Source organism: Myxocyprinus asiaticus, chromosome 25 (genome assembly GCF_019703515.2).
Source record: "Myxocyprinus asiaticus isolate MX2 ecotype Aquarium Trade chromosome 25, UBuf_Myxa_2, whole genome shotgun sequence".
Lineage (NCBI taxonomy): Eukaryota > Metazoa > Chordata > Actinopteri > Cypriniformes > Catostomidae > Myxocyprinus > Myxocyprinus asiaticus.
This window is the reverse complement of record NC_059368.1, coordinates 36,023,709-36,089,457: the sequence shown is the minus strand read 5'-3', so window position 1 is coordinate 36,089,457 and position 65,749 is coordinate 36,023,709. Positions and strand designations below refer to the sequence as shown.

General features: G+C 40.1%; 1 protein-coding gene across 1 annotated transcript; it reads right to left on the bottom strand.

Annotated features, from left to right (window-relative positions):
- Positions 1–12,873: 12,873 nt before the first annotated feature.
- Positions 12,874–47,566, bottom strand: LOC127416001 (disks large-associated protein 2). Its single transcript, XM_051655077.1, has 7 exons — positions 47,437–47,566; positions 45,300–45,661; positions 34,976–35,061; positions 21,883–22,286; positions 20,393–20,484; positions 17,135–17,287; positions 12,874–13,548 (listed from the first exon to the last, which is right to left on the bottom strand). Exons 1-7 carry the CDS (start codon positions 47,564–47,566, stop codon positions 13,333–13,335), a joined length of 1,443 nt encoding a protein of 480 aa, XP_051511037.1. The 3' UTR covers positions 12,874–13,332.
- Between the last annotated feature and the right edge of the window lie 18,183 nt (positions 47,567–65,749).

Here is a 65,749-nt window from a genome sequence, read left to right as displayed (position 1 = left end):
AACTGCTCTGAGTCTTCTCTTATAATGCCTAATGAGGTTGGAGAACACATGGCAAGTGATCTGAAACCATTCTTCCATACAGAATCTCTCCAGATCTTTCAAATTCTGATGTCCACACTGGTGGACTCTCCTCTTCAGTTCACCATACAGGTTTCTATTCCATATGGCTACCTCTCTGTGTGTGCCAAACTCATCTCCGGTGTTTACTGCTAAAAAGCTCTATTTTTTTTTTTTTTTTTTTTCTGACCATAGAACCCGGTCCCATCTGAAGTTCCAGTAGTGTCTGGCAAACTGAAGATGTTTGAGTTTGCTGTTGGATGAGAGCAGAGGCTTTTTTCTTGAAACCCTCCCAAACGACTTGTTGTGAAGTAGGTGATGTCTGATTGTATTTTTGGAGACTTTCTGACCCCAAGACCCAATTAATTCCTGCAATTCTCCAGCTGTGATCCTTTGAGAATTTTTGACCACTCAAACCATCATCCTCATCGTGCGTGGAGACAGTATAGACACACGTCCTCTTTCAGGCCGATTCGTAACATCTCCAGTTGATTGGCACTTCTTAATTATTGCCATGATGGTGGAAATGGGTATTTTCAATGCTTTAGCTATTTTGTTATAGCCACTTCCCATTAGGTGAAGCTCAACAACCTTTTGCTGCACATCATAACTTTATTCTTTGGTCTTACCCATTGTGTTGGATGACTAAGGGCATTTGGCCTCATATTTATACCCATGTGAAACAGTAAGTCATGGCTGAACAGTTTCATGTTCCTTGTCACTCAGGTGTACTAAAAAAAAAAATTAACTATGAATGGGAATATACTTCAGATATATTTTACTCATAAGAATTTGTAGGGGTGCCAGTAATTGTGGTAAATGTGTTTTGGAGAAAAATGTTTATTTAATTATGAGACAAAAAGGTGAGAAGCTTAGTATTTTGTGAGTGAGAGAAGAAAAAAAAAAAAAAAAAAAAATATATATATATACACTATATACACTATATGGTTGATCAAATGATAAATGATCACATTTGGTATTAAATAATTATTAAATTGTTCTTGCATGTCTAAATTCTTTTGGTTTTGGTACATATTTCAGTAATGATAAGCAACCATAAAAACATAGACTATCTCTACCCCTTTCTCTCACAAATTTAATTCAAATTGGGAAAGAATGCTTATCCACATATTTATGGTCAAGTGAAATGATGCCTTAAGGCCCTTGCATACTTCCTGCGAAATCGTAAAATGAACGGGTGTGACGTCACTTAGTACAAAATCTGTCCAAAATGGCGTTTTTGAGTTTCTTTCAGTGGTTTGTAACAGCTCACCAAAGAGAACTTTTAGGAAAACTTTGTCATCGGTATGTGTGACCTGAAGCTCCACCTACTTTAAGGCTGACAGAGAATTCCCATTCAGTCAGTTAAGACAATACAACATGAACACACTGGCATGCAGAGTTATTAGCGAACTGGTGCAAACTTACCTACATCTGTATGATCGTTCACCTCACTTACCTACATCTGTACGATCGTTCACCTTACTTACCTACATCTGTACGATCGTTCGCTTCACTTACCTACATCTGTACGATCGTTCACCTCACTTACCTACATCTGTACGATCGTTCGCTTCACTTACCTACATCTGTACGATCGTTCACTTCACTTACCTACATCTGTACGATCATTCACCTCACTTACCTACATCTGTACGATCATTCACCTCACTTACCTACATCTGTACGATCATTCACCTCACTTACCTACATCTGTACGATCATTCACTTCACTTACGTACATCTGTACGATCGTTCGCCTCACTTACCTACATCTGTACGATCGTTCGCCTCACTTACCTACATCTGTACGATCGTTTCCCTCACTAACCTACATCTGTACGATCGTTCACCTCATTTACCTACATCTGTACGAACGTTCGCGTAGAAGCATTCACCAAGAACATGTCATGTTTTTTATTTTATTTTATTTTTTTTATTAGTCTACAAAAGGAATCAAATCTACTCAAATAAAAAAGTGCCCACCTGCAGCCAAAAGCCGTTCACACATCTGTCCAAAGTATGGTACGCCTATAATTATTCTTTTGTCTGTATTCTGCCCATTAACAAATTTTTTTATACCCATTTTTGCAGTTTCATCCTTGCTATCGTAAAATTCAGTAAGAGAGTGTTATCAGTGCATGTTATGGCCACGTACAGCATATTAACATATTAGCACAATGAATGCAAAAGGTAAACATTACAAATACAATTATCTACTGCACATATATTACTTTAAATCATAATCGAGTAGTTAAAACAGCTTGTTTTACTGACCTCTTGTGAATTCTACTCATACAGCGGTGGCCAACAGTATTGGCACCCTTGGTAAATATGAGCAAAGAAGGCTGTGGAAAAAAAATCTGCATTGTTTAATCTGCATCCTTTTGATCTTTCATTAAAAACAATTACAAAAATCTAACCTTTAATTGAAGTAAAACAACTGAAAGAAGGGAAATATCGCATTACTAAATAAATATTTTTCTCCAAATCACGTTGGCCACAATTATTGGCACCCCTAGGAATTGTTATGAGTAAAATATATCTGAAGTATATTCCCATTCATATTTTACAGTTTTTAGTGCACCTGGGTGACTAGGAACATGAAATTGTTCAGCCATGACTTCCTGTTTCACAGGGGTACAAATATGGCCAAACACACAGGCCAAATTCCCTTAATCATCAATCACAGTGGGTTAGACTAAAGAATATAGTTCTGAGGTGCGGCAAAAGTTGTTGAGCTTCACAAAATGGAAAGTGGCTATAAGAAAATAGCCAGAGCATTGAAAATGCCCATTTCCACCATCAGGGCAATAATTAACAAGTTCCAATCAACTGAAGATCTTAAGAATCGGCCTGGAAAAGTACGTGTCTATATTATCTCCTCGCACAGTGAGGAGGATGGTTCAAGTGGCCAAAGAATCTCCAAGGATCACATCTGGAGAATTGCAGAAATTAGTTGGGTCTTGGGGTCACAAAGTCTCCAAAACTACAATCAGACATCACCTACATCACCTCAAGTTGTTTGGGAGGGTTTCAAGAAAAAAAGCCTCTGCTCTCATCCAACAACAAACTCAATCTTCAGTTTGCCAGACACTACTGGAACTACAAATGTGACCGGATTCTATAGTCAGATGAAACAAAAAAATAGCTTTTTGGCAGCAAACATCAGAGATGGGTTTGGCATACACAGAGATGAAGTACCCAATGCCCACAGTTAAATGTGGTGCTGGATCTTGTATGTTGTGGGGCTGTTTTTCTGCCAGAGTTCCTGGACATCTAGTTTGGATACATGGCATCACGGACTCTATCAAATACAAACAGATAAAAAATCTAAACTGCCTCTGCCAGAAAGCTTACAATGGGCCCTGATTGGATCTTCCAGCAGGACAATGATGCAAAACAAACATCAAAATGAACACAAAAATGGTTCATGGCCATCCCAGTCCGCTGACCTGAATCCCATAGAAAATTTGTGGGGTGAACTGAAGAGGAGAGTCCACCAACATGGACCTCAGAATTTGAAGGATCTGTAGAGGTTCTGTATGAAGGAATGGTCTCAGATCATTTGCCACATGTTCTCCAACCTCATTAGGCATTATAAGAGAAGACTCAGAGCTGTTATCTTGGCAAAGGGAGGTTGCAACAAGTATTAAATAAAAGGGTGCCAATAATTATGGCCACCCTTTGGAGAAAAATATTTATTTAATAATGAGATATTTCCCTTTTCAATTGTTATACTTCAATTAAAGGTTAGAATTTTGTGATTTTTTTTTTTTTTTTTTTTTTTTGAATGAAAGATCAAAAAGATAAACAATGCAGATTGTTTTCACAGCCTTCTTTGCTCATATTTACCAAGGGTGCCAATATTTTTGGCCACAACTGTAAATGAGGCATGATGTCATTAATAACACATTTTAATGTCATATTAGTTTAAGTTTTCATGTAGTCTTGAGCGTCCATATATTTAAATGTTCCTCTGAACACCTTCCACAGCCGTTGTCTAAACGTTCACAAACAGTATGTCGTTGCTCAGCTGTTTCGAGCTTCTTTTTACCTCTGAACGAAGAAAAACTTCATACGTGTGCTGGGGCCTTTATTTAGAACAAACAAAAACAAGCAGCACATGACAAAATGACAAAATAACTTGTTTGGCTTTCTTCAAAAAAGTTTAATAGGAGGTTTATATACAACAAATGATCATACTTAATATTCAGTTATTTAAAGAGGCAGATTGATCAAATCTGAAATTAGGCAAAATACCAAAGCAAAACTAAGCAGAGGATGACTAAACCGTTCATGGTTTCCTCATCTGCAAAAAAAACAACATTTTATATTTAGATATGAATATGACTCAATAATTATAAAGAAAAAGGCAAATTAATTGTACAAATACCAAACAATTTGTAAAATTTCAAAACAACTAACAGCAATGAAACATCAAATCATACATTCATTTTTTTAAGATCCTGCATGCTGTCATAGCTTTATCAAATAATCTAGACAAAGTTCAAATCAAAATATGGGTTAGAGCAAAAAAACTAAAACAAACAAACAAACAAAAAAAACAAACAAAAAAAACCTTTAAGTTAGGCATATATTCCTTTATCAGTATATATGTTTTAAATAAATTATGTATATTTGGCATTAGATTCATCCTCATTATTGATATATTTAATGATTCAAAACAAGTTTAAAGCCAATCCATTCTCAAAAACTCACTGTTATAGCCCATTTTATATTTAATGAGAGGTCTCACTTATTCAAACAACATGATTTCAGATGTGTTCAAACAAAAACAGAAAATCCCTCCCCTTGACAAATTACTAATGAGAAACTAAGACAAACCAAACAAGTTCTGTTCATTTTGTAGTTATTAACCCTATTGTTATTCAATGGTTTTTAACCATTGAAAAACTGCCTGGAATCCCATCTCACATTTAGAAAAGTAAACCGAGCATTACAGACAGATCTCCACATCCTGCCCTGTTTGATTACGAATAACATGTTTAAATGTAAGGAATCATCATGTTCATACGTAGTCTACCAGCAAAGCAAGGATGTCAAATTGTGTCTGTGCTGTAATCATTCAATAAAATCCTTCTGGTTATTGCTGAACAGACAGCGGCAGTAGTCTGTACTGAATGTCTACACAGCTGAACACTCATTCAGCTGTCTACAATATATGATTTCTTTGCAGAGAAGCCTTGAATAGGATGACAACTGACAAATGAAATGGAGGAGGGGGAGTAAAGATGAATTGTGTGTTTATTTTTGTAATTTATAAGCAATTGTCATGACTGCAAAAAGAGAATCATGCCTTTTGAGTGGCAGACAGTGAAGCCTATTAAATATTGACCATATTGTTTTTGTATAAGTGTGAGTTTGTGCGTGTTGATTGTCCTGATAAAACCAATCAGTGCCGATATGAATCCAACTCACCTCTATTACAAATTAAGCACCAGTTTTAATCTCTCAAATATGTCATTAAAATGTTTTTATTTAAACAGCTGTCTATTTAAACAATGTGCATTTCACATTTTCAGTTTTATTAAAAGAAATAACACCATTGTTCATAGAACAATAGCCGTCTTTGCATTATGGAGAAACTGATCCTCGAAGAGGAGAATCGGAAACTAACAAAACCTATTAAAGGGCTTCCCTGCAGTATCCGTAAACTGAAAATGGCAGCACTTTTCATAATGATGAGCTGGAATCAGCTGTAATGTGTTGGCGATGTGACTTCATACACTGGCCCCAAAAAGTATTTGGACACTTAAGTCAGACTTAAAAATGTATGTCTTTATATCACATTATATCACAGAATATCAAACCAAGTGGAGTTTATTTTATTTTTCTTATATTACAAGTACATGAATTGTTAATAAAAATAAGACAAATTGAATTTGGACACTTCATAGTCTCACAATTGATTTCAATCCAGGTAATGCAAGAGGATCAACACTATTGAGCATAAATATAGACGGCACAAATTTGGGGTAAAATCATCAGTTCTTTATTATTTTAAACTGCTTTGTGTTAATACTTTCAGTATTGAATGGATTATGTTTATAATCAAAATCTCTCTTGCTTCATCAGCCATCTTTGACGTAAATTAAGGGTCCTACAGTGTCTAAATACTTTGTAGGGCAACTGTATATCATCTTTCTGCAACTTTAGAAAATACATTTTTATAGAATGGAAATATTCTCAGGGGAAACGGTGAACAAAATAAATTGCATGTGGTCAACAAGGCCAGTTCTGATATTTCTGAATAAAATGTTGTCACAATAAAAGTGTTTCTGTGAACAAGTGTCTCTCCTAAAATTCAGAAAGTCAGACTAGAGCTGCTGCATAGTAGAAAGGCATGACAAATTGCTCTGTTTGCCTTGAACTGATCGCAGAGAGACTCAATACTGTAGTGTCCTGCCTTTAATAGCACACACTAAGAGGTAATGACACCATGTGCCTGTCATGTATTTATACGCTATTGCACATTCTGGCAAGTCTGGTAGAGTGCGTGAGCACACAAGACGATTACCATCATTCTAATACTGTGTATTTTATTCTGAAGAGATGAACAATGTGAAGCCCTCATAAGTCTGCCATAACCGAGGACAGATATAGACTAAAAATTAAATTACGTGCATTTAATGCTCTACTCCTAGGGGCTATTCACACAGGATGCATTCTTGTGCCTGTCTGCGATGCTTTTTCTATATAAATGTGCTAGACGTACGTTTTTGGACATTGCAATTTGATCAGCGACTTGTACAAGCATTTTAAGACGCCATGTCAAGTAAAAAAAGAACAGTTGGGGCCATTCAGACAGGACACCTTATTATGCTATAAAAAAAAAAAACGCTAGATGCAACGCAAGGAATAGAACAGAACACAAGTGTCTTGAGATGTGTTTTTAAAAGTAAAAGTTAAAAGATTTATGGTAATCAATATTATGCAACAAATGCAGTCGACTGAGCTTAACTTGTATTGAACCTGGAATATTCCTTTAAATCAGCTGATCCATTGATCATGCAACTAATTTAACATCTCCGAGGCCCTATTATGACCAAATGACCTGAAATGCATGAAACGATCAATTTTGCATGAAAACAAAAATACTGCAGGGTTTTGCCAGTCCTCCACCATAAGCATCATCTTCAAAATCTCGTGCAAATCATTTTAAGTCTCGCTCCAGCACTGATTATAAGGCACCTATGGATGTTTCCACCTTTTATAATCACAAAATCTTTGAAATCTGCTAGATCTCTACTTAAATGAAAAACAACAGACACATGGCATGTGTCAAGTTATGGCACTCCTTTTTTTTTTTTTTTTTTTTTTTTTTAATGTGTAAAACTATTTACATTTACGCAGTGATACATCTGTTACACAACTTTTCAGAACTGCCTGAATGCATTATTCCATGACAATATCTTAAAACAGGGCTGGAAGTTTGTGTTGTTGTTGAGGAAAGGGACCCACTTGTTATGTAATCTAAGTAGTTGGAATAAAGTTCATTAGATGTATTTGACCCAAAATGCCAAATAACTGGAATACTATAACATCAATGGCACCTGTATAGTGGACTGTATCATATTTTGTATTATACACTTTGTTACTTGTATAAAATGTGCAAGATGATAACTGTACGTTAATGTACATAGTTAGCAGCAGTTGGGTAGCATGTCTGTCCACTGGGTGACCAACAGTTGCTGAAAAGGGAAAAGCAATAGTCGCAAAGTTCAAGCACAACAGTTTTGTCTTAGCCCTTAACAATTTGGACAACAGGCTCTCAAACTTTCCTTACCAATTAGAAAGCTCTGGTTAGTTCTCAGAGTCTGGGGTGCTTTCATTACTTTGAGGAGGGAAAATGTTTCCTGCCATTGTTAAAGCTGATGTCTAACTACTACAGCAATACTGAGCCACTACAGCATGTAAATAACAGCATTATACAATCAACATCTCACCCTTATTCTTCACCAACATTATAGTCTTTCTTAAAGCTATAGGTCACACAACTATATCATTCTGTGATTGTCTCACCCTCATGTACTTCCAAACATGTATGATTTTCTTCCATGAAACACAACAGGAAAATGTATGTAGAATGTCTAGACTGCTCTTTTGCATACAATGAAAAAGTATGGGGATCCTAACTGTCAAGCTCCAGAAAAGGTACTTTTATGCACTTTATAAGTCTTACAAAGGTAATGGGTTTGTGTGAAGAACAGATCAAAATGTAAAAATTTTCCAGCCTAATCTAATTATTATCCAAAGCTATTTGTATATAACATTTAAATGTACATTTTTTGTTACAAAAACGTACAATATGGACGTACTGACAGCATCCAAAACGTAAACATTTTAACGTATTTACAGCTTTATAAACGTACAAATATTTACGAATCCTTTAAATTATAAATATGTCTCTAGTTACATTTTTGACTATTTTATAGATATTTTAGATCTCTTAACCCTACACCTGCCCTTAAACTTGTTTTTTGGTGCTTTTGTGGAGTATTTTCTGGTCATTTTTATTTTATTTTAAAAAAAATGTTTAAACATAGCATATTCTGAAAACTCCTTTTGTGTCTCAGGGCAAATAAAATAAAATAAAATACTTAAGTAATGATTAAACAATTACATTTTTAACATTTATTTTAACATTTTAAAGTTTAGTGTTAGTTAAAGTGATATATATCCTCTGAATATTTCAGATATACATCTTTGTATTGAAATCTTAAGCAAATGCATGCATGCAAGAATCACACTTTACGTTCATATATACAAATACTCATGAGATCATGTAGATTTTTCACTAAAAATCTTGGCCTTCAACCTTAAAGACCATTTCAAGCATGTGAACAATAACATAGGAATGAGAACGCAACTATTCCTGAAGCACTTCCGGTATCATTAACAGATCCTTTAAATAAGGCTCTGAGTTAACATATTTTCCTCATATAACATCAAACATTTACCTGGAATGACTCATCCAGACATGTTGTTGATACTGAGCTTCTACGTGAGAGAGGTAATGAAACTGTATCTTAGTTTAGATGCTCACAATTATTTCCTTAGTGGAGAGCTCGGGAATATTGGATTGCTCCTATTTTAATCAATGAAGCCGTTCAATGAAGCTGTCTGTGTGACCTGCGGACAAGGTAAGGATTTATTTTTTAATTATTAAAATACTTTTCTTGTCTCTTTCTTCTTGGTAAAAGCATCTGCTATATGACTAAAATGTAAAAAATGTAAAAGTAAATGACTTGCACAGACATTCATTGTGATCCATAGTCGTTTTAAGACCTCTAACTCTCAAACGTACAATTAGTTGGCATAAATTCTTTCACCTACCAGAGATAAGACGTGTGCTACAGTTTTTAATACTGCACGTATCCAGTCATCTCGCTTCACTGCAGCGGTTCATGCATCCATTTATTGTTACTTTTTCTGAGATGTAAACACTTTAATTTCCATTAGTTCTAGGCATCCAGAGAGCATCCAGCCACCGAACAACATGGTCCACATTTTAATAATGATATTTTATGACAACCGTGTTAACTTTAGAAACGTTAATCATGTTAAAGTCACTATGAATGAAGCGCCTCCTGCTGCTGTTTTGAATGAGGGTGCGTTCCATTCCGCAGTGATCATCCCTATGTCCAATTCCCTTCGAAGAATTTAACATCCACTGTGAGAGCTTTAAAAGGCTAAAAGGTTTGGTGCTTAAAAATTAGGGGCATTCGGATCTCACTTTTTAAGTCATTTTATTATTATTTTTTTGCTATTTCTGTATGAAGCCATCTTACAACATGACTATCATGATTGTTCTCCCTTCAAAGTGCCCTTCGAAGGGTGATTTATCCCATTAGGAATGCAGTCTGAGTTCGACAACTAACAGGAAATGTTCAAGGAACAAAAGGACGTCATTTTCTTAAACTGTCTTGAAATGCCATATAGCTCTTAACTCCTTCTGATTCTCCTTCTATGGAGTCTGCTGGCCTTTCCAAATGTAAGCAAACTAAGAAGTTCTTTTGAGTTTTTAGTGAATAACAATTTAATTTGAAATGTTTGTTTGTTCCTCAAACAAAGCTTTTGTGTGGCTTCAAAAGATTCAGAGTACAGGGCATATGTCAAATTGACTATTTTTTAATGGTACTTTTTGTCGTTTTTGAAACTATACAGTTGAGGTTATTATCTGCTTTCATTACATGGAAAAGAGCAGCCTAGACATTCTCCTGAACATTTCCTTGTGTGTAATTTAAATAAAAATATCCTTTTGTGTTCTGGTTTGGACAGAGTTTATTCCAAAAACAAGACCCTTCCTTCCCTTCCCTTCCCTTTTTTTTTTTTGCAAGAGCAGGGCAGTACATTCACAATGCTTTTTGCTTAAGATGCTGTAAGGCTGCCAGGTAAAGGAAATAGCGAAGAAACCAAGGATTTATTTGCTGCCTACTATGCCTTATAAATGAAAGCAGCACTTACTCTAAGAGGACAGACTGTACTGCTTGCAATGTAGCAAACTGCAGTCATGTTGATCTCTGGGGTGGTTAGGCTTGGGACCAGGGACAAAACATCAGAATTATTATTATGCTCAATTGTGGACCGTTAAAATTACATTTTGTGCCAATAAAGAGAAAAATAAATGAAAGTTGTATTTACAAGTGTAAGTTAATGAAGCTAATGTTTTTATTGGTTCTTTATTTAGTCCACAATCAACATAATGAAGAACGTCAAGCCAAATTAGGAATAAAAAGGGAGAGTTGTTGAATTTGAATTCAACACTTCATCAGCCAGTTCTGTTTATGGCACACCAGGGTTTCTTTCAGTGGGCACATCTTGAGCAAATGCTGGACTGAAAAAAAAAAAGTGATATTCAAAAAGAATAATTGTCTAATCTAAAATAAATGTATTTAAATTCGACAAACCACTAACCATGAATATGATAATTCGAAATGCATTGAGACACCATGTTAAACCTCCCTTTAAGTCCACAGGTGGTTTATAGTGCTGTGCAGAAAGGAGGAGGGGGCTTCTATATTTTAGAGTATAAAGCAGCACCATTTACTATAATATCATTAAAGTTTATTTTGCACCTTTATATGTCATAGACTACCTTGAGTGGTAAGCGTTGAGGAAGATTGGTGTTGTAAATACTTCTCTGTAAATGTTTTTGTGTGAAACTGGCGGTCAGTCAATGAACGTCAAGCAGTCACTGAATGATATCAAGGCCTTTTTGGGCTGAATGAACTTTAAGCTTTAGAATAAAAGGATTTTAAATAGAGACTCCATTTGACAGTGCAGTTTAGTCTAAGACTAAACTTAATCTATGACAACCCTGAAGCTTAAACTAAATTACAGTCTAGAAGCAAAATCTTCATGCAAATCACCAACTGTAACAGTATCATGTGGGTCCAGATCAACATTTCCTTTGGAAATACAAAAGAATTATTAAAGCATTAGAGACTTTATCATTTTGTTTGCAAAAGAAATTACATTGAGCAATGTGATGTTTATTCTGCTTATTTAAATTAAAACTCTCCATACCAAAAGTCAAGTTTAGAGTCTGGCAGGTATATGTTCTTTCTTGTGAAAATAATGACATAATAAAATCATTTTCTTACTGTGTATTTTTGTCTTAATTTCCTGTAAGAATATTTAAATATCCTGAAAACAAGATACATTTAGTGAGAAGCAAAATTGCATAAGATATCAAGAATTTCTCAAATTAAGTATTTATTTTTTTTTACCCCATTGACATTGTTTTTTCTTGTTTTAAGCATACATCTAAACAAATTTAGCAAGGTGTCTGCCTAAAACAAGAAAAATAATTGCCAATGGGGTAAGAAAAATAAACTTAATTCAAGATGTTGTCTTGTTTAAGGATGTTTCGATATTTTTATTGGGAAAAAATACAAAAATAATGATTAAAGGGATAGTTCACCCAAAAATGAAAATTCTCTGAATATTTACTCACCCTCATGATATCCCAGGTGTGTATGACTTTCTTTCTTCACCAGAACATATTTGAAATAAAATAGAAAAATATCTCAGCTCAGTAGGTCTTTAAAATGCAAGTGGATCCGACTTTTGAAGCTCCAAAATCACAGACAGTCAGCATAAACCTCATCGATACAATTCTAGCAGTTAATGTCTTCTAAAGTGAAACGCTCACTTTCAGATCAGACCAATATTTAAGTACTTTTTAATCCTAAATCATCGCTTCTGGTAAGCTTCACAAGAGGGTGGAGATCACGCGGTCTCTAGTGTGATGTATTCACATTGCCATGTTACGGACGTAATCTTACATTCTCTTCTCGGTTGAGACAACCAGGATAAACACACAAACACACCATTGTGAGTAAAGAAACAGATAAATACAGATCTAAACCAAAACCAACGAAGTTTCTGTACAGCGTTCCTCCTACTCACTTGTAAACAGCGCTGCTCTTCCGGCTGTGACTCATGTGCCTCAGTTCTCGCGTGTTTCAAATGCCAATGCAATTACGTCACATGCGTGTACCGCTTCTGACCGGAAGCATGATTTAGAGTAAAAAAAAAAATACTTTAATATTGATCTTTTTTGCACCAAAAGCAATCGTGTCCCTTTAAAAACATTAATTTAACAGCTAGAGAGGTATATGGATGATGTTTTTGCTTACTGTCTGTGATTTTTTGGAGCTTCAAAAATCTGATCACCATTCACTTGCATTTTAAGGACCTTCTGAGCAAAGATATATTTCTAATTTTCTTCAAATGTGTTCTGCTAAAGAAAGAAAGTCATACACACCTGGGATATCATTAGGGTGAGTAAATAATGAGAACATTTCATTTTTGGGTGAACTATCCCTTTAAGCAAAGGATTTTTTACAGTGTACATGAACTGACTAGCTCTGACATTAAGTTTGTGCCAATGCTATCGAAATAAGATGTTTTCGGAAGCGAGCATTTATTGTGCCTGTACATACATACTAAAACTAAAACACAAACTGGGCACAGAAGCTGCATGTCTTGCAGTGCATAGACTGCCATGATCTCCTTGCATGGAGCTCTGTTTGAGGCATTTATAAACTCACCACTATTGTCTCAGCTCAGACTAGATTATCTCCAAATGAGCTGAAATTATAGCAGAGGAAGAAGTGAATCATAAAGAAGATGTGTAACAGATGTGAGAATGTGTGCGGGTGGAGTTTTGACATGGAGCAGAATGGATGTACCCTGTCGGTGAAGCGGATTGGTGTGAGAAAGGTGTAGCTGGATGTGTGTGTTTCATAAACGGGTTTGGGCTTCTGGGATGTAGATCTCTATGCTGTCGGCCCGCTCCGTTGCTGAGCTCTGACGGAAAGACGCAGCCCGTTTAGCAGCCATCAATCTGCGCCGGGCCTCTTGCCTCTGTCGATCCTGCAGGTCCAAGGAGCGCTCGCGCATGACCCCTCCACGACCTTTAGGAGGCCTTTTTGAAACAGGAGGCGTCCATTTTCTTTCCTGAGAAAAACAGGTAGTGTTCATGCATTATTACCATTTTGCTGGTTTATTAAAATGAAGTTCAATATTGTTCTATTGGCAGCTCTTTCTGAATCACACTCAAGTCACCAACATTTATTAATTTCCAGGTCAAATTACTAAAATCTAGCCAAAACATATTAAAGGAAAATTAAAATAGTTTCCATGAGTTAGGGGTGGAGTTCGGGACTCAGAAATATAGATATATACTAGTATAATGTAACCAAAACTATTGTTACTGTAAATTTACCTCCCTGTCAGATGTTTCTACAAGTGGTTAGAATTAGGGGTCTGGTCACTGACCACTTCATTAGGAACACCTGTACACTTACTTATTCATGCAATTATCTAATCAGCCAACTGTGTGGCAGCAATGCAGTGCATAAAATCATGCAGATATGAGTCAGGAGCTTCAGTCAACATTCACATCAACCATCAGAATGGGGAAAAAAAATTATCTCTGTGATTTAGACCGTGGCATGATTGTTGGTGCCAGACGGGCTGGTTTGTGTATTTCTGTAACTGCTGATCTCCTGGGATTTTCATGCACAACAGTCTCTAGCATGGTGCCAAAAACAAAAAACATCCAGTGAGCAGCAGTTCCGCGGACAGAAATGCCATGTTCAACGGAGAATGGCCAGACTGGTTCGAGCTGACAGAAAGGCTACGGTAACTCAGAATGCACAACATGTCGAACCTTAAGGCGGATGGGCTGCAACAGCAGAAGACCACGATGGGCACTTTATTAGGAACATAGTGTTACTAATAAAGTGGTTGGTGAGCGTTATGTAACTATACTAATATAATTATAATTAGGGCTGTCAATGGGTTAAAATTCGTAGTCGAATAAATTAAATGATGAGCCGATTAATCAAATTATTCACAAATATCAATATTCACTGAGAAAATGTAGTATATATTAATTAAAACAATTATAAATATTATCTAATACAGTACAGTTGAAGTCAGAAGTTTACAAACACTTAGGTTGAAGTCATTAAAACTAATTTTTTAACCACTCCACAGATTTAATATTAGCAAACTATAGTTTTGGCAATCTACTTTGTGCATGACACAAGAAGTAAATTTTCCAACAATTGTTTACAGACAGATTGTTTCACTTTTAATTGACTATATCACAATTCCAGTGGGTCAGAAGTTTACATACACCAAGTTAACTGTGCCTTTAAGCAGCTTGGAAAATTTCAGAAAATTATGTCAAGCCTTTAGACAATTAGCTTCTGATAGGAGGTGTACCTGTGGATGTATTTTAAGGGCTACCTTCAAACTCAGTGCCTCTTTGCTTGACATCATGGGAAAATCAAAAGAAATAAGCCAAGACCTCAGAAAAAATATTTGCACCTCCACAAGTCTGGTTCATCCTTGGGAGCAATTTCCAAGTGCCTGAAGGTACCACGTTCATCTGTACAAACAATAGTACGCAAGTATAAACACCATGGGACCACGCAGCCATCATACCGCTCAGGAAGGAGACACATTCTGTCTCCTAGATATGAACGTAGTTTGGTGCGAAAAGTGCAAATCAATCCCAGAACAACAGCAAAGGACCATGTGAAGATGCTGGAGGAAACAGGTAGACAAGTATATATATCCACAGTAAAATGAGCCTTATATCGACATAACCTGAAAGGCTGCTCAGCAAGGAAGAAGCCAATGCTCCAAAACCTTCATTTACCATTTACCATAAAAAAGCCAGACTACAGTTTGCAAGTGCACATGGGGACAAAGATCTTACTTTCTGGAGAAATTTCCTCTGGTCTGATGAAACAAAAATTTTACTTTTTGGCCATAATGACCATCATTATGTTTGTAGGAAAAAGGGTGAGGCTTGCAAGCCGAAGAACACCATCCCAACCGTGAAGCATGGGGGTGGCAGCATCATGTTGTGGGGGTGCTTTGCTGCAGGAGGGACTGGTACACTTCACAAAATAGATGGCATCATGAGGAAGGAAAATTATGTGGATATATTGAAGCAAAATCTCAAGACATCAGCCATGAAGTTAAAGCTTGGTCGCAAATGGGTCTTCCAAATGGACAATGACCCCAAGCATACCTCCAAAGTTGTTTAAAGCTTAAGGACAACAAAGCCAAGGTACTGGAGTGACCATCACAAAGCCCTGACCTCAATCTGATAGAAAATTTGAGGGCAGAACTGAAAAAGCATGTGCGAGCAAGGAGGCCTACAAACCTGACTCAGTTACACCAGTTCTGTCTAGAGGAATGGGCCAGAATTCCAGCAACTTATTGTGAGAAGCTTGTGGAAGGCTACCCAAAATGTTTGACCCAAGTTAAACAATTTAAAGGCCATGCTACCAAACACTAAATGTGTATGTAAACTTCTGACCCACTGGGAATGTGATGAAAGAAATAAAAGCTGAAATAAATCATTCTCTATACTATTATTCTGACATTTCACATTCTTAAAATAAAGTAGTGATCCTAACTGACATAAGACAGGGAATGTTTTCTATGATTAAATGTCAGGAATTGTGAAAAAATGAGTTTAAATGTATTTGGCTAAGGTGTTTGTAAACTTCTGACTTCAACTGTATATAACATTATAATTTAGATCATTCAAATACATTACATCATCTACATTTATTATGGAAGCAGACAATTAAAGCATTTTAGATAATACAAAAAGTTTGCTTTATTTCTTTATTTAGTGCTTTTTCACCATCGGGCCAAACACGTTTAGATATGGTAAAATTACAAACTGTTCCCAGCCCAAATTTCTCAACACTGATAGCTAACCGTGCTGGTGGAACGACTGTCGTGATTTGGCGACTCAATATTGGTCATCTGTCCACTCAGTCCATTCGAATCCTGATTTCACAGCACCACAATGGAAATAGAAATTGTTGCCATTGCCAACGAGCCCGGATAGGTACAGAACGGCACAATTGCGCAATAACCATTTGGCCCATTAATGGAAAAGTGGCTTTCGAACATAACCTTGTAATTGGCCTACTCTTCGGAGCATCTCACTTTGGTTGCATTAATTTTTAAGCATCTCTAGTCATAAACACTGTTTTAAGGACGCTGTGTCAGGTTAAACATAGTTTCAAACTTTGAAAAATGCGAATTGAGATCCCGGCATTTTGTTGTGTTCATCCAGGTGTCTTTGAGCGCCAAGATCATGTCATCTGTGAAAGAATGAGCTGCCTGCTCTCATTGGTTTGACGAGGCTTGTGGCCTGTACAACCCCAAGCTGTGCTGACTGACCCCTACTGCCACAGATTTGCAAAAACATGGTACATCAAGCTTGAATTGCTCTGATCGTAGGAAAATTCGTTATTACGAAATGTAAACACGGGTTGGGTGCATGATTAATTGTGTTTATTTTTTGACTTAATTTTTTTATAAAAATTAATCATTAAATTGAAATGTTAAATCGACAGCGGTATTTATAATATAAATATAACAAAATATATTGTGGTCAAACAATACGAGTTGAGAATGTGACAAGACTGGTGCAAGATACAAGTCACTAAACTGATGTTTCCCTTATGAAACTGTCCTATTTAGTCTGTAAAGGTGCAATTACCTTCTTCTCCGGACTCTCCACTATCCTCCAATCATTGCTCTTAATTTGCTGAAGCTCATCAAACTTGGCAGTGACATCATCAATGGAGAGCTGCAGGAGATCCCAGAACCCAGCCAGATCTTGAGCCGTGGGCCGGGGCATGGCACTGGGGTCCTGCACAAAATCACAAACAGACCAATTATATGAACACAATTACAAAGAATTTTTTTTTTCACATCATACTGCCAATGAAAATAATCACATAAGCATGCTGGAAACTCTTTAAGCATTTTCTGCATTGAGTGGTGTGAATAAATATATTATCATAAACAATCACCAGAGGTCACTGTAGTCCTATCTCACTGTGATCACCTGCTCCAACCAAGGAGGTCTATAATACCTAGAGAAAGCTATCTGTTAACATTCTCATTTACCTCAATGGCAGTTACCGACTTGTGCAGGACGTAACATGAAGTAAGTGCCCTCTTTGCTACCATCTTTGCCAATGGGCACTCAGTTCTCATCCTTACAGGCTGATGGCACCACAGGAACACACATGCTGCATCTGAAACCGCATACTGTCACAATATGTACTGTATTTGATGAAGGACGGACTTATCTGCCGCCAAAACAGTACGTTCTTTTAGGTATGCATGCGAGTAGTATGAACAGATTTCGGACATACTTTATCCGGAGATGTGGGCACTGTCCCGTGTCCCACATATATGACGTAAGAACAACAACCGCGAAAATTATCTGCTTTAGTTTTGTTAAACAAGCACCATTTAAGCACAAGGAACACTTATCTTGGCATCTGTAGCCGCATGACTCGCAGTTCACCACTGTTCTTTTAAATCCAGCATTTTTTATGGGATCGTTAATTGTCCAGTCGATCCGTACTTCAGAATCTCACCGGAAATAGTAGGTCATCTGGGTATTTCACGCTTACTGCTCATGAATACTGTGAGCTGAGCTGACGGTGCTTCTGCAGACAGCGCGGAGTTAAGTGGTGTCTTCATGGTAAGTTGCTAACTAGTTTGTGAAATACATTCTGGAAAGTTATTAAACAATGACCCCATAATTTCCCCTTTTCAATATAACTAATATAACGTTAACCCTGTCCCTGACAACCATGTCACTCAAGTTTATCACATATGTTTGCTGTTAGCCAGCTATAGTTTGTCAGTGCAGTCAGTAACATAGCAGATTGAAAGGTAAGCATCAGAGCATCTTTTTGCATCTCAGCAGACAACGGTGTGGTGGTGGATTGTGTCTGCTGAGTGTTGATTTCATGCTACGTTGTTACCTAGTTGGTGAGACGCAATGCTGGAAAGTAAATAAACAACATCCATCTTTTACTCTCCGTGAAAACGAGCTTATAGCTAACTAGCTAACCACATAGCTACTTTCATACCTTGTCAGCTGAGTCGAAGCTAATGTGTAAACGTATTCACCAAACTGTGTTGTTCAGGATTCACAGTTTGGTAACCCCTTCAACTGAATAATTCCAGCCGTTGCATTTACAAAATGTAATATTTAAAAGTCTGATTTTCCACTGTTGAAAGTTTCTCCTGAACTTGTATAGCAGAATACGGTGTAATACCGCTGTCGCTGTTTATTTCTTGACTCGGCAAGTGTAAATGCTACTTGTTTTACAACCTGCCCCTAATTGACTGGCAGTATTAAAATAGTCAGCATTTGACTGATACTAAACAGTACTACTGATGTTTATTTAGCTATTTATTTTATTTTTATTTGTTCTTTATTTAAATGGTTAGCATTTGACTGATACTAAACAGTACTGATGTTTATAAAGCTATTTATTTTATTTTTATTTGTTCTTTATTTAAAAGGTCAGCCATCGACTGATACAAAACATACAATACTGATTTCTATTTAGTTATAACTTCAATTTATTATTTATTTAAATGGTCAGCAACTGACTGACACTAAACATACAGTACTGATTATTATTTAGCTATTTATTGTATTTTTATTCATTCTTTATTTTAATGGTCAGCTATTGACTGATACTAAACATACAGTACTGATGTTTATTTAGCTATTTATTGTATTTTTATTTATTCTTCATTTTCTCAGTGTTCATGTCTAGAATTTGTTGACAATGTATAATAATAATGTCAAATATTCTTTGATAAAAATATTTGTTTAAGAAAGCAGCCTTCTGAGAACCATTGCATAGTCATATCAGTGCAAAATCGGTGTACAATCCACATAGAAAAGGTTTTTTTTTCATTCCAGCTCAAAAATGAACTATATCAGCCACCATATTGGTAATCTGTGAATTTCCCCCCTCTAAAATCGGTATCGGTCTCAAAAATCCCATATCAGTCGGGTTCCAATGGCTACAGTACATTTGAATGGCTGTCAATGGTAAAGATGCTTTTTACCTAAGACCTTAAGACCTTGACCAATTGGCACCAACTAATTTTTCTTTTATTGAGACAGGTGCACTGTTTGTATTAACATTAGAAGAGAACAATAAAATAAAATATTTCAAGAGATGGATGTGCTGTCCATTATTAGCTGACAGATTTATGTAAAGCCTCATGTTGGGAGTAATAATTATTTCTTCCATTAAAATTGAGGATCGCCTGTTCCACTTCTCAGTTATAAACAGGATATTTCTTTTCTTCATTCATACTGTGTTCTCTCTTCTCTGTAACCATGCTGAGCTGAGCTGTTCACTCTCTGCAAACTCAAGAGGATAAGTTGGTCTCAGCCTGTCCCTGTGAATGCATTACAGCATCCATCATTCCACAATCTCCAGAGAAGGAGAGACAGAAACAATCACTGACCAAACTAAACTAAACAAACTCTTTAAAGTGTCATTCAACCACCCAACTACCAATTAATGTCAGCTTCTTTAACACTAACACCTTTTGACACTGGTTTACGCTTTTAGACTAAATAAAATGATATTCAGTGGTGCTGACTGCACAACAAATTAAAGTGTAATTCAGTCCAACAAATTTACCATTCAACTACAAACAAAACAAATTAAATCAAAATGAAACAAACAAAACAAAAAAACACAAAACATAAAACAAATAATTAAAAAAAACCTACAGGTAAATGTTTGAGGTATTTGTATTTAATAAATGCAAGATTGACACTCTTACAAGCACTCTTTATTGAAAAGCCTGATAAAGAGGAAAAATGCATCCGTTATGATAGAACTGGTTATGATTGATGCATTTTATGATACAGCACAAACATTGATGTATATCCCATGGGTATCTTAGAAATGGCACGTACCAGATTTTGCTGACACAACCAGTAAAACTGCTGGAATTTCTGGGACATGAGGAGGTGAGCGCTGCCTACAGCACTCCGGATCTTCCCAAGAACTGCAAGACATTAAAAGGACTGTCAGTACCAACATGTTATGGCTCGTTAAATGAGGATGTGAGTGTATTTATGAATTACATTTGTTTTTGTTTTGTTTGTTTTTTTGGGGGGTGGGGGTTGGTTGGTGCAAATACATTTGTTACATGAAAAATATATTTTTTCCAGACACATATGAAAATAGGGCTGTCGATACAATGCATTAATTCAGTGAGTTATATATATAATTATATAAGAAATTAGGAGTAAAAAAAAATAACGCAATTATTTATTCCCCCTAACCATAATAAGATGTTTTCCTACCGTTGGACCAATTCAAGCTTGAAACGTCACCTTCCTGTTTTTACGAGTCTCAGACAGCAGGTGGCAGTAAGCACCACTTCAGCTGTACAGGCAACTAACCACAGCAGACACCACAAGATGAGGATGCATTCTTGCTTTCTAAATAAGTTGGACAGTGCACAACTCCGAATGCAAGGGTCTCAAGATGTGTTTTTCGAAACTACGGTAAACCTGACAAAGTTAGATGCTCCAAAAGTGTATGTCTGACGAATTCACATTGAAGCATCCTTAGAAATGCCCATATAAAAAGTCAGTCTCAGGCATTTTAACGAATTAAAGTGCAAAATGGATTGTTCAATGAAATGGAAATTAACAATATATTGCCTTCTAAAGGCTTTTTGTATTATCTAATCAATACTTGTCTGCCACAGTACTGTAATGTAAATTTTAATTATATGAATTATATTTATTATACAGTATATTATATTTATAATTTTTTCTATGTACTATATTTATAATTATTTAATCATTATATATTAAATTATTTTCATTTGAGGGCCTTTTTGGCAAATATTTATCTATGCAAATAATTGCGATTAATTAGATTAATTTATTGTCGAAAGGTGCGATTAATTTGATTAATTTAATTGACTGACAGCCCTAATGAGAATATGTTGCTAGAAACTTTTTTAAATCTTTTTTTTTAATTTTTTTTTAATAATTATTATTTGTGGTGTGAGTAAATATGTTGTCAGGCCAAGTAAAAATTAGCCTACTGGCCAAACCAGCCAGGCAGAAAAGATCCTTACTGTTGAGCCCTGCATGCAATACAATAATTTATATCTGCCCAGTTTAGAAGACGAGCATATAGTATTTTGTGTTTTGGATTCTGGTGTCCCTAACAGGATTCTTACCCCAGAAGCCTCCTTGGTCAATCAGCTGTTTTTTTCAGTTTTTTTAGCAGGGTGTCTAAAAACAGTTTAGACCACTAGAGCAGACTGGTGTGTAAATGTCCTGGCTCTATCATTCAGAACTGGATACACAGCAAGTGTGTGTATTACTATATCAGTGAAAGTGTCAATGAGTTTGTGTATTGGTTTGATATTCTGCAAACTCACTCTCTTCTGACAAGTCATGCTCCTCCGCCTCACGTTCCATATCTTTGCACCATCCCTCCAGACGTTTGGTCTCACTGTGCAGAAGCTGCATGAACCAGCTGCCGTCGTGACGAAGGGGTGACACGCGGCCGGACTCAGCTGCTTCATGAGCAGGTTCTACGAGCCAGGGTTCGGGCTGCGGGCTGGGCGGTCCGCTGGAGGGCCGGTAATCCTCCCTGTAGCTGAACAGGCCCTGTGTCCGTACGGTCCGGACCGCGCTGTACTGTGTGGGCGTACTAGGTTCAGAGTGCCGCTGGAATCCGCCAAACTGCAGACTCTTGTCCTCTGTTGAAGGAAACCCCTCCAGCTCCAAATCTGCCTGAACTGCCGTGGTCACACTATTGGACCGTTTAAAGCGCCCAAGTCTGAAAGAGCACACAAGAATGATAACGTAACTAAGAACAGTGCTTGTATTTGCACCCAGAAATGTGTCCTCCATGTGTTTTCCAAATGAAAACACTAGGGGTGTGCAGCAAAGTCATTATCTGTATCTGTTCATATGACAAAATTATCTGTATCTGTCTCTGTATTCGGATAGAACCGGATGTGGGAAAACTAAATGAAATGCCCATTTTAAATGCTACTCTTACATTTAAAGATTTTATAAATAATACATGCCTTGTAAATGCCTTTTCATAATAATAGCCTAATACTACTACTACTACTACTACTACTACTACTACTACTACTAATAATAATAATTATTATTATTGTAGGCTACAAATTTTGTTTAATTAAATTTTTATTTTATTATTTTTTTCTTACGAGATGAAGCTGAATTTGTAGGCTGCATTAACTGTGGAATATGTTAACTGTTGTTTCTCCTGGTATTTATGATATTATTATCAGCTCAGTATATTCATTTATGTCTGTGCATGTATAATATTACTCTGGAGGCAGGACGTGTCAAGCAAAATGTGAAATGTCAAGCACACATTTTGCAGTGAATACTAAATACAAAATCAAACATTAAAAGCAATTAAAATAAAATCAATACAGCCTACAAACAGGTGAAAGTCCCGTAAGTCTATCAGGATTTTTTACGACAGGACAACATTATTTAGTTAAATAATAATAATAATAATATAATGATTTAAATTTATATAACGCCTTTCCAAAACTCAAGAACACTTAACATTCTCAAATTTTGCACAGTTTAAAGAAGAAGAAAAAAGGCATGTTTCAGTTTATTCGTTTTACATAAGCAGGAATATTCCGAATAGATGAATACTCTATGGAGCATTTAAACCTTAATGGAACATTTTAACTTTTTTCGGAATAAAGTCTTAACCAGATAATTAATTTAGTTGCTGATGTGTGTATAATTGTGGTCAACTTTAAGAGAGGGATAGACGAGCTCCGACGTGAAATCATCTCTTCAGGTCAGGAATTTAACATTGTGCTCATGTTTAGGCTATAAATGAATACATGAGAATCACGTGTGAATCGTGTGATACATTAACATAGACATTTCAAGAAGTAGAAAGTGTATATGATGTCATATCTTAGTTAATGTTACTCTTGATAAGCTCCAGACGCACACAATTAACAGTAACGGAGTTGAGACCATGCACATCCGATCTGAAATCACAACGTGCGCATTTTCATTTATAAGGTTTACACTTTAGAAATATTGTCTGCACAGATTATTACATTCGTTGTAATTTTGGATATGTTTATTTAAAATGTCACTTTATCCTTGTGCTTCTTGGATAATCAGTTAAACAAATATTTTTTATATTATTCAGATGAATCCATTATTCATTTTGAAGTCATCATCCATGCCTTTCCGAATAAGGTTTTCGGCTTCAGGCACATCCCTAGAAAACACAGTTAATGTTTTAATGCTACTGGTAAATAAGATCTGTGTATTTAATTCTGAATTTAACTATGCTTAGTTTTTTTCTTCTTTATTAACTTGCTTTATTAATGTTTCTTAGCTACTGGTCCAAAAATGATAAAAATTTTTATACTCACTTTTTAACATTAACCCAAGGCATGATATACCCAAAATAAAATGGTTGCAGATTAAACCCCTTTGGACCATGAGCACAATTATGTCTGTTTGGAATGTAATGGAAAGTGATCAGCAATTATTTTGCATTAAATATTTTTATGAAAAATTATATGGCTTTGTTCTTGTCAAGACCTGGAAATAAAAAAGCCACAAGTCCATGTTTATCATCTGAGGATGATAATTCTGAAATAGCAAAGGTGTGGCAATTTGAAATTAAATGTTAATTTCATATAAGGGTGTGGGGATTGGTTTAGACATACTCAATCCATTATGTCAGTCCATTAATATTTATCTAAATGTGCACACTTTTGTACAAAATGTTTTAATGGGTATTATTACAACAGTTAGCGCCGAATTTGAATGGCTGAGAGCCTTTCCAGTTGTGCTGATATTTAGTATAACAGCACTAAGGATGCTGTGCTATTTGTCACTATGCTTGACTGTGTTAACGGTTTTCCAACAAGTAGTGGGGATTTTTAATAATCCCAGTGTGGTGAACAATCAGACCAGATGACGTCCCAGGAGCCAGTTTATGGCAGAGCCCCTCCCTAACTTTCAAGGTAAAGAAGTGTGGCTCCATTTTGATTGGATCATGGCAGGACCAACACAAACAAATGTCAAGCACAGCCATCAGATAAGCTGCTCAGACAACTGCCAGACACCCCTCACAAGGCCGGAAGGATTTTCCAATACTTTGGGAAACATTTCTCATTGGTCCATGAATGGTTTCTTAGCAACCTCTCAAACCCCCCATCCTAAGGTTAGCCCAAGTCCAGAGTTGAGATAAAGACCATAACTATCTTCAAGATCTCTCAAAGCAGCATTAACTTACCATGTGGCAAAAGTTGAAACAAAGGAGCCACAAAGATAAATCTTTACACACAAAGTTTTACTCCTAACATGGACACCAACTACAACACATCCACTCCATGTTAATTCACTGAACTGTTTATGTAAATTGCAGTTGTTTGATTAACACAGTAGTTCACACAATTTGAACTATTAAGGTATATATGAATGCATGCGTAATATTTAATCTTTCATTATCATGTTTGGTCTCTATATCTTCAGAAAAATGCCAAAAGTATTTTTGAAGAAGTTTGGAAAACTAATGCATAATAATGGATAGATGAAACTTTAAAGACATTATCTTAACTGTGTACTTTGAAATATGCAAATGTTCCACACAGAAAAGAGAGGGTGAGCCACACTGTGCGGGCCCTCTCTGATGTCAACAGCCAATCATAACCCTGAAACAGGAAGGCACCAAACTGAAATCTCCTCCTCATCAGAAAGGTATAAAACTATCCTCCAGATGACCACACCTTTGTCCTGAGTCTTGGAAGAAGACACTAATAGTATAACAGAAAAACACATTTGTTCTCGTCTCACTCTATGAGAGAGAAACAATAGCAGAATAATAATGAACATTCTGAATCTCTGGCCTGAGTGGTAGGAGATGTAATATAATACAAACCATCCAACATGCTAAGTCTCATTCCATGAGAGAGAGGATAACAGAACATTCAATGTTCTTAGTCTCCATCCAAGAGACAGAAGAAGATCGACAAAGTACCAAGTCTCACTACAAGAGACTATTGCAACGCCAAATTTGGAATCCCCAAATTAGATAACTACAGATAACTACAGCGACAAGGTTTAGCTCTGGCAAGCAAACCCTCTCTGCAAGTTTTGTGCATTTGCATGTTCCAGATTGCAAGATCCCTTTGGTGCTTCCAGGAGATCAACATTCCTCAGCTCCTTTGTGTCCAAGACTGTTGAAATGGAATCCAGCTCCTTTCCCACTGTAACGTGGCCCTGAGCCCCAGTGTAAGACGTCACCATCACCGAACTCATCGATCGATCAAGAATGTAAATATTTCTAAACCTCTTTCCTGAGACCTTGGCATTAGTGTATACTATCAGTTTATGATTTTCTAATGTTCTTTAGATTAATAACCTGTGTATAAAATGTCTTGCAAATAATCTTTGTATTATTTGTTTAATTAGAAATAAGGTTTTCACCTTATTAATTAACAGAGAAACAGCAATTTATCTTTCCATAAGATAATAGTCATAATTTGCCATTGCTACATCCAATTCAACCACTTACATCTTTCCATCCTATGCCCTTTATTTGCCTATTCATTTATTTAATCCTTTAGCACATATCTTCAACCATTTTCAGGCCAAGGAACCCTTGGTGGGTAGAGAGACGGAGCCGGGACTCCCGATTCATATTGTATAAAATTCAGTATTGCATTTTATGCCTATACAAATGGGGATGGTAGGCTACCATATTATTGTATGTATACTTCATTATGTTTACATTGCAAAGCCATTGAAATAATCATTAAATGCTGCCCTGCTGAAAAGACCAGCTAAAACCAGCATAAGCTGGTTGGCTGTTTTAGCTGGTCGCCCAGCCTGGTCATAGCTGGTCAGGCTGGTTTTAAAGGGGTTTTGAACCCTTTTTTTAGCTGGTCAGGCTGGTCTTAGCTGGCCTTAGTTGGTCAGGCTGGTTTTAGCTGGTCAGGATGGTCTTAGCTGGTCAGGCTGGTCTTAGCTGGCCTCCCAGCCTGACCAGCTAATAAGAGTTCAAACCCCCTCTGAAACCAGCTAACTGACCAGCCTGGCTGGGCTGGGCGACCAGCTAAAACCAGCCAAACAGCTTAAGCTGGTTTTATCTGCTCTTTTCAGCAGGGATGTACAGCAGGGGTCTGCAACATTTTTGACATGAAGTGAAATTTTTAAATTCCCCTGTAAATCCCTGTGCCAAACCTCCTCCAAAAAGAAAGAAAAAGACAGACAGATAGACAGACAGAAAAACAGACAGACCCTGTCCATGCAGAATAAAACAACTTTTATAAGGTTACTAAAATGGAGTCTTCATCTCATGTGAGTGATCGATTTTATACATATATTTTAAAATTACTGTTGATTTTATTGAGTAAAAATTTGTAATGAGGAAAATGTCCTGGTTACTTTCGTAACCTCCGTTCCCTGATGGAGGGAACGAGATGTTGTGTGGATGTAGTGACACTAGGGGTCACTCTTGGGAGCCCCAAACACCTCTGCTTTTTTGAAAAAAAGACCAATGAGAATTGGCGAGTGGAATTTGCATGCCACTCTCCCGGACATACGGGTATAAAAGGAGCTGGTATGCAACCACTCGTTCAGGTTTTGTGCTGAGGAGCCGAGACCAGGTCCTGGCCATTTCAGTGGGTAGTTCAGCATTGTGGCAAGAGGGACACAACATTTCGTTCCCTACATAAGGGAACAGAGGTTACAAAAGTAACCAGGACGTTCCCAATCTGTCACTCACTCGACGTTGTGTCGATGTAGTGACACTAGGGGTCCCTGCCACAACTAGCTGAACTGTGTTGCGTGAACTGGCAGTGTGTGACGGGCAGACAGCTGTGTGCCTCGTAGCCAGCGCACCAGGCCGTCCAGCGCACGTAACCTCCCCCAACGCTCTTATGAGCGTCGAACTGTCCATCAGGAACAAGTCGACTGTCCAACTATAGGGACAGGCTAGCCCAGCCGAGGCCTCTTTTCCCTCTCTTTTCTCCCCAAAAAGAGTGGAATTTGTTAACTGACTGGGAGCCATAAGTGTCTGCGTCGGGGGGTGTCCCTCCCAAGCGGAAGACACCGCGGAGACCACACCCCGCCCAAAAAGGGGGGGGGGGGGTATTTTGAGTGGAATACATCACATGGTCTTACCGAGTCTTGTCGGAAGTATGTCATGTGGAGAGGTCCCATGGTAGGTCCTACCTGAAGGGGGAGGAGTTTCTACAGAGCATGGTGACCTGGGGCAGAGGGGCCTCTGCCCAAGGAAGACACAGTTTGCCATCAGGGAAACAATTTTGCAGAAGATATCACATGGGGTCGCCTTCGGGGAACCAGCACATGTGGAGCACCTACATCAGTACAGAGGCTCATTAGCGCACGTACTGGGCTGGTCAGCAAGTTTCTCTGCAAAACTCAGTTGCCAGAGGGCTAAGGAAGAAAGTCATCAAGGGATCACAGTCTGTGAACATGACTGGGGGTCAAGAGCACACGTCTTCACATCAAGGGAGGGGAAAGGTGCTATGCGCAAGCGGTACACCCAGCCAGTTGTCCCGGAACTTACTTGCTCGTGCCTACCCATACACGGGACGAGACTGGCTCAACCCAGAGATTGTAGAACCTCGCAATGGTGTTGTGTGTTGCCCAGCCCGCTGCTCTGCAGATGTCTGCCAATGAGGCGCCATTGGCCAGGGCCAAGGAGGCCACCACATTCCTGGTGGTCCTGAGCCTGATATGCCATCGTGATGGCGTCGATGATCCAGTGGGTGATCCTCTGTTTTGAGACAGTGCTTCCTTTCTGCTATCCACCAAAGCAAACAAAGAGCTGCTCAGAGCTTCTAAGGCTCTGCGTGTGATCCAAATAGATGCGTAAAGCTTGCACCAAACACAGCAATGCCAGGCTGGGTCTGCCTCCTCCTGCAGCAGTGCTTGCAGGTTCACCACCTGATCCCTAAAAGGAGTCATGGGAACCTTGGGCACATAGCCCGGTCGGGGTCTCAGGATCACGTGAGAGTAACCCGGACTGAATTCCAGGCACGATTCGCTGACAGAGAACGCTTGCAGGTCCCCTACCCTTTTGATGGAAGTGAGTGCAGTCAGGAGGGCAGACTTCAAAGAGAGTGCCTTAAGCTCAGCTGACTCCAAGGGCTCACAGTTGACCCGAAGCCCCAGTCGGCTGAGGTGCCGGAGCATGAGGTCCCTCTGTGCGCACAGCAACTCTAGAGAGTGAGCTAGGATTAGCCAGTCGTCGAGATAGTTGAGGATGCGGATGCCCACTTCCCTTAGTGGGGCAAGGGCAGCCTCTACAACCTTCATGAAGATGCAAGGGGAGGACCTTGTACTGGTATGCCTGGCCTTTGAAGGCAAACCGCAGGAAGGGTCTGTGTCAAGGTAAGACCGAGACGTGAAAGGAAGGAATCTCATCCCCGTAGTCCACTGGAACCAATCCCGTGTGGGCGTGTTTGTGCCACAGCTGGGCGCACAGGGGCAGGGGGTCCACCGCTGGAGTGCCATACCTGCCAAAATGGAACAGTGGATAGTGGTCGTGACGATGGCTGTGCGCACCGGATATGTGACCCAGGAGACGAGGGAACCATTCTTTTGTCAGGCTTTTGGGTGCCGCAGCCTCCTGGGCATGCAGCGACAAAAGATTCTCCTCCCGGCCCTCCACCAGAGGATGGAGTGTTCTGTTGACCAGCCCCAGAGAAGTGGGTCTCCTCACCCCTGGGTCACTTCGAAGCCTTCCTCGGGTTCTTAGCAGCCGGCCATGAGACGGGTGACATCTGCTTCCTGAGGAGGGCTCCACGCTGGAGCCGGGCCACGGGGTGGGCTGTGGTGGAGCAGGTGTTGTTGCTGCAGTAGGACACCCTTAGCAATGAGCAGACAGGGTGCGGGGTCTTAAGCTGCACCAGGGCAGGATATGTTGTAAGGCCTCCGTCTGCTTGTTCACCACCGAGAACTGCTGGGCAAAGTCCTCGACGGCGTCGCCAAACAGGCCAACATTGGAAATGGGGGCATCAAGGAACCATGCCATGTCTGCCTCTCCCATCTCGACCAAGTTGAGCCAAAGGTGGTGCTCCTGGACCACCAGGGTGGACATCGCCTGCCCGAGAGACTGCGCCGTGACCTTTATCGCCCGGAGAGCGAAGTCGGTCGCCAAGAGCAGTTCCTGCATCAATACCAGTTCAGAACTACCCTCGTGCAGTTCTTTTAGCACCTTGGCTTGGTGTACTTGCAGGAGAGCCATGGCATGAAGGGAAGAGGCGGCTTGTCCAGCGGCACCGCAGGCCACAGTCATCAGGCCCTAGACGGGAACCTACAGGCTCTGGACGGGAGCTTCAGGCACCCGCGCCAGATGGCAGCACTCTGCGCCTTATCCACCTGGGGGATCACCGAATACCCCCTGGTCGCTCCACCATCGAGGGTAGTGAGAGCGGGGGAGCTGAAAGACCAGGACCGGGCAGTAAAAGGTGCCTCCCACGATCTTGTCAGCTCCTCAAGCACTTCTGTGAAGAAAGGAATGGGGGCGGGGCGGGGCGTGGCCATGGGTGGCGCCCCATGCCCAGGAACCGATCATCGGGCCACGAGGGTTCAGGGGAGAGTGGAGGGTTCCACTCTAGCCCAACGCTCACGGCCGCCCGGGAAAGCATGTCCGTAATTTCTGTGTCGGCGTGAGACTGAGAGACCTTTCCCGAAGAAGGAAGCCGAGCCGCAGCCTCTACATCAGACTGGATGAGAGCTCGGAGCTCCGAACGTGAAGTCGAACTTGCACTGAGACGAGCCACCGGTCTCGTGCGAGAGCCCAATCGGGGCAAGCGAGCGTGCTGGGAAATGGGAGGTCCGTGGGGGGATACCCGGCGGAGGTGGTCCCATTGATGTCCCCAAATCGCCCCCAGTGCTAACCGACACGGCCTCAAACCCGTAGGTAGAAGGACCGGTGCGGGGAGCATATTCTCACAATGAGGACATGACCCATCCACAAACGATGTCTCCGCGTGGGCAGCACCCAGACACGTAAGACAGCGATCGTGGCCGTCAGAAGCGGAGAGATATCGACCGCAACCAGGAATAACACACAAATGGAAAGTCATCTTTAAAAAAGACATTCCGTGTGTGCCGGTCTTTTAGAAAGAAAATATACTTTTTTTTTTTTTTTTTTTTTTTAGAATAGACTCTTTTAGTTGTTTCTGCCGAAGCGCCCAGGGGCGTTCTCTGCACTCCACGTGTGCAGAGGGGGAGAAGCCGCTGAAACGCACCATAGAATCCAGCAGATGTGGTGAATGAACTTCGTGGATGAATTCAGCTTCAATGAATAGAACCGCTCGGCTCCGAAGAGAAAATCTGAATGAGTGGTTGCATACCAGCTCCTTTTATACCCGTATGTCCGGGGGAGTGGCATGCAAATTCCACTCGCCAATTCTCATTGGCCTTTTTTTAAAAAAAAGCAGAGGTGTTTGGGGCTCCCAAGAGTGACCCTTAGTGTCACTACATCGACACAACTTCGACTGAGTGACAGATAGGGAACAATGACTGAGTGCACCTTTAATTATGTTGATTTGAGAGTCACTGTCTTGTGTGTGTGGAACGACAAGGACCGTGTGTGCCAGCTTAATAATCTCAGTGGAAACTATTTATTTACACCAGGCAAGTACGCTATTGTTCTGAAAGCAGGCTGTCCTCTGCTCAACCGCACAGCGTGACCAATGCAAAGCAGACGTGTTTACTCACATGACACTCCACTGCAGCACTTCTGAACCTGATGTGTGTCACACTTTGAAGGGCTCGTGATAAGCAGTGGTCGTGTGAAGGGTTTGTCCGGGCTGCGCGCTTCTGCTGACTAGCGCTATTTAGTCATACTTTAAGATTTGGCATGCAGCTGCAAAGGACTTCAGCATGTTGATATTTCATATTCCTGTCTCTCGCTGTTGCTCGTGAGCGAGTGAGTTGATTATTACAAATGCCACCAATGGTGGATCAAACAATAATTTGCGGACCCCCTGCGGTACCACCGCGGACCCCCTGTTGAAGACCCCTGTTTTAGCATATTAGTGCCATTTTGTAGTTTTTGTTAGTTATTCTTGTTTATTTTTTGTAAATAAAACTCATTTTATTACAACTGTGTGTTCCTTGTGTTGATGATACAGAAGAGCTCTAAAGGTTAGGTCGAATTTGAAGAATCCTTCAGATTAATCAGATGACCAACTCCCTCCAATTGGCATATTTATTTTACTCTTAAGGTGAAACCACCTTAGCTGGTGCCCTGAGGATGTAGAGAGGAGCCGTCTGATATTAATAATCACACATACATACTTAAGTGAAGTGTGATAAAAAATCACCACATACTTTGGTGTCTTGTGTGAAGCCCAGTTCATTTAAATTGGTGCCAGGGTGATTCTCACTACACCAGTGACTCAAGTCTTTTGAATCTATTCACCAAAAAGATTTGTTCAGTGACCATTTCTGGAGTATACATCTTTATACAAGTAGGTGGTGACAAAAGTGCCATTGAATCATTAATCTAGTTTCCATCAACTTTTCACACTGTTTTGTTATTGACACAGTGAAAATGCGCAAAAAAATGTTTGCGAAATTTGCCATTTTCTGCCTGTTTCCATTCAAATGGCCTTTTATCGATACAAATGGTGTGCGTGATGATGTCATGCTTAAAAAAACACTGTGTCACATAAATTTTGGTTTATCGCAAAAGAAATCTGCTCTTAAGCCATTTCCATACAGAAATGTGTGTATATCGCTAATTGTGTACCTCTCGCCTCCCAGATGTCCCTAATTTTTTCCCCCCGAAGTTTTGGTAAAATGGGGAGAGTATTGAGACAATTTAAATTAGCCAGCTTAATGTAATTTTAATTTCACAAATAAATGCAATCAGAAGATGAGGGATTGCAATCAAAAGGGAGCAGTTGCCCTTCTGATAGGACTGTGATATTGGTCTGAGATGTTGCGCCTATCGAAGGTTGCCACCAGTTCCGAGCCCCTAGAATTGTTACCACGTTTCACCCCACTAGCTATGGCCCTGGCAACCTGCATCAAGTAGTGGGGAAAACATTCGGTCTTAGTATAAGGACCGTCCATCGATGTGTATATGCTGTGTGCACAGCTATTAAAGAAAATATGATGCAGTGTGATATCAGGGTTTATACTTCTATGATACATACCTGATATTCAATAGGCTATTTTGAACAATCATCCAATCTAAAGCATTGCCATCACAACTGTATTATGTCCTGCATATTTGTCCAGCAACTTTTAATGACCAACTGAACTTGATTGTCATCTAAAATTAATTTTAGTGTCATAATGTAATTAACATTTTCTGAAGAAGCTCAGCAAATGCGATCCGATGTAAAGAGGGTTAGATTTAAAATATATAAAAGTTTTAAAATGTTCAAAATCTCATTTTCTGAAAGTGAACACAGCACTGGACAAATAGTTCTGATAGTTTATAGTCTTGAAAAAAGTGTAGAACATTCTGAGAATGTCATTCAGCTGACTTTTTTTTCAATCTACAGAACAGAGTAAGGCTAATTTAAGTTTGTGTAAAGAAAAGGCAATTATATAGGCCTAACGATCTATATATATATATATATATATATATATATATATATATATATATATATATATATATATATATATATTATTTTTTTTTTTTTTTTTTTTTCATATGGTAATTTATTTGTTTTAATTTAATGCTTTATTCTTTTGCTAATTTATTTAATTTAATACAGGGAATTTTGAAGGCATTTTTTCAAAAGTAAGTTAAACAATAATTTTATAGAATTGGGCTATGTTAGTGTTCCAAAAAGCACATTAAAGCTTTTCTCCTAGTATTGTGTATTTACTTTTAATTCAAAACATCTTTGTGCACAGAAATGATATGCTTTTTGTATTGTGGGCTAATTCCATGACTGCCGTCTATTATTTTGAATGGTGTGGAAAAGCAACTTTAATAAATAAACGGATGACTACCGCGATTCAATTAATCACAAAGAGTAGCCATTCTCCATGATACGACTGTGTAAAAGCTTTAGGCACTTGTGAAAAATGTTGCATAGTGAGGATGTCTTCAAAAATAATGACATAAATAGTTTTCATTTATCACTTAATGTCATACAAAGTCCAATATACATAAAAGAGCTAAATCAATATTTGGTGTGGCCACCTTTGCCTTTAAAACAGCACCAGTTCTCCCAGGTACACCTGGACACAGTTTTTCTTGGTTGTTGGCAGATAGGATGTTCCAAGTTTCTTGGAGAACTCGCCATAGTTCTTCTATCTATTTAGACTGTCTCAACTGCTTCTGTCTCTTTATGTAATCTCAGACTGACTCGATGTTCAGTGATGGGCTTTGTGGGGGCCATGACATCTGTTGCAGGGCTCCCTGTTCTTCTATTCTAATCTTTTCTATTTGCAAAAGTAATGTTTGGGAGCCTAACATTTACATTTCCTATTGACACACTAAAGCTGAAGATATAAATAACCATCTTAAGACAAATGCTTTTGTGAAACATCTTATGTGCCTAAGACTTTTGCACAGTACTGTATTTGTGTTGGCACTCCTGGAAGTGTCATGATGCAGATGTGTTTGCAGCATCGGATCTGTGCAGTTATGCTGTTAAGACCAATCCATTACAGTGCGAGTAATGCTTCATGCATAATAAATTGGCTTTCAAGGATATATACCTTGTCACCATGATTAACACAGGCTAACAATTGGGGTAAATTCTGTCATGTGACACTATATTTTTGCGTTAATGCCTATTTTCTCGACAAAAAGTGTTTCCAAACCAGTTTTTCGCGACATTTGAAGTATCGACATAGAGTTTACGCACTAGAGATAAACGGAAAAATATTATGTCGACACTTGTGAAATTTTAGTGATAATTTGTGTTTTTTCTTCAGCTATATCGGTAATTTTTAAGGTCATTTTAGAGTTTTAGGGTTTGTTGAGATTACATCATCATGGCAACAAAGTTGAAACATTGGCTATAACTTTACACAGAAAAGGTTAGTAAGCGATTTTATCACACTAGAATTATGTTTACATGCATATTGTTTATGTCTTGTGGCTACACATTTGAAAAAATGAGTATTTTAACGTTCAAAAATTGGCACCCATTCACTTCCATTGTAAGTGCCTCACTGTAACCCAGGTTTTTGCTTTTTTAAAGACAATGTGGGGCAAGTATAAATGAATTTTTGTGGTGATCAACATTATGCCACAAATTATGTCGACTGAGCTTAACTTGTATTGAACCTGGAATATTCATTTAATTCATGTTGACTAATGTTAATGAATACAACCTACTGCAAAGTGTTACTATGTAGTGTTACTATGTAACTAATTAAATAATGGACAATCAGTATAGGAGTTGAGAATAACCTTGTTTAGTCCTGCACTGGATTTAACTATCCTTTCAACCAATCCTGTGTATAATAGCTCAGCAAACTTACCGCTTCTCGTCCTCTACTTGGACACCCACGGACTGATACTGTGGGAGACCTTTACTATCTGTCTCAGAATCTATGGCCGCTTCCACCTGAAGAATACAAGCAAGAAATTAAAAGAAGTATAAGTTGAGTGCAAAATGTATAACAGAGCATTTAAACCAGAGAACCGGTGCAGTAAAGAGATATTGTACAGTAAGGCAAGGCAATAATTTTTATATGATACAATACTGCCTGGTAATACAATGTGCTATGAGATGGCATGACCAAATTAACACAGACCCAGATGAGAAAATAACAGCTTCGAGGCACACATACTTCCCTAAAGATAAGTAATTTCATACATACTTTCCAATTCAGAGCAACTTATAGTGCACTTACTACGGAGAGTGTTAAATTTAGCAAAATAAGTCATTCAAGCCTTCCTTGGATTTGCATTCGAGTGTTAATGATCCATTATTTTATCAATGTAATATTTTCTTCATATGGACAGCAGTGTGCTTTGGCTGGCTGCTGGGTGAATGGCCAGGCCCTCAGCGAGAGGTAGCATCATTAATCTTTTTTGTTCAGGGTTAATCTGCAATCTCATCTTCTCTGCCACAGAATCTGGCTATTGTGTGCACTTTCTGGGTGGGTGACTCACTGTCTGAATGCTGCTGGCTATTTTTGGATTTCAGGTGAGACTCAAAGGCATTTGGTTTACAATAAGGTAAAGACCAACTGAAGGTATTTGTATGAAAATATCCCATAATCACAGTTCAAATTCGAGGACTCCGGACCCCCACAAGAGTCCCCATAATGCAGGAGAGTCTAGCCCGCTGACTGCTCTGATGCGGCCCATAAGAGATTTTAGGAACAGAACAGGATTTGACCTGCTATTGAGAAATTATATGAAATTCATATTCTTGACCCTTGATGTCGCTATCACGTACAGCCACACTTCGCAGTCAATTGATTGTCTCCACTAGTGCGCTCTCTTTGCAGTCACCACCAGCTTCATCCACTGGCTGAACAGGAGTTTGACAATACTCCAGATTTCCATGGATGAAGCTCCATGCAAAAAGAATGATGCATTTGTTAAAGGACTGGTGTCAGGTAAATTGGTATCAGAGCAAAGATAATTTGCTCATGTACTTGTTCTCGTTAAAATGTCCTGATACCACCCATCATACAACTAAGTAGAGCTGTCATTGTGCAGCACATGCGGCCACACTGAGTTTATTGAGCGCGTATCGAGACGTGCAAGCCGATCACACACTCTCAGAATGTCCTTTGTAGTGCTGGAATGCAAAATCAAATGTAATGGATTAGTTCATTTTTATTAGTATTTTTAATTATAATTATTGAAACAAGACAAATGATTCATTGGCTTCCCAGCACTACTTGAGAGTGAGGACATAGTTGACAGCGCTTAATACGCTCAGCTTCCACATGTGCATCAACAAAATAAATAGGAACACAATCATTTTGATCAAATTAAAATCATATTTGTAATGCAAGTAACAACAGAATAGACACTATAATTGCATTACTGAAAAATAAGTTATTCCTTGAAAAAAAGAGTAATTCCTTGTTTCACTGCATAACAGGAAAATCTAATCTGATTCTGATTATTGTTATCGGTCACACCCAAAACTGCTCAGTAGCAGCTCTAGATGTGCACTGCAGTGACACTGAATGTATGTCAAAAAGATACAAGTGTGAATAAGTGAGTATATTAGTTCATGTAAGTCACAACACTATTCATCAGTGTTCTCTGTAAGTGAAATTGCATATCCTTTATTAACATGTAGGGCCTGCACATGCATACCATAGTGCTCGAAGTGTGATTAATAATATTAAACACACAATACTGTATATACTGTAGATGATGTATAGTTGCAATCTAGTAGCATCTAGCCCTTTTTTTAATTAATAGAGCAATGCAGCCTGCAAACACCTTTTTGTTTTTTCTGCATTTGGCCCCCAATAGAAAAAGTGTGGACACCCCTGCCATAAGGGACCCTCTGTTAGAAAACAAATAACTTGGAGGGTCACATTCTTTTTAATAAAAAAATAACATTTCATCTGTGATACAAAATTGATTTTCCATCAGAAAGCTGTAAACACACAATACATGTGAGTTACTATAATAATCTCTTTACCTTTGTAAAATACAAAGTTCTGCAAATATAATTAAATACAATTTTAAATACAGTATTTTTTTAAGTAACATTAACAGCAGTAGTTTATTGATGATAAAAAGAATAGTTCACCCAAAAATGTAAATTCTCTCATTATTCACTTACCCTGATGCCATCCCAGATGTGTATGACTGTCTTTCTTCAGCAGAACACAAATTAAGATTTTTAGAAAAATGTTGAAGCTCTGTAGGTCCTTATAATTTAAGTAAACAGGTGCCATCAGGCTGCTGGCTATTTGACGGTCCAAAAGGCACATTTACACAGCATGAAAGTAATCCACACGACACCAGGCGATCAATTAATGTCTTCTGAAGCAAATCAATAGGTTGGTGTAAGAAACAAATAGATAATTAAAACTTTATAAACTTTAAACAATCGCTTCCTGCCAGCAGTCAACGCATCAGTGACATAAGCGCTATGATGCGTTCACGCGAGATTTAGGTCTTTTCAAACAACAATACAGTGCTGGGCTGAAGCAATGATTTAAAGTAAAAAACTTTTTAATTATCGATTTGTTTCTTACACCAACGTACACTGCATGAAAAGAGCAGTATACAAACCAGTAGACTCCCGTAGAAACCGCTGAATTTTGAACATGTTCGGAAAAGTACTGGCCGGTAGTGTCAAATTCCACAGCTCCGTATGCACCTGATTATATACCGTTTCGGATGTTAGTGACTGATGATTCCTTACATGTTATGGCCATTTTTTTGCCATGCTAAGTATTCCTCTTAAGTTCTCTGTCAGGGGACATTTTCACACCTGAGTCGCATTTTTTACGATAAAATGGTCACCCTTATAGGTCATTGTAACAAGGTTCTCTATATGTTGTCAAAGAGGAAGTGGAGGATGGGAACTTCAACTCAAACGATGGGTTTTATTTTCACACTCAATAGATAAATACTGCTTTTCAGCACAGTCTTCCCAAACACATTAACATGTCGACACATAGGACATGTGTGTGTCTCTCTCTCTCCACCTCTGCTGTTCTCTCCCTCTTTATAGCTCTCCCCAGCATTTCTGCAACAAGATCCAGCTGTTATTCATCAAGAGTGCTCTCAGGTGTGAACACTTACCACTCTCTCTCTCTCTAGGGGAACACTCAACCACGACCCAACCTCCACATACCCCCACTACCTGACTCAGGCCAGGGAGCCATCCGGGCTATCCCCCACTCCAATTTCTGGAGAGAAAGTCAGCAACAGCCATCTGCGCCCCCGGTCTGTGGACCACCTTGAACTTTAAAGGCTGTAAAGCCAGATACCAACGGGTGATCCATGCATTAGTATCATTCATGCGGTGGAGCCACTGGAGTGGTGCTTGGTCAGAACAGAGGGTGAAGGCCCGCCCAGTATCGGAGACAGTATCGGAGAATAAGAACAGCCCATTTGATGGCCAGACATTCCTTCTCAATGGTGCTGTACTTAGTCTTTCTCAGCGATAGCTTGCGACTAAGGTACAGCACCAGTCACTCCTCCTCCACTACCTGCAAGAGCACCATCCCCAGCCCCCTGTCCAAAGTATCTGTCTGTAAAACAAATGGGAGAGAGAAATTACGTGCATGTAAAAGCGGTCCGCCGCAAAGTGCAGCTTTTACCTGTGAAAATGCCTGTTGACACTGCTCCGTCCACTGGACTGGGTCTGGAGCTCACATTCTATATATATAATTACTGTATATAATGATGTCATCCAGATAGGCAGCGGCGTAAGAAGAGTGTTGTCTGAGGACTCTGTCCATAAGGCGCTGAAATGTAGCCGGGGACTCGAACAAACCGAATTGAAGGGTCACGAATTGGTGTAAGCCAAACGGTGTGGAGAAGGCCGTTTTTTTCACGGGACATCAGCATAAAGGGGATCTGCCAACAACCCTTTTTCAAATCCAGTGTCGAGTAAAAGCAAGCTGTACACACCCAATTGAGCAACTTATCAATACGAGGCACTGGGTATGTGTCAAATTTAGACACTGCATTGACTTTCCTATAATCCACACAGAACCGCACTGACCCGTGTCTCTTAGGGACAAGAAGGACCAGTCTGGACCAATTACTGTGGGATTCTTCTATTACTCCCATATCGAGCATTGGATCTAATTATTCCAGAACTACTTTTTCTTGTGCTCGGAAAGTCAGTAGGGACAACTATGTACCACTATCCTGGGCGTAGTCTCGATGTGGTGATGTATGAGGTTTGTGCAACCAGGTAGAGGTGAGAACATGTCTGCAAATTCTTTCTGCAACTTGGCAACCTCTGTAACTTGAGATGGTGAGAGGTTGTCCCCACAAGTGACCGGGGTGACATGATTGACTTTTAAGTTCACCTTTGGTCTGAGCTCTGCCCTCTCCGGAACAACTGTTTCCAACTTCACAGGGACCGCCTCCCTCCATAATTTCAGGAGGTTGAGATGGTATATATCACCCCTATATCTTTGTTTTACCTCATAATCAAGATCTCCCACTCGTTGTGTGACCTCAAAGGGTCCTTGCCACTTGACGAGTAATTTGGAGCTCAACGTTGGGAGTAAAATAAGCACTTTGTCTCCTGGTGCAAATTCCCGTAGACGAGCTCCCCTCTCATACAGTCGGGTTTGACGTTCTTGAGCTTGGATCAAATTCTCCCGTGTTAGTTGACCCAAAGTGTGGAGTTTTGCTCTAAGATCAAGAAAATACTTTATTTCATTTTGATTGTTTGAAGGTCCCTCCTCCCAAGCTTCCCACATGACGTCGAGCACGCTGCATGGCCGATGCCCATACAGCAGCTCGAATGGGGAAACCCTGTGGAGGCTTGGGGAACCTCTCGAACTGTGAATAACAGGGGTTTGAGCCACTTATCCCAATTACTAGCATCCTCGTGCACAAACTTACGAATAATTGTTTCAGGGTTTTATTAAATCGTCCCACTAAACACTGGTGCGAATTACAGTTCGTGTAGTGTACGTGACAAATATAGTGCCTTGATCAGTGAGAATTTCTTTCAGAATCCCCATTTGGGAGATTATTTTGAAAAGTGCCTCCGTAACACTATGTGCTGAGATGTTGTGCAGAGGCACTGCTTCCGGATATCACGTTGCATAGTCCACCAGAACTAATACAAAGCGATTCCCGCGTGCTGTCCATTCTAATAGCCCGACGATGTCCATGCCAATTCTTTCAAAAGGGACTTCGATTAGTGGTAGAGAGCACAATGGCTCTTTTGGGGTGGCCGGAGGATTCACCAGCTGACATTCACGGTATGCTGCACACCACCTGCACACATCCCCACATCCCCACGAGCCATTATACGGTTCAGTATTTTTCCCTGTCCCAAGTGTCCAGCTATCGGATTATAATAAGCCGCCTGGAATAACATTTCCTGACAGCTCTTTGGTACTAACAACTGGGTTGTATTTTCCTTTGTCTGAGTGTCCTGTGTCATTCGATACAACCGATCCTTAATGATTGCAAAATACGGATATGTGAGTGCAATGTCTGGCTGGAGGCATTGACCATCAATCACTTTCACCTGATCAAAGGCATGCCTAAGGGTCTCGTCTCACGTCTGCTCCAGAGGGAAATCCCCTGCAGGGAATCCTCTAAGGGTTGGGAAAGCCGGCACTTCCCCCTCCCTTACATCATTCTGACGTGGAGCTGACATAGATGGCCCCAGCTCCACCTCCCCAGCCAGTGAATCGCAAACCACACACCAAGACACTTTGTTACAGGACCTATCCACACAATTTCCCCTCAATAAAGCAGTAAATGCCAGCCCATTCATACCTAAGATTAGGCAAAGTGCACCCAAAGGATAATAATGAACATCCCCATGCATACACCTTACCTTTACCCTCCTTTTTGTGCCCAGTGCCTTGTTTTGAATCAAACATTGGTGAATTGTGGTTTGATTACAACCAGAATCCACCAATGCTTGATATGTATCCCCCTTAATACTCACAGGTATTTTGTATGCTCCGGCAAATCAGGAACCAGGACCAACATTTCCAGCTCCATTACTGGACATTGGTCCCGGAATTGCCCAGGGTTCCTGGGTCTCTGGCAGGCCAGCCCAGACATTACACCTGCACTCGTGGCGGCAGGTTCCACAACCTGGGGGGAGAGCATAGAGAAAGGGGTTAGTGGTGGTCTAGCAGACCCCCGGAGCAGGGCTGCCGGCTTCTGAGGGGTAATTCCCCTTTTCCGGGACAGAGCGAGAGGGAGAGTGAGAGAGAGAGTGAGAGCAAAGGTGTGTGGGATCTTCTTCCCTTCGGTACACCGATATATGGTTCTCAGCCAGTTGGACGGCCTCCTCCAGTGATGCCAGGTTGTGGCACTGGACCCACTCTGCCTTTCCTTTCGGCAGACAACAGATGAACTGGTCCAGCACCACTAGAATGACAACTTCCTATGCGTCACGGTACTCAACCAACAGCCATTTCTGACAGGCATCACGGAGCTGTTGAGCAAATGCAAACGGGCGGCCGTGCTTGTCAAGCTTCAGCAAGCTAAACTGTTGCCGGTGTTGTTTGGGGCTGTGGCCAACCCACTGCAAGATGGTCTTTTTGAGGTCATCATACACCAGGAGATTAGCCACTGGCAGATGTTTGTCTGCGAGTTGAGCTTCCCCAGACAACAGTGGAAGGAGCCTGGCTGCCCACTGGGCACACGGCCACTTCCAGATCTCAACAGTCTTTTCAATCAGGTCTGGAAATGCCTCGAGTTCATCTTCTGCCCCCATTTTCATGAGAGCGACCTGTGGCGGCTGTGTCCGGGGACGTGGTCAGAGCTTTCTCCTGGCGTATTAAACTCCGGATCGCCTGCCGGTCCTCTGCTTGACGTGGGTATGCTGTATGTTGGCGAGGGATTGGATGACTCCGACCAGTGGTGAGGACTCCATATCAGCGTGCACTTCCTCCAAAAATCCCAGGTTTAGGCACCAGTGTAACAAGGTTCTTTATATGTTGTCAAGGAGGAAGTGGAGGACGGAAACTTAAACTCAAACGATGGGTTTTATTTTCACACTCAATGGATAAATACTGCTTTTCAGCAGTCTTCCCAAACACATTAACACATCAACACACACAGAACATACGTGCCAGTCTCTCTCTCTCTCTTTCCGCCTCTGCTGTTCTCTTTCTCTTTAAAGCTCTCCCCAGCATTACTGCAACGAGATAAAGCTGTTAATTATCAAGAGTGCTCTCAGGTGTGAACCCTTACTGCTCTCTCTCTCTCTCCAGGCGAAAGCTCAACCACACCCCAACCTCTACAGTCATTTATCTCAAACTGAATTGGCTTCCCTTAAACTTAACCTACCCCTAAATCTTGACAGCTATTGGATCACTGTATACATTGGCTGTAATTTTATTGGTTACAATTTATTTAGCACATACCTAAATCTTGATATGTATTGGGCCACTGCATGCATTGGCTGTAATTTTATTGGTTAAACTTAAAATGTAGCCCACCCAAACCCCAGTCAGCATTTAGCTTATGCCTCATATTACAGGCCTTTAATCAATGTTGACACAATATAAATGCTGAGACAATAACTGGGTTTAAATATCTGTATTAAAAAGAAAACATGAGGGGGCCTGGGTAGCTCAGTGGTAAAAGACGCTGGCTACCACCCCTGGAGTTCGCTAGTTTGAATCCCAGGGCGTGCTGAGTGACTCCAGCCAGTTCTCCTAAGCAACCAAATTGGCCCTGTTGCTAGGGAGGGTAGAGTCACATGGGGTAACCTCCTCGTTGTCACTATAATGTGGTTCGTTCTCGGTGGGGCACATGGTGAGTTGGGCGTGGATGCCGCGGTGGGTGGCGTGAAGCCTCCAAACGCGTTATGCCTCTGTGGCAACACGCTGAACAAGCCACATGATAACATGCACAGTTTGACAATCTCAGACGCAGAGGCAGCTGGGATTCGTCCTCCACCACCCGGATTGAGGCGAATCACTACTCAACCACAAGGACTTAAAAGTGCATTGGGAATTGGGCATTCAAAATTGGGTGAAAAAAAAAGAAGAAGAAAAAAAAAAGAATAGATACAGCTCTTTTCATGCAGTGTAGGCTGGAGACATTAATTGATTGACTGGAGTCGTGTGGACTACATTTATGGTGCCTAAATATGCCTTTTGGACCGTCAAATAGCCAGCAGCCTGATGGCACCCATTTACTTAGAGTACATTATAAGGACATAAAGAGCTGCACCATTTTTCAAAAAAATTTAATTTGTGTTCTGCTGAAGAAACACAGTCATGCACAACTGGGAAGGCATCAGGGTAAGTGAATAATGAGAGAATTTTCTTTTTTGGGTGAACTATTCCTTTAAATTCAAGTGAAGCATGCCAGTTCACCAGTGCAGCTTCAATGAGTAAGGGCACATAAGCTTTTAACTGTATGTCAGGTACAGGGTTGAAACAAAGAACTCTTTTGAGGATGAACTCACTGGATTTGCTAAGGTTGGTGAAGTTAGATCTTTTGTTTAAAGGCACTTAGTTGTTATCCATGAGCAGAGCTGTATATTCTGCTTTGTTGAAATAGTCTGCACATATTTTCTGTATTGCACTGTTTCATTGTACATATTGGTATAATCTATGTCAAATAAACCTGCCCCTATACAGTTCGTAGGAACAACTGTGATTGAACGTTTAACTTGTCAATCAGATGACTTTTCTTGTCTAAGTAGGCAGTTCTTGGACAGAAAATGCGGCAGTATGTAAAAATGGTACAAAAGAACTCTGTAACTAAATTTAGAAGGTGGAGTTTTTAATATGTTTTAATCGTCCTTAATTCTTATTTATTAATTAAATTAATCCTAATAATCTTAATTCAGTCGATTAAGATTTTTATTCAAATTAATTACATGACATGCAGATTATTTATTATTTTACTATTATTATTATTATTATTTATTATTTATATTGCATTTCAATATTTGCTGAGCAAGGCCCGAAAATAAAAATAAATAAATCTAAATAAATCTAATTCAAATAATTATAATATAAATAAAATAAATATAATAATTTAGATTGAAATATATTGCATTATTGAGAAAGGTGAGTAAAGCATTGAACAGATACAAAAAGTGGCTTTAGAAGTCAATATACTGTTTTATTTATTTTGTTTTATTCCCATATCATTAAACACAACCCTACATTCGGAAGCAATCCATTTTCTAATCGAGTTCATCAGTCTATCCTGTTCTCATGGTTCTACTTGTGTTCTGTCTGCACAATTTGCGATTGTTGTCTATGTACATCAGTCAGACGAAAGTTTAGTTTAGTTTTTTAGTTTTTAGTTTATCAAACTTTGAAAATCATATCTCGAGATCGCTACATTCTGTTGTATTTCATCTAGCTGTCAAGAACACATCCTGGGTGCTCCTCATTTCTGAATTTGTGGGTCCTCATTTCCTTTTCTTACTTCTTTTCAGAGATCATTTTTGCGCAACTGTATTACCATGGCATGCTTGACGTTATGTTATTGAAACTTTATCTATTAATATATTCATAATAAATTCAAATAATTCAAGATGCACTTTTGAGATATGTGCCAATTATGATTTATTTAAACTGCAAAGGTGAAGCATCAATTAAAACTGTTGTGTCAGATCTAAAGGGGGAGAAGAATTTATGCGCGCATCAGGTGATTTGACCAAAAAGTTTTCCACATAGGAAGCTCCCGTGTTTCCTCATTCAAGCGTCCTCAGTAAGCTTCTTCCGTCCTCGGTTTTTGCCTCCTCGCAGTGCATTTTGAGAATTGATACGTCCTTCATGATGGCAGACTTCTCTTTCTGTGGCTGTGCTTTTTATGAGGTTTGTTGCGGCATGCAGACTGCCCCCTGCAGACACAGCTCGTAAATGGAAAATACTTCCTTTTATTATGGAATTTACATACGGGTCATTAGGCAAGATTAATTGTGTATTTTCTTCTTTTATATTTTTTAAAATTTATAAATATAATTAATATATTATTATAATTTTTATAATGAATCACACTAACTAATTAATCACACTAAATAAATGGCTTAAATTGACAGCCCTAATTTTAGTATGTAATATTCGTTGAGAAGGGTTGATGTGTTGATGTTTATATAATGATTTTGACAAGTTAAAAAAGAAGATGGGGACCGCTAAGATCTCTGACACAATTCAAAAACAGCCTAAAAATATGAATGTTCACCTGTATACCGATGGAAGAGCGTGGAGTCTTGAGGTATTCCTCTGCTTTGGACACCAGAATGGCCTTATCACACGTCTGCACAGAGCTATAGCTCCCTGCGGATGTGAGTCGCTTGGACCCGGGAGTCTCCATTGCTAGAGTCACAGCCTTAGCACTGTCCAGGCTGTCAGGGGAGATGTAAAGAACCCGGCCAAGACTGTCCGGTGCCCCAAGCCCTGTGCGCGACAGCCGGCCCTCTTGGTAAGCATCCTGCATTGACTCTGTGCTGCTCTGTGCTGTTACGGAAATCAGAGGCTTAGTGGTGGAACGAGATGGAACAGGTGGAGGAGTCTTCTTATATCCAGGTGTGTATGTCACTTCTGCTATAAAGGAACAGATGAACGATAAGTTAGATTTAAGGGAAAATTTGCGTTTTCAGGAGCAGATGTGACAGGCACAGAGAGATTAGCCTACATATTTTAGAGATGTAGAGAGAGAATTTAATTTGAACAAAAACTTCAGCATGAGAACATTTCAAGCTGCCAGGATAAATCCTTTAAAATGGCATGATGTTTCAAGAAATCTTGCATAGTGAAAAAGTTGTTGGAAAATCATATTCAGTGATGATTGTTAATGACTTAGATATTATTAAGAGCTCAACAACCTTCTTCAGGACGATCAACAATGACCAGGGAGAACCAATTTTCTCATACATCTTTGTCATAAACACTATGTACTTTCAAAACAACAGCCCTGCAATCCAAGGAAGAAGACAATATTTTTATTAGGGCTGTCAATTGATCAAAATGTTTATTCAAATTAATCACATGACATGCCTATTAATTAACCGAAATAATCACAATTATTGCATATACAGTATGAATATTTGATGAGAAAGTTCCCCAAATACAAATATTAAAATATAAATAATACATATTAATTCAAATAATTATATAATTCAGATGTTCAGATTGAAATATACTGCATTATTGTGGCAAACGTGTAAGCCATTGAATAGGTGTTACAAAAAAGTGGCTTTAAAAGTCAATAGGCCTATTACATATAGAGAAATATTGTGTTCCCAGGTTGTTGCTTTGGTACATTAAGTAATGTTAATCTGTTTCCTATAACAGGCTTCTATGGGGAAGAAAACACTTGTTTGTAACGTGTAAAAAAAAAAAAAAAAAAAAATCTCCATGAATTACAGCTTCATTTTAGCAGTAGATAATGTTTATTACAAGTAATGTTTGAGATAATGGTTCTCCTTGATCTTTGTTTTAGTACATTAAGCAATGTGAAGTGTTTACTACATTCAGTGTTTTAAAATATCTCTCTTGTTCAATTACAGTTTGGAGACTTGTGCCCTCACGCTGATCCACCTTGACTCTTTTAAGGAAATTATGCCTTGAAAGAATCAAACATCCCTCAAATATGATATATCCTTTATACAAAGCACCTTGATAGGATATCAAAAACCTGTTACTGTGTGATTCTGTAGTACCTGTTGGATGCTTGTATTTGTCAGTACATGACAAAAATAGCATCTTATGGTGGTTAAATGTAAAAAAAACTAATAATAATAATAATAAAATAAAAAAATAAAAAAAAAATGTAAAAGTCCAAAACAGTCATCTACATATTAATGTGCCAATAAAATGTATGGGCTGCAAATAGCACACTGTTATAAAACTGCTGAATGATTCACAGACCAAAGATAAAAAAGTGGGAGAGAGACATATTATTCATACTGAAGAGTAAAGTAGCTCCAAAGATAAAATATACGGTTGTATAAGTGAGCTAAAAACTCCATTTTGACTTCCCTGAATGCCTCCCAAATCCTCGGAACAGTCTGAGGGTGCAGTCTCCAGTCCCCCTGGCTGACGCCCTGACACGAGAGCAGATCTACTCCACTGTTCTGGCGACGAGGGATGTGCATTGCACGTATCGATAGGAGATGCCTCTGGCACCAGAGGAAAAGCTGGTGCACCAAGCTCAGCACTGAACACAACTTCACACCCACCTGGTGATTAATGTATGCTACTACTGCTGTATTGTCTGTCAGATCAATATGTGAAAGCCCTTCACGACTGACTGTTTGGACATGAAAGCCAAAATGCCAGCAGCTCTCGGCGATTGATGTGCCAAGCTAACCGCACACCTGCCCAGGTGCCAAAGGCTGGATGACTGTCGCAAAGGGCTCCCCAGCCCGTATTGGAAGGGTCCGTGGTCACACCCTTGCGTCTGGCCAATTGGCTGAATGCAACACCTGTCTGATAGAAAGTAGTCATTCTTTGAATAGCTGGCACAGCTAGACAGTGGCATGTCACTAGAAGAGGTTGGTGACCTAGTCAACTTGCATGATGTGGCATCCTCGAGGGCGCAAAACTAGCGCTCCCTGCACCGCAATGGTGCTCGGCCGTGTTCTGCACCTAACTGGAAATGCCAAGAAGACCAAGTCATGCATCTGTGTAACGGGCCAGAAGACACAAGAGTTTGCTTCTGTTTACTGCAAGTTGAACGTCACTCGTTCTTGAAGAGCAGTTGCTCAGTGAAACAGTGGGGTTTCAATACAGTGCTCGTGCCTTTCGGAAATAGAACACAACACTTGCAGGGTGGAAAACATTTGTGAAATGTCATCTTAAAAAAGATGACGTTAGACAAACGGCTCTTTTACATGCTTGGTGTACAAAGTAAAACAAACTACAAATCAACAGCAAATCAAATGTGAAAGTGATAAAGGATACTCTTGTTTGTCAGAGCACAACAGGGAAGTAGAAAATAATCCACTCGCTGTTAAGAGGTTCAGTATCGACAACTTAGCAGAGATTTGGGCATCCAGAGTAGGACAGTTGTTATCGCGTCCCTTTAGAAGAAATATATGATGAAATACTCTGGATTATATGCCTGAGATGATGCACGCATTAGGGCCGGAGTGCCAAACACCCTCTGCCAATTAACTGTAGTGATTGTAAAGGGCTTCAGAGATCGTCACTCCTGGGAGGAGCTCCCCATAGCATCAGCAACTAACGCAGTGTAGAAGTGACAGACTTGAAAGGAAACTCCCAGAGCAATTACTCATCTCTGCAAACTCTCTGTAAAGAAAGCTGGAAGATCTTTTAACTAGGTCATTTTCAAAAAATTTCAACATTCCGACTTATTTATTTTTTTACATTTTCAATTCAGGTCAGTGCAGTTTTCACCCATAAAAGCTGTGGATAAACATTTTTTAACATCTTGACATTATTTTTGCTCATTAATTGTTGTTGTTTATGTAATTATTTAATTCTGTTTAACTTATTAAATAAGGGTTGACCAGTGACCAGTGACAATAAAATGAGTCACAAATACTCTTAAAAGATTAATTGTCTTAAGATGGTGTCAATAGCATCACAAAACACTAGGGCTGCAATGGTACATGTATCCACGCCAAACTGAACAGATACACGGCCTTCGGTGCGGTACATGCACGTATTATTACATATCATAGCATGTGTGAAACCAATATAAAAAAAAAAAAAACATAACAAACAACACAAACCACATAGAACTAAAATGAAAAAAGATTGCAGAGCAACACGGGACCACACGGAACCAAAACTTAACAAAACAGAGCGCCACACAGTACACTAGAAACTGTGGATCAGATACGTAAATGCATGTGAAGTTTATCCTGACCAATTTTTTTTTTACAACTGTGATAGGACTAAATAAAATAGAAATATGTTGGACTTAAATAAGCCAGAGATTGAAGACTCACCGCCATCTCTAAAATCTGTTGTTTGGGAGCATTATAGTTTCGTAGTAAACTACAGTAATACTGGGCAACGAGTAGTGAACAGGATGAAGGCTGTGTGTCGGCTCTGTTTCACAGAAGTCGGGTATGTCTCATGAAGCACATCTAACATGATGACTCATTTGTGTCGACATCATCCACATGTGTCTCTTGAGCTTATGGGAGCAAAGCATAAATAGCCTGTGCAAGTTAGTCTCGCCACGGTGTTCAAGCAGCCTCTCGCTGCAAGCTCAGACAGAGCTTAACCGATAGTGAACACCATAGGAGTATTTATTGCTTCAGATATGCAACCAAGCATCTGCTTAACGTGCTTGAGCCCCGTAATAAAGTTCCTACAAGAACGCATTTCAGCAATTCTGTAGTGCTCTATCTATATAAACAAGCACGCACTGTAATTGTCCAGCAGGGGACATTGTCAATGCTGACAGATCTGCCCTCTCCTCTGATAATGTGTATATTCTGATCTTGCTGAAAAAAAAAAAAACCTTAAAAAATTGAGTGGTGAGCTAAAAGGTAAAAGACACAAATCTGCACTGATTATGTCTTAATTTTGTTATTATTATTATTATCAATTATTATAATTGCACTATTGTTTACTTTTCTTATTATTTATGATTTTATACAATGTGCATATAAGAGGCTCTTAAGTTTTGTATTGTAATTTCGTTAAAGAAATATGCATAGTGCAGTCATGTATAAATGAGCTTTCACAATAATCAAATTATCAAATAATGTGTTTTCAAAATAAATAATTTAAAGAAAGATTCTTTGTTCCCTATCTGTCACTCACTCGATGTTGTGTGGATGTAGTGACACTAGGGGTCACTCTTGGGAGCTCGAAACACCTCTGCTTTTTAAAAAAAAGGCCAATGAGAATTGGCGAGTGGAATTTGCATGCCACTCCCCCGGACATACGGGTATAAAAGGAGCTGGTGTGCAACCACTCATTCAGATTTTCTCTTCGGAGCCGAGCGGTTCTATTCACACCCTGACCGAGGCACCCCTCGGTATAGATGTGCTGGCACACAGCTGGCCCCCTGTACTATGCAAATACGCATTTCCCCCAGTAAGCCTACTCGCACAGACCCTGTGCAAGGTCAGGGAGGACAGGGAGCAGGTCATCCTAGTAGCACCCTACTGGCCCACCCAGACATGGTTCTCGGATCTCACGCTCCTCGTGACAGCCCCCCCCCCCGGCGAATTCCCCTGAGGAAGGACCTCCTTTCTCAGGGACGGGGCACCATCTGGCACCCGCAACCAGACCTCTGGAATCTCCACGTCTGGCCCTTGGACGGGACTCGAAGGACTTAAGTGGCCTACCGCCTGCGGTGATAGACACGATCACTCAGGCTATGGCTCCCTCTACAAGGCGCCTGTATGCCTTGAAGTGCCGTCTGTTCGCTAAGTGGTGTGCTTCCTGACGGGAAGACCCCCAGAGATGTGCAGTTCGATTGGTGCTTTCCTTCCTGCAGGAGAGGTTGGAGGGGCGGCTGTCCCCCTTCACCTTGAAGGTGTATGTAGCCGCTATTTCGGCTCATCACGATGCAGTAGATGGTAAGTACTTGGGGAAGCACGACTTGATCATCAGGTTCCTGAGAGGTGCTAAGAGGTTGAACCCCTCTAGACCACACCTCATTCCCCTGTGGGACCTCTCTGTAGTCCTTCAGTGTCTACGGGGAGCTCCCTTTGAGCCCTTGGAGTCAGCTGAGCTTAAGGCACTCTCTTTCAAGACTGCCCTCCTGACTGTGCTCACTTCCATCAAGAGGGTAGGGGACCTGCAAGTGTTCTCTGTCAGTGAATCGTGCCTGGAGTTTGGTCTAGGTTACTCTCACATGATCCTGAGACCCCGACTGGGCTATGTGCCCAAGGTTCCCACGACCCCTTTCAGGGATCAGGTGGTGAACCTGCAAGCGCTGCCCCAGGAGGAGGCAGACCCAGCCTTGGCGTTGCTGTGCCCGGTGTGAGCTTTACGCATCTATTTGGATCACACGCAGAGCTATAGGAGCTCCGAGCAGCTCTTTGTCTGCTTTGGTGGACAGCGGAAAGGAAGCACTGTCTCCAAACAGAGGATCGCCCACTGGGTCATTGACGCCATCGCTATGGCATATCAAGCTTAGGACGGGCCACCCCCTGCGGGGTTACGAGCCCACTCTACCAGGAGTGTGGCGGCCTCCTGGGCCCTGGCCAGTGGGACCTCTTTGGAAGACATCTGCAGAGCAGCGGGCTGGGCAACACCCAATACCTTTGCAAGGTTCTATAATCTCCGGGTTGAGTCGGCTTCGTCCCGTGTAGTGGCAGGCACGAGTAGGTAAGTTCTGGGAAAGCTGGCCAGGTGTACTGCTTGTGCATAGTGCCTTTCCCCTCCCTTGAGGGGAAGACGTGTGCTCTTGACTCCCAGTAGTGTTCACAGACTGTGATCCCTGGATGACTTCCTCCTTAGCCCTGTGGTAGTCGAGTTTGCGAAGAAACTCGCTGTCAGCTCAGTAAGTGTGCTGGTAAGGCCCTGTACTGAGGTAGGTGCTCCGCATGCGGTGGTTCCCCATAGGTAACCCCATGTGTTTAATCTTCCGTAAAATCGCTTCCCTCTTGGTAAACTATGTCTTCCTTAAGCAGAGGGCCCTCTGCTCTGGTCGCCATGCTTGTAGAAACTCCTCCCCCCTTGGGTAGGACCCACCATGCGACTCTCCACATGACATACTTCCAACAAGACTCGGTAAGACCATGTGATGTATTTCCACTTGAAGTACCCCTCCCCCCCCCCCCTTTTTTTTTGGGCGAGGTGTGGTCTCCACGGTGTCTTCCCCTTGGGAGTGACACACCCCCCCCCCCCCCCGAAGTACACACTTACAGCTCCCAGTCAGTTAACAAATTCCACTCTTTTTGAGGAGAAAAGAGAAGGAAAAGAGGCCTCGGCTGGGCCAGCCTGTCCCTATTTGTTGAGCAGTCGACTTGTTCTTGAAGGACTGTTCGACGCTCATAAAGAGCATTGGGGAGGTTACGTGATGGCCTGGTGCGCTGGCTACGAGGCACACAGCAGTCTGCCCATCACACACTGCCACGTCACGTAACACAGTTCAGCTAGTTGTGGCATTTTGTGTAGGGACCCCTAGTGTTCATAGAGGTTACGAAAGTAACCATGACGTTTTCCCTGCTGTACCAAAACTGCACCGAACAGTGACCCTAAAACTGAGGTACTTACTGAACTGTGAATTTTGTGTACCATTGCAGCCCTACAAAACACACACTACTGATCTGACTAAAATCAATAAATCACACTATAATTTTTTTTTTCAATAAAACCTTTCACATGACCATTAAACAGTGTAACACCAATGACATATTCAAATGAACCATGTTAAAAAATTACAGTTAAAATTTAAATTAATAACTTATTAAACAGGTTGGAAAATCACTACTACATATTTGAGAAGCCTCTTCTTCCTATAACACCAATGACATTATTTTTAAATTATTTAAATTATGAAATATTATTTTGTTTTGCTTTTTTGCTCACTTGTTATGCCTTGCACTAATGCCTGACATGAGAAAACAAAATGAGTAAAAAATAAACACATTAATATCTGTAAATGTCATAGACGTGGTGTACCAGTTGAAGGGGACAAGGGTTTTTCAGGCAATTGACAAATTCATGTGTAAACAAATTTCAAATCCTTTCATATTATATAATAAAAGGGGGGGGGGGGGGGGGTTAAGGGACATGTTTGTCACCATATTTTGATAATGACCTGTTAAAATTATGATCCTGTACATTATATTATATTTATTTCAAAAAGCCCAATATTTTCTCATTTGATTAACATCTATTTTATGATGTTTTTCTATATTAACCCTTATGTTCTGCTCAGACATTTTTGCCCCATTGGACCCATAATGTTTTATACTGTATATAGAATATGATATCCTTCATCTGAGAGGTCTAGGTCTTTGTGACATTTCCTCTTATTACCATCTAAAAACATATCCTGGACAGATACCATTAAAGAATTTTTCAATTAAAATTAAGAAAATGCCATAATTGATTGAGTCACTGATTCTTGAGATAAGAGAAAAAAAAAAATTCTTACATACTGAACAAAAGTCATCTTTATTAAAAAAAAAAAAAAAAAGAAAGAAAATTAAGAAATTAATAATAATAAAAATACTGGAAAAGTTACATCTAAAAATGCATGCTCTATACTTGGAAGCACATGCAAATTAACCTGTCCTCAGCAAGAGGTCACAATGTTAAACTATGAAATATGATATGATCATATTAGCCCAATTTTATCATCCATTGGCTACCTGTTAAATTTCGTATGAATTTTAAAATTCTGTTAACTACATACAAAGCTTCGAATGGTCTAGCTCCACAGTACTTAAGTGACCTTCTGACATGCTATATTCCATCAAGTTCCAGAACCAGAAACATCCATCATGATCCATAACTCTGCATAAAATTGAATGGCGTCTACGCTAATATTATTCTATTTGTTTCCATGTCTGAACCTCGGGATTCATTTCCTGAGGTTATCAGAGCTGGCCAGATCCAGCTCCGTTCCTGCTTGGTGTTGGACTCCACTGCTACGTTTCGCTGTGAGATGATAAACTACAGACGGTGCTAGCCAGACATCACTTTTTTTGACTTCAGAGGATGAACTGATGCCATCTCCAACTGTAAGACATCGCATACTTCATATGCCACAGCTTGAACCTTGGATTTAGGATGGACCCCACCGAACCTCACCGAATTGTCCTGCAGGTTTAATTGTATGCACCTCATCATTTGTTTCTGCCTGCATCACCTTTGTCTATTAATGGAATACACTCTTGAAATGGAATACATAGACTATCATTGAATTGCCAACAAAAGCCTTCATCAGCCAACTAACAAAGGACAATGCATCTATGTGAACTTCTGCAGTTAATCCAGGATGGACTTCAAAGACATTAGTCATTAATCTTAAAGTTCATAAAAAAATATTTTTATATTTAAAACACTGGACATTAACTCTTACTTAATTTACAAATTTAAAACCATGACTTGGACTGCACACACATAACTATTGGCATTATATTCATCTTGTTTAGCCAGAGGGGAACTGGCTCCCACAGTGAGCCTGGTTTCTCCCAAAGTTATTTTTCTCCATTAACCAGCATCTTATAGAGTTTTGTGTTCCTTGCTACAGTCGCCTTCAGCTTGCTCACAGGGGTTCTAAATACAATTATTATTTAGTTATTTAATTTCTGTACACATTTTACAATCATATTTAATCAAACTACACAATGATCACTCTAATACTTTATAGATCTTACAGTTTCATTTTTTTGTTAATGCATGATTTCCTGTAAAGCTGCTTTGAAATGATGTGTGTTGTGAAAAGCGATATACAAATAAAAATGACTTGACTTAAACTGCCAAACAAAGTGTTTAAAAATGTAACAAATACACAAATATTAATATCAAATGAAAGGTAGGGATCTGTAAGATATCAAACAATACATTAAATGAACTTTAAATTATATTTCCCATACAAAACTGTCTATCAAAGTTGTGTCCTCACTTTGCATCAACTCTGTCAGATTTCTTTATAATCCTGAATAAATCAGACAATGTCATGGTTAGTGTGACGAGGAGGAGGGTCGGGCCGGGCCGTGAGTGTGCACAGCTGGCCCCCAATCAGGCTAATCATCCGAGGAGAGAGAGAGCCACACGCAGCTGCCATGTGTGTGTTTGTGTTTTGTGTCTTTTTGTTTCATTAAATATTACTTTGACTGTTCAGCCTGTTCCCGCCTCCTCCTTGCCCATTTGAACCATGTTACATTGGTTCTGAAACCCGGGAAGGAGGAGGGATGTGCTGTCGTGGAGTCCTCGCCACTGCCGTCTGCCCAAAGGAGCAGCCGCGGCCATCCGCGAGGGGAGAAGGGGCTCGCTGCTTGCCACCTGGAGTGGTGGAGCCACTGCCAGGGGTGGAGGGGCATGCTACCAGCCGCCAACACGGAGGGGCATTCCATCGCCAGGGGTTGGAGGACTCACTCCGGTCCGCCCGGGGAGGAGTGTCTGCCGTCCGCCAGATGGTGGAGGAATGGTCGAGGACCAGGCGACAGCGTGTCTGTGAACCGGCGAGCAATTTTTTTTCTCTCTTTCTTCTCTCTCTCTAACTGTCGCTCTGCCTTGCCCTTTCTCTCTCCTTTTTTCTCTCCCCTTGTCTCCCTCCCAGGTCTCGGAAGGTGGGGAAAGCCTGCCGGCATATACGTCATGCCAGGGGTTCCCCGGCCTGAGGCAAAGTAGGGAGGAGTGTGATGAGATGGAGGGCGGGGCCGGGCCGTGAGTGTGCACAGCCGACCCCCAATCGGGCTAATCAGCTGAGGAGAGGGATAAGGCTGAGCCAGATGCGGCAGTTCGAGAGAGAGCCACATGCAGCTGCCATGTGTGTTTATGTCTTTTTACATTTTCATTAAACATTATTTTGATTGTTCAGCTGGTTCCCGCCTCCTCCTTGCCCATCTCTATACTGTTACAGTTATCTATAACTCCGATTACCCCTTTCACACTTCCTGCTCATGGAGGATGCAACAGTAGGACACGTGGTCTGGTAAGTTTGATATTTTTGTATATTTTAAATGAACAATGTTTAAGTCTCTGTGGTCACAGCTTCAACATGTAAATTTTGGCATTTTAGTTTAGGTTATAGAGGCAGCTTCAATTGAGGAAAAAACTAAATGGCTCCAGTGTACAACACATGGTTAAGATGGAAAAATATTCAATTTTGTCAACTCATATTTTCAGAATAGTATGAAAACAGAAAAAAAAAAAAACATTTATAGAATATATTTGATCTCTTAACACCTGTACTGAACACCATTATTAGATAATTAAAGACTTTACACTGTTGTTGGATAGATCAAATTAAAACAGCATGATTTTTAGTGTGTCCGACAGAGCTGACACAAATGAAAGTAAGTTATGAAGTAAATAAATGTCGATTTTCAGAAACAAAGCTTTTTTATAAAAACCTGTTCCCTTACATGGTTTGTTAGCTGAGACCTTTGTCTACAACTATATCATTTCAAATTAGTTTAGTATTAAAATGTAAAAACTTAGTTTTTAAACATGTTTTGTCCCTTATCTCAAGAATCAGTAGAGTACATAAAAAAATCAGTGTTCAAAACAATGTCCTTGCCTTTCCCCAATTTACGGTAAGCCTACAAAAAATATTTGTATTTTGAGCTGTCGTTTATGTTTATATTTTTAATTTTTCGTTGAAGTTACTGTAACATGTTTACTAATATTCATGACTTCTGAGTATTTTTTTTCCCATTGCTGTAGTTTCAAGGTTCCGGTTGAACTTTATTTTACAGTACGTGTACTCAGGCCCGGTTCCAGATCAAAATCACTGAGGGTGCTTCTGAAAATAGTGGGGGTGCTCTGTATAAAGTGGAGATGTATCGTAATTACACATTTTTAAAATATATTAAATCAAGTTTAAATGCTACTAAAACAAGGTAAACGTTTTTTATGTACAAAACATTTATTGCGTTGTTTTTTTCACATGATCTGTCGCTGAAAATGACAGCAAAATGCTGTGCCTGCAGATTAGGACATAATGATTTGCACAATCATACACGTTTATAAGTTTTGATGCAGCAATTTTGTGTTCACAAACTGCAGGGATTTTTGTGTGTTTGAAGGGATTCAAGGAATTCTGCTTGCCAATTTACAGTATTAGTCTTACATATTCAACTGAGCAGAGGTGTGCAATTATTTTGGTACAGGGGCCACATCAGCCGTTAAATAGAACATGGAAGAGAGAAGATAAAACGTTCTTCGCAAACACTTTTCTTTGAGCAGAATATTGCACTATTGAGCACTTTTAGTTTTTCTTCTGAAGACGAGAGAGAGAGTGCGTGCACTTGCATAAATGGTTGCCAGATTGCATAAATTAAGTATGACAGTAGGCGAAATATTTCCTATTTGTGCAAGTATAAATCTCTGATTGGATTGTATAAATTGTCTGAATGGATGCGCAATAAATGAAAGATCTAATAGAAAACTTTCATGATAAATCGACCCGCGGGCAGCAGTTTGCCCTGGTCTGCTATTGAGGGTGCTCTAAGGTTCGTTTGAGGGTGCTTAACACTGGTTTTCGCCTTCGTGTTTCATTAAGGCTGCCCGCCTTTCCTTGTTGCCATTTTCCCTGCATCTCAGGCTAACCACCTGTGATTTCTGTGGATTACTACTCAGATTTTTTCTGTAGCATGAATCATCCCAAACCCAAATCACATGTGAACACCGGTAACCGGCAGTCACGAGCATGCCCTGCTGTCTGTGGAGTGCTTATCGCAGCAAGAGATTCCATCCTATCTGCGTTGTGTGCATGGGATTCAAACATGCGGAGAAAGCTCTCTCCTTCCCTGAAAATTTTAGCCATTATATGTCCTTGCCAAGGAAACTCCTGCGCCGGAGGCTCAAAGTAGCTGCTACCCAAGGCAGTAAACTCGAGCATGACGACTCGGATGGGGGAAATTGCGACGACACTACAATTCTGGGGGCCTCCCAGACTTTGCATTCTCTCAGTTGGGCCGACCAAACTGAGGCTTCTTTACTCGAGGAAACTTCCCACCCTGGTGTTTCTTCATTTGAGCACGAGCCTCCCGGCTCTGGGGAAGATGACGACGCTGTGCTGGAGTGCTCGGAGGACAAGGAGGCCATCCCGTCGGCCCAGGCTCAGCCAGTCAGCGGTTTGGCAGAGTTACTGCATACCATCATCCTCGAGGTGTGTGAGCGAGCGGCTGCTCAGCTCAACATCGAATGGCCAGCCCTCAAAAATGCTGCCGATCAGGAGAGGGATGTTTATGACACAAAACTGTTGGGGCCACTGCCCAGCCCGAGAAAACAGCTCTTGTCCGTCCTTCCTGCATGCGTGAAGCAAATTAAGCACTATTGGAGAGACCCGCTTGACCTTAAGCACGGTCTCACTGGCTACTGGGCATTTTTACCACAACGCTGCCCAACATAAACCCTGAAACCAGCAGCTTAGTCAGCATCCCAATCCCACCCCCAAGCCCTGGGGTAAAATGTCCTTTGCTGCTGTCATGTCCAAGAAAACACCCAACCCCAACCGACTCCAAAAGAAAGCGGCCCGCCTGATGTACAGGTTTGGGGGGTTTTGAGTCCAGGTTCCCGGGTTGCCAGCCCCATGGACACAAGTTCGGATTTTCCCTTCCTTACTCCCAAAAGGAGAAAACTCTCATTTGGTGGGGTCAGCACCCCCCACCCACAGGTTCCCATCCTCTGTTCAGTCGCATAACATCAGTTCAAGTGCTTTCCACGAGTGTTCATGCTGGAAAGAGACTCAATGTCAAGTGCACAAGCAGTGTCACCACACCGTATGCACAACACCATTTCCACACTCCCAATAAAGGCTTCAGCCAATGTGTGTTTGAAAATAAAAATTCTAAAGAATCGAGAAAATCAACTGATGACAGTGAACAATTCTCAGCAGCCCCACATGCCAGCCCCAAACTGTCCACTAGATGGCTCCATTGTATCACAAATGAGCATGCTGCCCACGATTGCAGCCCAATGCAATGCCCCAGCTTAGGTGGGAACGCTCACAAATCACGTACAAGCCTGGCACGCTGTGGTGGCTCCCGAGTGGGTAATTCAGACAGTTACGCACAGCTACAGGCTTCAGTTTGCCACGAAACCCCACATTTTGGCGGTGTAATTTTCTGGCAGATGAGCTCTGCTCATTTTCTGGAAGAGGAAATTTCTTCTCTCTTAGAGAAAGGTGCAATTCGGGTAGTTCCCCCAGACCAATGTCAACAGGGGTTTTATTCCTGTTATTTTCTAGTTCCAAAGAAGGGTGGTTCGCTGCGCCCTACGTTGGATCTCAGAGTGTTAAACAGACATTTGAGAAAATACAATTTCAAGATGTTAGCATACAACACTCTCTCTTTCAATACATCAGTCGATCTGAAAGATGCTTTCTTCCAGGTCAGCATTTATCTCCCACACAAAGAAAATGTCTTAGTTTTGCCTATCATGGCATTTGTTACGAATTCACGGTCCTGCCGTTCGGTCTCGCCCTGAGCTTGCGCATATTTTGTCTGTGTGTGGAATCAGGATTAGCACTGTTATGTCTAGCGGGGCCGAAAATTCTGACATATATAGATGATTGGTTAATCATAGCCAATTCAAGACTAGTTGTGTGCAAGACACACAACTAGTCCTCTCACACCTCGCATCTCTGGGTTTCAAAATAAATCTGAGCAAGAGCAATTTCACTCCATCCCAGAATGTAACATTTCTGGGACTGGAGCTGAATTCCACTGTGATGCACGCTCGTCTGTCAGAAGAGAGCATTCTATCTCTAATGAATTATCTCTCACAGTTCAAAGAGGGAGCGAGCATGCAGTATACCATTTGCCTCAGACTACAGGGCCTTATGGCATCAGGATTTGCCCTTGGGGCTTTTGAGGATGAGAGCTTTCATGAAATGGATTTTGTCTCTTCATCTCAGCCCCCTGCGCAATCTCCGTCAAACGTTACAGTGACCCGTGCTTGCACATCAGCATTGCGCCACTGGACGAGCACAGAGTTTTATGCACATGGGGTGCCCCAAGGGGCGGTTATGTTACGAAAATCATATCTACAGATGCTTCCTTGACCGGGTGGGGTGCCACCCAGGAGGGCAGGACAGTGAATGGGACATCGACTGAACTACGCCAGCTCACATAAATAATCTAGAGCTCCTGACTGTATGGAAGGCTGTAAGACATTTTCTTCCCCGACTTCAGGGGCATCATGTCCTAGTGCGCTGCGACAATACTACAGCCGTAGTGCACATTAATCACCAAGGATCTGGTGATTGATGTGCACTACAACTGTAGTATTGTGCTCCCCTCAGCTTCACTGCCTAGCCCACAAAATGTTGGTATTGTGTTGTCAGCATTTCCTGTCATTATGTGCAACTCACGTCCTGGGTGTTTTAAACCAGCATCTATTCCTAAGTGCTTCCATAAATTTACAGGGGTGGTGTTAGAGCTCAGCTCTTTCCACCCACCTCCTTTCACCTCTCTGGAACATGAGAGGCTGAATGCTTTGTGTCCTGTGCGTGCACTCAACATGTATTTGCATAGGGCTGAGACTATCAGAAAGAGCGACCAGCTCTTTGTCTCATGGGCTGCCCCCCACATGGGTAAACCTATATACAAAAACGTCTTTCCTTTGGCTTGTGGAAGCAATATCTATGACACATAGCTCTAAGGGGCTCTAGCCCCCCTTGGGCCTTAAGGCCCACTCCACAAGAGGCACGGCTGCTTCCTGGGCCCTGTTTCAGGGAGTCTCTCTGCAAGACATTTGTTCAGCTGCATGATGGGCTTCCCCCCACACGTTTGTCAGGTACTACTGACTTGATGTCATCAGAACCCCAGTAGCGTATGCGATTTCAGGTGTTGGTTCTTCATAACGGGTTCACCCTTAACCCTTTCTCCCTCACACTGTGTATGTGTCACCCCATAGGTTGCACACTAAGTACAATGTACGACCTCTTCTTCCTTCTTTGTTATGTGTATGGGTTATAGAGTCTGCTAATATTATATAGGATGTATCAGGCGCCGCCTTCAATTAGGAGACCATCCTTTCTCCCTGTGAGTGTATAGGGCAAACGGGGAGTTGTCCATATCTTCCCATAGGTGGATCTCGAACACGAGATGATGAAAGAGGACGACAGTTTACCTATTCTGTAAACCCAGTTCTCTGAAACATAGAGTGGAGAGACCAACCAAGCATGCCCCGCTTGCTTCACGAGAAGCGAATATGCTCACTGAGGAAAGTAGCACGTACTGGTCCTTTTATACCTTCAGGTAAGGGTGGGGCCTTATGGCAAATTTGGGCACGCGCTCCTGTCTGTCAAGCCAGATTTGGTGAAGTTGGATGCTTCTGCAGTGGTCAGGTGCATATGCCCTTCCCATAAGTGGATCTCTCCACTCTATGTTTCAGAGAACTGGGGTTACAGAATAGGTAACCTATCGTTTGGCTAGCTTTCTTTATGTAAGATTGTCACTTCTGTATACTGTATCTGTTTCATTGTATTTTCCAGCTGATGCTCTCGTTTTCTGTTAGTTGCTCCTATCGCACATTAATCAATTTAATTGTTTTGCTTGGATAAATACAACCATTTCTCTTTAAGGGGAATTACACTATGTAACACAATTTTTGTTCCTGGGTAGTAAGTGTTATTTCCTAATTGCTTATGCCTCAAAAGTTTAGAAAATGGCTATTATTCCCCACAAACTTGCTTTTGTGACCAGGACAGTGATATTTTGAAATTTACCTATTTCCAATGAGAAAACGGACGAGTTTGTGTCTTTTTGTTCACATAAAGTCAGAAAAAACAACATATGAATCCAAAATCCTTCTTTATCTGTGGTCCGATGAAGACACCGGCTTTGACCTTTGCCTCAGACAGCTTAGGGTAGAAGTCTTGAAGGTACTTGAAGGCTGCCGACTCCTTATCTAGAGCTCTAACAAATTGTTTCATAAGGCCAAATTTGATGTGCAGTGGTGGCATCAGCATCTTCCGGGGGTCCACCAGTGGCTCCCACTTGACGTTGTTCCTCACCACAGAGAACTCGGTCCGCTATGGCCTGTCCCGCTTATGGTACTGTGCCTTGGTGTCCCTGCTATCCCAAAGGCAAAGATAGCAAGGAAACTTGGTAAAACCACCTTGGAGACCCATCAGGAATGCCACCATTTTGAAGTCTCCTATGACCTCCCAGCCATACTCATCATACTTCAAGGCATCCAGCAAGGTCTTGATGCTGTTGTAATCCTCTTTGAGGTGCACCGAGTGAGCCAGGGGAAGAGACGGGTACTTGTTACCATTATGGACCAGCACGGCTTTGAATATTGCTTTAGTATAAATACATGTTAATTTGGATTCATATGTTGTTTTTTTCTGATTTTATGTGAACGAAAAGACACAAATTAAAAAAAAAAAAAGGTAAATTTCAATTAGGAAATAACACTTACTACCCAGGAACAAAAAATAAATAAATTTGTTACACAGTGTTATTAATTGTTGCTGTGTGCCTACTGACACCTAGTGGTAGGCAACTGCACATCATCATAATTGATTCTCAAATCCAGTACAAATGCATAATTGCTGCAAACATACTGTAAGAAATGTTTTTATAAATACAAGGGTGTTGTAATTATTATTCCAGATATGTTATGTGTTCTCTCTTTATTCAGAGTCACTCTTGAAACATAACAGTGTAAGAATTTGTATCAGGGGTTATAATGTAACCTATTAACGCATGTAATAATATTAACAAACTTATTGATCTGCATTCTGTTGTATTTGGCAAGTCTTGCACAATTCATATCGGCATACCATTCATACAGATACAACAAGCATTGCCACATCACAAGCATTGCCACCTATTCCATGGGCAGTCTGCTTTACAGACACATCACAAGTATTGCCACCCATTCTATGGTCAGTCTGTTTTACAGACACATCACAAACATTGCCACCCATTCTATGGGCAGTCTGTTTTACAGACACACAGATTCTGTTACTTTCAGATTCCTTTGCCTCTCAAGACCTGGTTTGTTTTGAGTTGAACCATTGGTCTAGTTTCTCCTTTCAGGGGCTATAGGTTCTAATTTCCTTTTCGGGTTAGCTCCTCTTCCCTGCCATCATCACATTCCGGCAGGACGAGAGTCCTATCACTGAACTGTAGGACAGGGCTTACGCTAAATGGTAACATTCTTTCACTAAACTCATGTTATTCTTATACTCTTCAGTCCTCTGGGAGAAGAAAGGAAATCTGAGGATTTTGAAGAACACAAGCAAAGCATATGTGATTGGTTGGTACAAGTCGAACAAAGTCGTATGATTTATTACAAATTCACCATCTCGTTTTATTCTTACGATTTCCCATGACACAGTGTTAGCTGACACTTTAACACAGAGCCACAATGCAGAACACAAACACACAGAAATTGCGCAAAAGAGTTCTTGAGCGCCAGAAAAATTGCTTTTTGTAGGCTGAATGTATTTAAATGATTCTAACTTGTATTTGTAAGTAGTTTTGTATGCTACAATACTTTTGTACTTGCATGTCACATTGCAGAAAAATTAAAAACTTACAATTTACTTCCACAGATTTTAGTTTAATGATACATATGTAAGGTGTAAGGTGGGAGGTTTATCTCACAGTCAGAACAGTCTACGGTACCCTCCTAGGCTCAAAAAAGGTTTTCTTGATGATTTAGGGAACTGCTCTCTAGAATTTTTAATGACTTTGAGTATGTTTTAATTACTGGAGATAATATTCAAATGGATGTGCTCACTAATCCATTGACAGTCAACATCATAGGGTTACTAAACTAATTTGGTCTTTTGCAGACAGAGAAGAAAGTACAGAGGACAGAGAGGGGAAATGGTATTGTGACATAACACAGGCTGGGGGTGGATTCAAACTTGTATCCTCACAAGAGCAATGCCTCCTTATGTGCCGTGAGTACATGCTCTACCTAATGTACCACATTTCTTATGTATAGTCATCTTTACTATAGCTGAGTCATGTACAATGATTTCTCATTTACATTATGTAAGGTGCATTTGTGCACTGCATTACTAACATGCACACAGGGAAAATAGATTACTGTTGACTTAAGGAAGCCTCAGGGTGTATCCTGAGACATTAAAGGTTTTATCATGCTATGTGATCTCCCGCTATGACATTGCTGAACTAATTACACACTAATTAACATATCTAAGGCTATAGCAGTGTTAATGTGTTAGGTGTTTTTGCCTAAACATGTGTTAAAGCACATAAGGTTGTGAATTGCATGTGTTAAGTTGTTATTTCTGAATTTTAATAGCAGCTTGAGACGGTGATAAAACTTGAAGCGTGACTGTTTTATCAAAAACAGATGTTCGGTTTCCACTAAAAACAGCTATTCAGTACTTGTGGTGCATGATAAGAGACAATCAAACAGCAGCCTAGTGATTTAAAAGTAGATCTTCTAAAAATGTAAAAAAAAAAAAAAAAGGACTGAATATGAGCCATGTCATATTCAGGTAAGGGGTTCAGCCCCTCTGACACCTAATTAGCACTGATGAGCACACTATGTGATATGGCTTCACTACAATTGGTGGTTTTACCTGGGGTGGGGGTTTCTGTTCGATCCACACTACGGGTAGTAGGGAGACGAAACTGGATTCCTGCAGAGAACAATTAAGAGTCATGATTAGAGGCCAAATGAATCAGGTTGTGTTTAGGCACAGTCACTGCACCCTGCTTCCCAAGATTTCATATTCACTAAAATCAAAACATTTTTTAACAATGAATTGGATTGTATTCAATCTGACACCAGTGGTTTTTACAAATTTTGGGGTTTACAAACTTCTTAAATAGTGGGTTGTCTTTAAGCATTTTCTTATTCTTTTTTAAAGCCAATCATTGAAAAAACTGAATTAAGCTGTAATCAGTGGTGTCAGACTGTTGAAAATGCACAGAGACACATACATTTAAAAGGTCACATGTATTCAAAATGACATATTGGCCCAGTACATTTAGTTACTGTATGAATAGAGAATTGGTGGTGTTTGGCCACAAGACGTTTAGGGTTGCACATTATTAAAACACTTAATTTGAATGGTTTTCTCACCAGCATCTTTCATAACAAGTCACATTCATCAGTCTCATCAGTCAAATTCCATTCTCTCAACCCATCAGTTAAGTTCCATTGCATTTTTATTGGAAAATAAAAAGATACTCAGATATATAAAGTAATAATATCATCATATATCATCTATTAATTTTAGTTGTGTCATGCGCATGTGGTTTGCCAAATTAGAAAGTAAGAAAACCATTCAGAACATACAGTAACTATTATCACACAGATATACTTTAGTACATAATTATATGATAAAAATATATATTATAGACATAAAACACTTTATGAATAGACCTTGCACACCTGAAAGGTTATTAGTAGGTGCATAAGACATCAACTATTATGAAAGAGAAAAACAATCCCACACACTACCATACTATAGCTTATACTACCATTTTTAATGTCTGAAGAAGGTCGCATGACCAAAAACAACTGCAACAAAATACTGACTGTTTTTGCAAGCTGTGGTAATGAACTGGATATTTTCTTTCTCATTCATAAGATTAAAAAAAATAAATACATTGATACTTAGAAATTACTAAAATTATTAAAAATAAAGGCCATGGAATGTGTTGGAAAAAACAATCATTAAAGTAGTTTATGCTTCAAAACAATGATATAATTAACTAAATGCATGAATGATTTTGCAAAACACTGTGAAAAACAGCTATTCCACAAAAGAAGATTACTTCTTTAAAAACAAAAAACAAAATGTAAATTACTCGAAAAGCTAAGTGATATATGGACAGTTATGAACTTGACTGTTGATTATTATCTTTATTATATAGATTATCATCTATATATCATCTGTCAGCTATAGGCATCTCCAGTACTGCTCATGATTGGTTCAAATCTTATCTACAAGACAGGCAGCAGTTTGTCTCAGTACAGAATTACAAAGCATCAACTACATCTGTTTTAAGAGGGGTCCCTCAAGGGTCAGTGCTGGGCCCCCTTCTTTTTGTAATTTATGTCCTTCCA

What these genes read in the sequence shown, in the direction of transcription:
- LOC127416001 (XM_051655077.1), bottom strand. Translation starts at nt 47,566, where the DNA reads ATGACTACTTTCTATCAGACAGGTGTTGCATTCAGCCAATTGGCCAGA. An exon ending in CAAGTAGAGGACGAGAAGCG is followed by an intron (nt 22,287 to 34,975) that starts GTAAGTTTGCTG and finishes GTGCTCTTTCAG; the next exon opens with ACTTGGGCGCTTTAAACGGT. An exon ending in TGGAGAGTCCGGAGAAGAAG is followed by an intron (nt 13,549 to 17,134) that starts GTAATTGCACCT and finishes TGTTTTTCTCAG; the next exon opens with GAAAGAAAATGGACGCCTCC.